Source organism: Mytilus edulis, chromosome 12, assembly GCF_963676685.1.
Source record: "Mytilus edulis chromosome 12, xbMytEdul2.2, whole genome shotgun sequence".
Lineage (NCBI taxonomy): Eukaryota > Metazoa > Mollusca > Bivalvia > Mytilida > Mytilidae > Mytilus > Mytilus edulis.
The window spans coordinates 68,690,885-68,762,973 of record NC_092355.1 but is presented as its reverse complement, the minus strand read 5'-3'; the positions used below and the strand labels follow the sequence as shown (position 1 = coordinate 68,762,973).

At 32.3% G+C, this 72,089-nt stretch overlaps 2 protein-coding genes across 2 annotated transcripts; one reads left to right on the top strand and one right to left on the bottom strand.

The window, feature by feature from the left end:
• Positions 1-17,841: 17,841 nt before the first annotated feature.
• LOC139497803 (death-associated protein kinase 1-like) lies at positions 17,842-67,893 on the bottom strand. Its single transcript, XM_071286038.1, has 13 exons — positions 67,774-67,893; positions 67,111-67,209; positions 66,541-66,648; positions 57,982-58,044; positions 56,182-56,233; positions 51,515-51,775; positions 43,158-43,613; positions 33,303-33,454; positions 21,833-23,065; positions 20,986-21,075; positions 19,657-19,737; positions 18,546-18,999; positions 17,842-18,278 (listed from the first exon to the last, which is right to left on the bottom strand). Exons 1-13 carry the CDS (start codon positions 67,891-67,893, stop codon positions 18,241-18,243), a joined length of 3,207 nt encoding a protein of 1,068 aa, XP_071142139.1. The 3' UTR covers positions 17,842-18,240.
• On the top strand, positions 60,785-65,593 carry LOC139498995 (uncharacterized). The gene is made up of 3 exons (XM_071287634.1): positions 60,785-61,318; positions 62,841-62,986; positions 65,300-65,593. Exons 1-3 carry the CDS (start codon positions 61,179-61,181, stop codon positions 65,374-65,376), a joined length of 363 nt encoding a protein of 120 aa, XP_071143735.1. The 5' UTR covers positions 60,785-61,178; the 3' UTR covers positions 65,377-65,593.
• Positions 67,894-72,089: the final 4,196 nt, after the last annotated feature.

The following is a 72,089-nucleotide window of genomic DNA, read 5'->3' as shown; positions in this document are numbered from 1 at the left end:
GTTCCATTTTGACATGACCCATTTCTTTCGTTCCATACACAGAGATACAATTATGGAGATGCTCATAATAACTAAATTTGCAATCTCCGTGTCAATATCTATCTTCCCGTACCTTTCTTTCCGTACAATGTGAACATTTTAACGAGAAATTAAACAATTTCGAAGCAAGGTTCACTCAATTCGTCATTTTTACATGCATTTTGACTTATTTCTCCGTTAATATAGAACGGTTGTAGAAAATATTGCATCTCACAATAGAAAATAGTTGTATATGTATATATATTCTTCGATATCATAAAAAAAATAAAAAAATAAGGAGAAACCTACCTTTCTTTTGTCTATTGGTGTTCCGTCATTGTGCCGGATGTTAGATACCATCGAGTCCGAGCAAATTTTGCCGGTGTGGTTTAGACACAGTGGATAGAGGCATGAGAATAATTAATCTATAAAACTTAAACGAGCTGTTCAAAGTATTATTTAAATTTGTGTCATTTAGGATATACGGACCGACTTTAGAAACGCAACACTAGATTATTTTTTTAATTCACATTTTCAAATATGCAATTTTTCTTAAACAAATGTATGTAAGTAACTTTCCTTCGTAACGTCTTGCCTAAAACAATCAGTTAAAAAGTTGAATTTATTACGTCATTTTAAATATATTTAAAATGCACCTAAACTCTGGTTTTTCCCTCATCAATGGATTTTCACCGCAAGGCAATGACTGTCCGCAACCAACGCCAAAATGATTTTCAGAAAGATCAACCAATTCTGTTTTGCAAGTTTTGAATTTTGTTTTGCACCATCTGATTTTGCCTTTGTCCCACTCATTACAGTGTGTTTGGCAATTATGTGGTTGAACCGTTTCGATTCTTTGGCATTTCAGTTTACGGGTAAAAATTCATGACAAGAGTCTGTGTGCCATGGCATGCGGGATTTTGATTAGCAGTCGTAAACATGTTTCGCAAATGACGTTGCGTGATCAAATTCTATAGATGTGTCGTTGTCACAACATAGTGATCTGGTCATTGATTGTCATCAACAAAATCGTCTGTCTGTATCGTTGTTGGAAGGACATTAAGACAAGTTTCTGACGTCAAATAGTCTGGTTACAGCCCGTTCACGTTTTCCTGTCTACAATATTGTTAGAGGCTGATTCAGTTTTTCATAACTTACTCTTGGCAATATGGAGATGCAACATTATTTTTCTTATTGACTTATTGGTATAGATTGAAATTGTTTCACGAAGAAGAAAAAGGCTTAAAATCATTTATAGGTTTCAAATTTCGCTTTTAGAAAAAAGTATGACCTGACTGCTACTTTTTTTTTTTAATAATTTTTTTTACATAAAATGACAAAATGAATTCAGCTAAAACTGTCCAGAGAAAACTTCAATATAAATGAATCTTGATCAGGAGATTTCATCTTTTTAGATATTTGTTTCGTCGTATGATCCAAGGAAAGGATTGCGGTCTTACAAAACAGTACTATTATCATAATATTTTTCCCAATAGATAAGTTATATTTATTTTTTCTTAATATTTTGTTTATGTCAGTTTAAATATGAGTTTTACAAATAAAGATAAAAAGTTTAACTGCTTATTATATGTACAGCGACAGTGTTTTTAGAAAGTCAGTCCGTGATAATCTTTGTTTGACTTTTCCAAATTTTAAACGAAGCTTTTTTTCCCCTTAGCAGCCACTATAAAGAGACGTGTTACTCGCCCTAAACATTTAAGAACCGTCTCAACAATGGCCTTCCGAAATTTTTAAGTAATTAATCGCATTTCTCCTACTTGTTTTTCAAAAGCTACTCACAGTATTTTAATCCTGATAACCTATAATTGACTGTTGTGTTAGTAGTACTAAATGCATTTTCTTTTAAAAACTATTGCATAGTTTTTAATGGTCCACAACAATGGATAAACCCTTTGTTTTTAAAAGCTGGTTACTATCTGAACTACGACATCCATAAGCTACATGTAAGTATGATTGTAAATTTAATCGTAGGTTTATGACAAATTCCTCAACTGTCTAAAATTAACTGCATTCAATACCTTCATAGAGATGTTACAATATATATTCCAATAACGAACTGGGCGTGTTTATGTCTTTCAGAAATTAACCTGCATTGAATGCAAAAAAAAAAAAATGCTTGATGGAGAGACTCTTTGAACACTTAGAACATATCAAAGACAACCAGCATCATGTCAAAATACTACAGACCACGATTAAATTTGAATTGATCTGACATAAAAAATATGATCATGAAATATAATGTTCGAAAAAAGGAACACAGAGCACAGACGAATTTTTCAAACTGGACAATGTATATTTACATTTTGTATAAGGTAAAATGAAACTGTGTCGATTACATCTTTAAATCTTTACAGGTAACTTTAAAGCAACCAAAGATGAAGAACTGGATCTTCCATCACTGTATTGGATACCTAAACTACATAAGTGACATTACAAACAACGGTATATTGCTGGGTCTTCCAAGTGCTCCACGAAACCTCTTTCTAAATTATTAACATCTATTTTATCAGCAATCAAAGACGGGCTTCAAAGTTATTGTGAAACTGCCTATTCTAGAGGTGGCGTGAATCAGATGTGGATACTTAAAAATTCCAAAGATCTTTTAGAGTACATACAATCAAACTCTCTTTCATCTTGTAACAGTATTAACACATTTGACTTTTCTACTCTTTACACAAGTATTCCACATTCCAAACTAAAAGCCAAATTGAAAGAGCTTGTATTACTTTGCTTCAAAAAAAAGAATGGCCAACGTAGATACAAGTATCTTGTCTTAGGGAGGGATAAATCATACTTGGTCAAGAAGCACTCTGATTCAAACAAATAATTCTCTGAAACCGATATTATCAAGATGCTTGATTTCTTGATTGATCATATTTGTAACGTTCGGAGGACGTGTTTTTCAACAGACTGTCGGCATCCCAATGTGAACAAACTGTGCCCCTCTACTTGCCGACTTGTTTCTTTATTATTATGAGGCTGACTTCATGCAGGAACTTCTTAGGAAGAAAGATAAGAAGTTAGCAATATCCTTTAACTCTACTTTCCGCTATATAGATGACGTTCTTTCACTAAACAATTCAAAGTTTGGTGACTATGTGGAACGCATCTATCCCATCGAATTGGAGATAAAGGATACTACAGATACAGTTATGTCGGCTTCAGATCTTGACTTACATCTAGAAATTGACAATGAGGGTCGGTTGAAAACAAAACTTTACGACAAAGGTGATGATTTCAGCTTTCCAATTGTGAACTTTCCATTTCTAAGTAGCAACATTCCAGCAGCACCTGCATACGGGGTATATATCTCCCAATTGATACGATATTCCCGTGCTTGCATTTCCTATCATGATTTTCTTGATAGAGGGTTACTGCTCACAAGGAAGCTATTAAACCAAGAGTTCCAAATGGTGAAGTTGAAATCATCCCTTCGTAAATTTTACGGACGCCATCACGAGTTGGTTGACCGTTATAGAATAACCGTTTCACAAATGATATCGGATATGTTCCTTACGTCGTAACTACAATCCCCTTCCCTTTCATGAATGTGACCTACCGAATTAGACTATTTACATGATTTGTAATCACATAAGCAACACGACGGTGCCACATGTAGAGTAGGATCTGCTTAACCTTCCGGAGCACCTGAGATCACCCCTAGTTTTTCGTGGGGTTCAAGTTGTTTATTCTTTAGTTTTCTATGTTGTGTCATGTGTACTATTGTTTTTCTGTTTGTCTTTTTCATTTTTAGCCATAGCGTTGTCAGTTTGTTTTAGATTTATGAGTTTGACTGTCCCTTTGGTATCTTTCATCCCTCTTTTAAATGCCATTCTTTGATATGGCACTCTGCTATATGAAATTTGTAACTCTCTGACAGTGCAAATAATATTTTACCCCACGAAATTATTCTAACGCTTTGCACGATTATTTTGAGGTCACATCAACTGTTACGCTTTTGAGGGGGGGATAGGAGGGGTCTTGATCCCGAAATCCTGGACTTGAAAAAACGAAATCCCGAGGTCCCGAATTTAAATAAAGCAAATCCCGACATCCCGAAATCCGAAAAAAAGGATTCCCGGATCCCGAAAGGGTCAATCCCGAAATCCCGAGCTTATAAACACCCGATCCCGGAGTCCCGATAAAGGCCCTATCCCCCCTCACTTTTGCACCAGTAAGGACCTAGTTTGAAGATTTAATTCTTCACAACGTTAAAACTCCACAAGGCCAAAATTGGACCTTGTTATTCAAATATTTTAATCGGTTATCTCCAGACCAAAGTCAAGAAAAGCCAAAAGAATCGAAATGTTAATCAGAACAAAATTTCGCGACTTTAAAACAGATACCAGCAGATTGGCTGTACTAAGAACCGCATAAGGGATAAACAACATTGCCAAACGACTCTTGGACGTCATCTATGGAATCAAACCGTTGCCACAGCATACACTGAAGTTGGGATTCCTGGATTGAAGAGAATCAGCTCAAAAATAGTCCACAAACGGCTGCTTGAGGTAGCACAATACAAAGATTTTTTTACTTCCAATCACTAACCTTTGAAATGCTGTAACTTTCTTATGAATGCATAGAAAATAATAAAAGAGGTATATATAGATAGATAAAAGATTTATCTTTTAAATGAATGCAATATTTTTATTATGCAATCATTATGTAATCAATTATTATGTAATTAGTGGCAAAATCTGGGTACGTTCACTTGAATGAATTTAGCTCTATCATCTCTTTAACTATACTTAAAATTTTAACGAAATCTTAATCAACACATTTTGGGCTTCAAAAGGGTGTCTCAGATTGTCTCTATGGTATTCCATTCTCTCACAAATCTCTAATTAGTGTAAACAACCTAACCACATAAAAGAAAATAATGATTAATTAGGTGTAAAATTTGTTCTATACATTCTATCTAAAATCTGAGACACCCTTGTGTAGATAATGGCCATAGGAACAACATATAATAAAACCAACCCTCTAGGGATACCTATGCAGAAGCTAATTTCATTTGAAAGTGGAAATTTGGTGAAAAATATTTTAGACACAGTTAACATTATAATTGGTTACATAATTAAAGCATAATACTAACATTGCATTTATTTGAAAGAGTAATCTGTTAGCTATCCAAAACTACCACTTTTATAAATTTTCAAGCTTTATTAAGAAAGTTACAGCATTTTAAAACTTGGGAGTTGGAGTTATAAAATCTTTGTATTGTGCTACCTTAAACATGGTACAATGAATAAAAGCCAGAAGGCCCTATTATGGACACGTTTTGAGGCCGTGTCATAGACAGAATAGAGTCCGATAGTCCGATAGTGCAATATCTGAACATTCCGCAACTGGTAAAAAATCTGGTTCAGTATTGAAACTCTTGTCTACAGGAGCATAAAAGGATGGCTCAAATAAAGATATAGATACAATCAAAGGAAAATCACACTATTTAATCTACTAGTAATAACTCGTTGAAATTTGCATGTATACAGATCATACTACTTACAAAATTTTTGAGCAAATTTTTTTTTAGGAAACCGTTACTGTATTCCGAAATATAGAGAAAACACCACTTAGTTGCAAAAGAAAACAAAATCTTATACAAAAAAATGTTCAGCTGTTAATGCAAGTACAGCCAAACTTAACTAAAATCTCAAAATAAATGTACTTAAAATCTTTAAAATCCATTATGCGTTTTCTTTTTTGCAGAGTATATTAACTCGTCTTCTCTTTCATGTCACTATTTCTTTATATCTGAATAGATCTTTGAACGTTAGAATATTTGTATACTGCATGCATTGTGCAAAATATTTTCTTTGAGTGCACTCGTACATTGATAAACATACTTACCCTCTATATTTTAAGGAGACTAAACTGTGTCCGTGTTATCCATTATTGTTTTTCCCAAAAGGATAAATAAACTTTACACATATTGTTTATTGCTGAAAGTAATTTCGTTTTCTTTTTCATAAAATGATATAAAAAAGTAATCAATTATGCAGTTTGTATAATGATTTTTTTGTTTTCGATGCATATACATATTTTCTAGATTTTACTATTTTGTTGTATACAATGTAGAATTTTAGAAAATTTAATATAATGACTGTGGTGCTTTTTATTTGTGTTTGCCTTTTCGGCCGAATGTCTTCCTCACCACTTGTCCAATTATTCGGAAGTTGATCAATTATAGTTAATGTCAACACGAAAGTGCGGATTACTGATCTTATAATAACCTCGGGTAGTTGCATCGACCTAGTTATTGTAAATAGTTATCAAAGGTACCAGGATTATAATTTAGAACGTCAGACGCGCGTTTCGTCTACATATGACTCATCAGTGACGCTCATATCAAAATATCTATAAAGCCAAACAAGTACAAAGTTTAAGAGCATTGAGGATTTAAAATTCCAAAACCTCAGCAAAGATATGAATTTTTCAAAACGTTGTGTCAAATATTAACAGAAATAGACTGAACAGTATCACATATCAATACACACAATAAAGAAGATTTATAAAATTTGTTTTTCAAAGGGTTGACTATAGCAGAATTAATTGAAGTTTTGACAGTTTATTGTACAATTGGCACAATTGATACTTATATATAAACTGGGCAAAAAAAGAAACGTTACATGCTTGTAAGATCATTAATATTTTTTATAACAAAAAAATGATAACAATAAGTTAAAGGAATAGTTAGCTAACATCATTTTAAAGACAACAATAACAAGTTTTCTCTAATTAAAACAATATTGCACATTTTCGGACAATTTTAACAGGACGAGTACAGAATTCCGTTTAACATGTCAATACCTTGTATAACCATCTCGTGCATTTATGACCGACTGACACCTCCGTCGCATTGAATCAATAAGACGTCGAATAACTTTTTGACAGATGTTGTTCCATTCCCTAAAAAGTGCTGTATGGAGCTGGGCGGGCGTTTCCGGTGGATTTGGCTATTTCTAATACGTCTTCCAAGTTCGTTCCAAAGATGTTCAATTGGCGATAAATCTGGAGACATTGCTTGCCATGGCAACACACGAATACGGTTATTCACCAAAAAGGTCATCGAAATGTGTGCAACGTGACAAAGGGCGTTGTCCTGCTGTATAAGAAAACGTGGTTTAAACGATGTATTCGGAGAAACGGGAAACCGGAGCCAGAATTTCGTCCCTTTACCTTGTTGCATTCAGGTTACCAACGATGATTTTGAGATCTGTGCGTTCCTTGTTGGTTGTTACGAGCCAAACCATAATTCCGCCACCACCAAACTAATCTGTTTCCTGTACGCACGCATCAGAAAATCGTTCATTGCGCCTCCGATAGACCCTGGATTTACCGTCGCTAAATTTAAAGTTGAATTTAGATTCATCGGTAAAAAGGAGCTGTCTTCATGTTTGCCTATTCCATATAAATCATACCAAAGTCCATTAAAGTCGCGCCCTCCTGTGACGCTGCGTTAGGATAGGTCCCTTCAATATACGGCGAGCTCTGACTCTGAGACCAACTTGACGCAGTCAATTACGAAGTGTTTGAGCAGATGTTCTGTTGTTATGTCTTCCGTGGGTTTGTCGTGCAGTTTGTGACGCGTTTGCAAATCGATCATGGAGATGAATGATGCGGATATGCCTGTCTTGACGTAACGTCGTTTCACGTGGCCTGCCACTACGGGGGCGATCATTGTTCGTGCCAGTATCTCTTAAATGAGTCTTAAGCCTTGCAATTGTCATTCTAGAGACATCAAACTGATTTGCAACCTGCACTTGAGTCATTCCTACTGCCAACATCCCAATGGCTCAATCTCTCTCATTTAGGCGTAGACGGGGCCTTGACTTACGTGTAACTTTTTAATTTAATAATGCGACCTTTTGTTAACATTCGTGTTCGACAAACTAATGACCAAAAGGACAACTCGAGTCTCTATCTCTATACAGGTAAATTTTTGAAAAAATTCTTATTGGTTTAAAATCAGAAAATGACGTCACGCAATTTCCGATAATTTTACAAATGAGTAAATTTGATAGATAACTCATTCAGGTTACTTGTTTCGAAAATCTTGATATTTGAAATTAATATATTTAATTTTTCAAATTAAAAACCAATGTAATGTTTCTTTTTTTGCCTAGTATATATGTGTAAAAACTATGATAAAAAAACAATACGTGTAGGTCATTAAACATGCTCGATATTATTCGGTGTTTACTGCTGTTGTGTATTTTTGTCATGACGTATGGGACAAAACTAAATCATTGGCTTACATAATTTATATCCATATATTTTATATTTTGTCTCACAGACATTTTATTGCTTATTGCTCCTGTTGCTTCGTTTATAAGTAGGCATTTACCTGTGTATTGTATTGTAAATATCGGAATCTTTAACAAGGTTATTGTTGTTTTTCTGAAATTGTGTGACATTTTCAACGGTATAATATTATTACTTTAATTAATCACCTCGTATTTTATTGATTTTGTATTTGCATTGTATCATAGATCAAAATTATTCGTTCAGTGTATGTTCACTTGTGTTAATATGTCTTTTGATTGAGTTCAGCCATTTCAAGTGATATTTTATAGTGTGTCTGTCTATGTTGTGATGTTACACTATTGTTTCAGATAAAAGTGAAGGTTCGTACCTATTAAAACGTTTAAACCCGCTGCAATTGTTTGCACCTGTCCTAAGTTAGGAATCTGATGTTCAGTAGTTGTCGATTGTTGATGTGGTTCATAAGTGTTTCTCGTTTTTTTATTTTTATATAGATTAGACCGTTGCTTTTCCCGTTTGGATGGTTTTACACTAGCCATTTTATAGCTTGCTGTTCGGTGTGAGCAAAGGCTCCATGTTGTAGATCGTACTTTGACCTATAATGGTTTACCTTTACAAATTATGACTTCGTTGGAGATTTGTCTAATTGGCTCTCATACCACATCTTCTTAAATCTTTTTAAAACATGGTTAAAACTTCAGGTATCTCAATATCATACCCCTACATAAAAATGAAGCAAAATTGGGGCAATCGAAAAAGAATACCCGATTGTTCCTTTTTGTTGCCATGATGTAATCAATTTATTATCTATGAATGTGTTTGTCCCCCTGGTATCTTTTGCTTCTCATTTTGCAGCTAGGGAAAGTGAGAAATATAACAATTCAATCCTTATTTTTCTTATGTTTACTTTTTTTAGTATTCACAAAGAAATATTTTTTCTCATTAGATGATTTATGAAATTATTGAGAGCTAAGGTTCCTAATCTTTGCGCAAAGTTGACCTTTTACAAACTACCCTTTCCTATTTACATGTAACTATGTCATTTTCATTTAAAAATGTAAGCATAAATAACGGTTTTTTATTCCATTTATACATTTATGGGTTCAAAGAGTTGTAAGGGAAACATTTAAAAGAATATGGAAATATTTAGGTTTGCGTGACTCCCATCAATTAAAATTGTTAATAAAAATTTAAATTGAACGGGTTTAAAAAAATACTTATTCATATACAAAGCATAGTGAAATTAGATTTATTTCTTTGTTAGGTATATCGTCACATAGATTTTACCTTTATTCGTTACCTATTGAAAAATATTTAAAAATATTACTAGCATATCAAATTACGAAGATACCACACGACGACTTAAAAACCTAATAAATTAGATTTAATTGCTATGGTCGACGAATAATTATCTTCACGTAACAAACAACAACTTCAATTTTAATAACTTCTTATTTGCTATCATGTTTATTATTTAATAATAAAAATAAACTTCTTAACGAAATTTTAACTTAAAAAATGTTCATGATAAGTTTTGCAAATTCTATGATATTAAGGTTTTTTTTTAAATTTGTATACGAAGAGGAAAAACGTACACTAATGCAAATTGGTGCATTAGTATTTAAAGAGTATGTTATTAGTCATAAATAAAATACCAAACAATAAATGTTTCCAAAATTTAGTACCTTTCTCAAGTACTGATATACACATGTTTCACAACATTTCAACACTTCAACATTTTTATAAAATTTGAATTTTCCAATCTATTTTGGCCTTGATCATATCTGTAGAGACATTATTTGTCGAAATTCGCATCTGGGGCTTCAAACGGGTATGTTATTTCAAAAATATAGAATTACACAAAGTTATCAGTGTTTGATAAACGGCTTAATACAAATGAATGATACAAAATTACAGTCTTTTGTTTCGCATATTTCTGTCAAAATTCTTTGACAACATGATACAGTTTAATACTGAGCATTGATACACAAACATACAACAAGGACACAAAATGATGTTGTATGAATATGATTTTGGTATAGGGAGAAAAGTAAAAAAATGAATTTAAACCACTCTGGTGTCTTACTTCCAGATTTTGGAAAAAAGGAGAATAGCTCTAAATGTTAGATTGTATATATATTTAAATTTAAGTCATTAAGCTGATAAGTTTTAGATGTATACTTTTATCACCTGGTGCAAAAAGGTATGTGTAAAATTTGTAAAAAAATTTCTCTTATACACAACATATATATAGTCAAGTTATGATACTGAAATTATTTATGTTTTGAATTAAATATTAAACAAAATTTTAATGAATTTACCTTTCAAACTTTAAATAACCGCCATTCTTGTTGAAAAGAATCATTCAATACTTTTCTTTTGGTTGTTACCAAACACAAGGTTGCTAGCTGATTGTCGTCACGTGAATTTATACACGGTTGATTTGTTTATCTGACAGTAGATTTCTAATTCGGAGAAAGTATAACACAATTAAGATAAAGTTTTTTTATGAACCCTTATTTTTTTGAATTTTTACCTATTATGTCTCTTTGTATTGTTCACACATCAATGTTTTTGTCATACAAGTGAGAGATTTAGCTATGTAAAAAGCCAGGTTTCAACCCACCATTTCTTAAAATGTCCTGTACCCAATCAGGAAAATGGCCATTGTTATAATATGAGGCAGGCATTACCTGTAAATGGGGACGAAGTCTGTATGAATTATTTTTTTGTAACTTAAATATTTGTTAAAAAAAAAGAAACGGAAATACCGTAACGTTTCCGATTTGGGTTCCGTTTAAGGGATTTTAGTTGTGACGTTATTTAAGTCATGACGTCATATGCAATGTAAACAAAGAAACGATATCATCACGTAGCGTTTTTTCATATCAAGGAATTTTTAAAAATGAAATTGGTATTGCGTTCCTTCCTATTTTATACTAGACTGATAAATATATATTTTACTCAAAGTTTCATACAAACGAGACCGGAAAAAGGAAGTACATTGTAGATTTCTGCGCAGATGCGGGAATTCAAAACATGACATCAAAAAAATTGAACGATTTTGAGTTCATTAGTACAATGAAAATTTGTTTCCCGATTTAAAAAAAAAAATTGTTTTTGTTTTTTTCTACTGTTATTTGGGACTTCGTCCCCATACTATAGTTTGTTTCTGTGTGTGTTCCATTTTAGTGTTGTGTTTCTGTTGTGTCGTAGTTCTCCTCTTACATTTGATGAGTTTCCCTCAGTTTTAGTTTGTAACCCGTATTTGTTGTTTTCTCAATCGATTTATGAATTTCGAACAGCGGTAAACTACTGTTGCCTTTATCAATCCACCATTTTCTACATAAAAGAATGCCTGTACCAATTCAAGCATATGACAGTTGTTATCCATTCGGTTAATGTGTTTGAACTTTTTAGTTTGCCAATTGATAACAGACTTTCCGTTTTTTAATTTTCCTCGGAGTTCGCTATTTTTGTTATTTTACCTTTGATATCATCATGATCATTACAAGAAGAAATCATGAAAATAAACTCATCATAGATACCAGGACTAAATTTTATATATACGCCAGACGCGCGTTTCGTCTACAAAAGACTCATTAGTGACGCTCGAATCCCAAAAAGTTAAAAGGGCCAAATAAAGTACGAAGTTGAAGAGCTTTGAGGACCAAAATTCCTAAAAGTTTTGCCAAATACAGCTAAGGTAATCTATGCCTGAGGTAGAAAAGCCTTAGTATTTCAAAAAATTCAAAATTTTGTAAACAGTTAATTTATAAATATAACAATATCAATGATAATTCATGTCAGCACAAACAGTGCTGACTACTGTGCTTGTGATACCCTCGGGAAAATAAATCTCCACCAGCAGTGGCATCGACCCAGTGGTTGTAAATAAACTCATCATAGCTACCAGGACTAAATTTTATATATACGCCAGACGCGCGTTTCGTCTACAAAAGACTCATCAGTGACGCTCGAATCCCAAAAAGTTAAAAGGGCCAAATGAAGTACGAAGTTGAAGAGCTTTGAGGACCAAAATTCCTAAAAGTTTTGCCAAATACAGCTAAGGTAATATATGCCTGAGGTAGAAAAGCCTTAGTATTTCAAAAGTGTTATGAACATATTTTTTTTGGAAAAGTAACATTCTTATATTGTGTAGCGTTATCTAGTTTGTTTTTCTTTTATCATAACTCTAATTTCTGTTTTATTTTTATATCAAATAAGGATAAGGAAATTCTATTTTAGGAAATATATAGTAATGATTCAAATTTATGAATTTTCATAATTTTTTTATTTTGTAAAAATTCATTTTCAAAACATGGTAACAAATACATTAGTTGAACTAATTCCTGTTTATATAAGATATCAATTATGTACATTTTATGCTGTTGAGGAAAATACTTGATGCATCTTCAAAGTTAATGAATATTGTAAGGAAGTTTCTTAATTTTAAATCTTTCTTTAAGCGTACGATCTCCAGACATTATAGAGTTGTTAAAAAGTTATAAGGACGACATAATTTTTTTCTGTATATCGGTTTTGATAGTTTGATAACCTTTGCTGACAAGTTTCACGTTTGAGAAAAAAAGCTTTCTTGGTTAATCCCCTTCCCTTTCCTGAATGTGACATACCGAATTAGACTATTTACCAGATTTGTTATCACATAAGCAACACGACGGGTGCCATATGTGGAGCAGGATCTGCTTACCCTTCCGGAGCACCTGAGATCACCCCTAGTTTTTTGGTGGGGTTTGTGTTGTTTATTCTTTAGTTTTCTATGTTGTGTTGTATGTGCTGTTGTTTGTTTGTCTTTTTCATTTTTAGCCATGGTGTTGTCAGTTTGTTTTAGATTTATGAGTTTGACTGTCCCTTTGGTATCTTTCGTCCCTCTTTTAAAAGAATCGCAAATGATCATCAGAGAAGCTCCGTAACCGATAATTGTCTTATTCCGATATTACAAAATTTGTTTATTTGCTTAATGATTGATATGACACGAAGAATGTGATTATGTTATATAAACATGTAATCAAGCTAGTGTTCATTGATGTACCCTGTAGAAATAAAGCCATGAGTTATTAATCTGACACATATGAAGACACTAGGGATAATTATAAGTTGATACCCTTAAAGAATACAAATAGATAGGATACTATCAACTCTTTTAAATGTTTCGTTGAGAAATCTCTAAAGAATAATTCTTACAAATATCATAGAAATATTATTTTTGTTTATATAAAAAAATAACTATTCGCAATTTATTATAGAACCAATGCAAGTGCCTTTAGGTGCGATATAAACAAATGAGAATAGAAATAAATGATTTTAATCTGAATAAAATTGAGAATGGAAATGGGGAATGTGTCAAAGAGACAACAACCCGACCATAGAAAAAACAACAGCAGAAGGTCACTAACAGGTCTTCAATGTAGCGAGACATTCCCGCAACCGGAGGCGTCCTTCAGCTGGCCCCTAAACAAATATATACTAGTTCAGTGATAATGAACGCCATACTAATTTCTGAATTGTAAAGTCTTTTTCATGTCACTAATTGTATATATCTAAAAAAAGATGTATACACTTTAAAATGTTTTGTATATTGCATACAGTGTGACACCATGTTTTCTCTGAGTACAGACATATATATGCTACAGTAAATAGGTGAAATTAGGAATTACAAGACAAGACAAGACAAGACAAATACTTTATTAGAGTCTCACCTCAAAATTGACATACATTTATACATTTATAAAATTACAGTAATATTTAAAACAACATGAGCCACTCTAAAAAGAGTTATGAGAGACTATAAAATTTCGACAAAACACATTATTATCTACAATTATATAAAATACCTTTTCTTTTTAATAATACATCATAGCAGATTTTGGCTAAAAAGTAACACACATTTTCATCAGTGAATAAAAATTTGAATTTATCATCATCAGACAAATTAACAAAATCACAATTAAAAGAGCTAGCATGTCTAAATAAAATAGCTCGTAAATCTGCATATACTGGGCAGTTAATTAAGACATGTTTCTCATCTTTAATAACGTTATTTTTCTTACATTGCTCATTAAAACATTATCTATTGTCAACCATAATGCCTTCATATCGGCCAGTTTCTATTCTCAGAGGTGCAACACCACATCTAAATTTAGCATATGCACTCTTATATTTTCCAGGCATATTAATACATAAATATTTTTCTTTATTAAAACATTACTTAAACATTCTATACGTTCGCAATTTACTTCTTTCATTGTACATTAAGTCAGAGTACCACTTCTCTTTATATCTACAAAAATTTTCCTTTTCAATTACACGTAATTAGTAAAATTTAGGAATTACATGTAATTCCCGATGCACTTAGTAAATACAAGTAAGTCCTAAGACTGCCCAGTAGTTACCAGTAATTACTGATTTTAAAATGAAGTTTTACACCTATTTACTAACTGTTAAAACAATGTTGTAATATGGTCAACTGATCAAAAGTTATGGTAATACTAATTAGAAAATCAGTGAGTATTCAGCTATCAAAATTTAAAGGGTTTTGCAGAACCCAGTGTCTCGCCTACTTTTGCTGTGAGTCGCAGGACCAACAAAAATAGGGAAAAAATATTTATAATTTTCCTCTAGATACTATCTTTTGACTAGTTTTGTAAGAATCTTCTATCAAAATTTAAAAAAAATTCAGGATGCTTTATGAAATCTAAACTTTAACTGCAGAGTGTATGTTATGTTAACTGGAATAAAATAGTCCGTTTGAATAAGTAATATAAGAAAAAGTAGTTTTGTCTACAAACTTTATTTCTAGATATTATCTTATGATTATAAACAAGCTTCTGTCCGATTTTGGTAGATATTCAGGATATTCTGATTTGATATTGACGATTTTCACTTTCACCATTCAACAGTAATGGTTCTTGTGATATTGCCAGGACACAAATAAATGTTAATAAATCCGGTTTGCTGTCGTTGTGACAGCCTCTTGTTTGCACCTTATTCCTTAACGGTTTGAGCCATAACTCCCAAAGATAATTCTAACCATCCCTTTGTGGTATTCCAATATCCAAAATCTGAATACATGGTTAGATTCATCATATCAAAGAACCCCAAGAATTCAACTTTTGATGAAATCAAATTAAGTTCTATTTTGGACCCTTTAGACCTCAATGTGAACCAATTTGATAACCGGTCCTAAATATTAAAAATCTAAATGCATGGTTAGATTCAGCATATTGAAGAACCCCATATATTGAATTTTCGTTGAAATCAAACAAAGTTTAATTTTGGATCCCGATTTAGACCAACTTGAAAACTGGAATGTCTCGCCTTCTTTACTAATCATTGATATTATGTTGATAGTCCTAAGTATAAAGCTTTATTACAACTGTCACATAAACTTAACATTAACCAAGATAGCTAAACAAAGACTAATGAACCATGAAAATAAGGTCAAGTTCAGATAAACAATGCCAGGCAGAAATGTACAGCTAACAAAGCTTCCATACAACAAATATAGTTGACCTACTACTTATAGTTTAAGAAAAATAGACCAAAACACTAAAACTTAACACTGAGCAATGAACCGTGCAATTGAGGTCATGGTCAAATAAAACCTGCGGACTGACATATAGATCATAATATATTTCCATACACCAAATATAGTTGACCTTTGGCATATAATATTAGATAAAAAGACCAAAACTTATAAACTTAACTTTGACCACTGAACCATAAAAATGAGACCAAGGTCAGATGCCATCTGCCTGCTAGACAGGTACACCTTACAATCATTCCATACAACAAATATAGTAGACTTAACTATAACCACTGAACCATGAAAATGAGGTCAAGGTCAGATGACACCTGCCAGTTGGATATGTACACCTTCCATTCCTTCCATACACCAAATATACTAGCCCTATTGCTTATAGTATCTGAGATATGGACTTGACCACCAAAACTTAACCTTGTTCACTGATCCATGAAATGAGGTCGAGGTCAAGTGAAAACTGTCTGACAGGCATGAGGACCTTGCAAGGTACGCACATACCAAATATAGTTATCCTATTACTTATAATAAGCAAGAATTTAAGATTACAAAAATTCTGAACTTTTTTTTCAAGTGGTCACTGAACCATGGAAATGAGGTCAAGGACATTGGATATGTGACTGACGGAAATTTCGCAACATGAGGCATCTATATACAAAGTATGAAGCATCCAGGTCTTTCACCTTCTAACATATAAACCTTTTAAGAAGTTAGCTAACACCGCCGCCGTAGCCGCCGCCGGATCACTATCCCTATGTCGAGCTTTCTGCAACAAAAGTTGAAGGCTCGACAAAAAAACTAAGTACATGTTTAGATTTAGCATATCAAAGAACCCCAAGAATTCAATTTTTGTTAAAAACAAACTTTATTTTTGGACCCTTTGGACCTTAATGTAGACCAATTTGAAAACCAGACCAAAAATTAAGAATCGAAATACACGGTTAGATTCAGTGTATCAGAGAACCCCAATAGTTCAATTTTTAATGAAATCAAACAAAGTTTAATTTTGGCCCCTTTTGGCTCCTAAACTGTTGGGACCTCAACTCCCAAAATCAATCCCAACCTTCCTTTTGTGGTCATAGACCTTGTGTTAAAATTTCATTGATTTCTATCAACCTATACTAAAGTTATTGTGCGAAAACCAAGAATAATGCAAGATTGGGCCCTTTTAAGACCCTTTTTCCTAAACTGTTGGGACCAAAACTCCCAAAATCAATCCAAACCTTGCTTTTGTGGTAATAAACCTTGTGTAAAAATTTCATAGATTTCTATTTAATTAAACTAAAGTTATAGTGCGAAAAAACCAAGAAAATGCTTATTTGGGCCCTTTTTGGCCCCTAATTCCTAAACTGTTGGGACCAAAACTGCGAAAATCAATCTCAATCTTCCTTTTCTGGTCATAAACCTTGTGTTTGAATTTCAAAGATTTTTATTGACTTATACTAAAGTTATAGTGAAAAAAACAAGTCTACATTCCATAACTCTATGAATAGACAGTTTTGTTCTCTATTCCATTTTTGCAATCACATTCCATAACTCTATAAATAGACAGTTTTCTTCTCTATTCTTTCTTGGCAATCACATTCCATAACTCTATGAATAGACAGCTTTGTTCTCTATTTCATCTTGGCAATCACATTCCATAATTCTATGAATAGACAGTTTTGTTCTCTATTCCATTTTTGCAATCACATTCCATAACTCTTTGAATAGACAGTTTTCTTCTCTACTCCATCTTGGCAATCACATTCCATAACTCTATGAATAGACAGTTTTCTTCTCTATTCCATCTTGGCAATCACATTCCATAACTCTATGAATAGACAGTTTTCTTCTCTATTCTTTCTTGGCAATCACATTCCATAACTCTATGAATAGACAGCTTTGTTCTCTATTCCATTTTGGCAATCACATTCCATAACTCTATGAATAGACAGTTTTCTTCTCTATTCCACTTTTAGAATCACATTCCATAATTCTATGAAACAGTTTTGTTCTCTATTCCATTTTGGCAATCACATTCCATAACTCTATGAATAGACAGTTTTCTTCTCTATTCCATTTTTGCAATCACATTCCATAACTCTATGAATAGACAGTTTTCTTCTCTATTCCATCTTGGCAATCACATTCCATAACTCTATGAATAATCAGTTTGGTTGACTTTTTCATCTGGTTCATTTATTTGTATAACTCTATGTAGAGACGGTTTAAGACAGACTGTAATTGGTAGCATTTTTTTCTCAATACACGGATCTAGTCAAAAATGATCAGTCTAATGCCAATAAGTTGGTATGGTAGGTAGTATGTAAATTTCTTTAAAAGTTTTGAAATTACTATTTGTAATAAAAAATACGCATGAGCTTATTTCTCTATTGTGTTGGAATAATTTCAACTTCAATATCCATTTCTGAAATGAAAACAAAATAAATCACAACTGCTCAGATAACTTTAGTTTCTGTTTTAAGTTCTACTTTAACAGTTTTCAAAGAAAACCAATTTTTAAACCAGTAGAAAAGGAAGCTATATTGATTATCATGCAATGGAAAATGTTCTCTAAATACTTATGTTTTATGTTCGCATACCTTCATACTGTTGTAAAAAAATAAATGGATACAATCATAACGAACTTTGTGCACAAATTCTGTTTTTAAAAAGGCTAAGATTTCTAACTTACCTAATATTTCATTTTCAATTGATTGAACGTCCTCAGCAGAAATAGTTTTAGCCAAAATTTCATGTAGGTGATCAGTATAAAGCCTTGTTGGTTTGTTAAGTTGATCAAAGCGTTGTAAGAGATCAGTTAATATGTTACACAACTCATTAAAACGTGTATCCCCAAGTTCAGCTGCCCGTGAGTGTTGTAGTTCATTCCTTGTAAGTCTTATACGTTCAATATCATCTCCAACAGCTATGTTTGTAATCTGAATTTTTTGCCAGTCCCCTCCCCATCCTTTAGATGGAACATGCTTTTTTAATTTATAATGCTCCTGGTACAAGTATGTGATATCACAATCGCTCCTTGGACGTAGATTTGGTATATCTTGTTTTAACAGGTCATAAGAAGCATCAGCAAGAATATTAAGCACAATTATTCCCATCTTTGTAAAATTGATCTGCTCTGCGGTGAACTGAAAACAAATAATAAAAGTAAATAATTGTTATATAAAGTATGTAAAAGGTCAGCGTAATCGTGAATAAGGCTACTCCAATATCCGTCCTTAGTTTCGTTTTGTTTTGGGGATGTAAAAGCACCCTGCCACGTCCACTCTGTGATTTAGCTAGATGGTTTTTTTCTGCTTTGCATCCATCTGATGAGTTAAGCCCATTTCAACTGATTTTTATATTTTATTCTTATGTTGTAATGTTAAACCTTTGTCCATAAAAGGTTAGGGAAGGATTGGTGCCTTGAACTAGTTTATCCCCGCCACATTCTGTGTTTGCCTCTCCCAAGTCAGGAGCCTGTAATCCAGTTGCTGTCGTTTGTTGTTGTATATTATATTATTTTGTTTTTCGTGTTAATATCATTTTGAACATAAATCAGGCTGTAAGTTTTCTTGTTTGAATTGTTTTACATTTGGCGTTTCTGGGCCTTTTATAGTTGACTATGTGGTATGGGTTTTCCTCACTACTGAATGCTGTACAGTAAACTATAGTTGTTAATTTCTGTGTCGTTGGTGTGTTTTCGAGAGTTGCCTTAATGGCAATCATACCAATCTTCTAAATGTTATATCGGTCAGAATGTTTATTATACATAGTTTCGGATACATTATTGTGATATCATATACCTCTCTCAAATTGCATTTACTTGGTGGCTCTTCAGAAATATTTGAATAATCTCTCTTACCACGTTTGACACTTACACGCACCTGCAATTAATAAATCATGTTCAATTATACAAAACATAATATAATAATTAGTAAACCTTGAGAAATTATTCAATTTTGACAGAAAACTAAGCATTGTGGATGATACTTATCCTTTCTGCTCACTCTATTTGTTTGGACTTAGGAGTTATAATTCACATACAGGTTTCATTATACTAATCATGTATAGGGCTGGTATGTAAAACAAACAAAGTTGGGAAAACTCATAGTAACAAATGAACAAGAGGTGAGCTAACTAGACATACAATCATGAGATATGAAAGCCAATGTAACTATCCACCTGACACCAAATGGAGTAGATGTAAGCAACAATTGGTCGCCATACGACATTCAAAATTGAACAAAGCTAATACTGCATATTAAGCTATAATATAATTTCAATGAGATTTGAAAACTACACCATATATATTTCATGCGTTTTTCTTTAAATTTTAGAAATTTCTGTCAATAAATAATAAACAAATAATTTGATTACGGACTTTCCGTTTTGAACTTTTCCTCGGAGTTCAGGACATTTTGAATTTCTAATATACATGATATACATCTCAATCTACTAGCATACAATGAAGAACAAAAAAAAGAAAAACAAAACAGATAAAACTTAATAATGGTAAAATTCATCATGCAAGGGCATATACAGATATACGAAGTCTGCCAAGTAGTTTATTAAAAGCTAAAAGTGTTTGCCAAAAATGCACAAAAATACCTGAACTCATCAAAACCTCATTAAACATCTTCAAGGACAATAGCTTCTACAAGGGGTCAACTAATTATGTATGCTAGATTGACAAATTTGTAGATCTTGTCCTGATGATCATTTTAGCTGTAAACAGTTTCTTCTTATCTCTTATAGTTTTCATGATGATGAGCGAACATACAAAAAATGGGTAAACATCCATATTTAGCATGTTTATAGCCAATAACTGCTATAAGCGTAAGAAGTCAACAGTTTATTTCGGACATTAAAATTATTTGTAGATCTTGACTTGTCGATCATTATTGGTGTTCTTTCTTTCTTTTTTCTTCTATAATGTTTTCAAACCCATAAAAAGGTTACGGATCTGATTACCCGTTATAACTGATAGTAACAATAATTGACCAGTGATAAATGCTTTCCATGTAATTATGATTAATCTAAAACATCCTACACATTTAGTTATACAAAACTACATATATTTACATAAAACTAGTTTATATACATGTTGTATGTTTTCAACAGTAGAGTGTTACCTTTGTGGATGTACTTTGCATTGGACTGGTGTTTTCAACCCAAAGATGAGATCCTGGAACATGTTGAGTTTTTTCAGAAATCTTGGTCAGCTAAAAAAAAATTAAAAAATAGTTACCACTATTGAATGTTCATTACTCTACTTAAATTTATAAATAATTAATGAAACACACATAACAATGTACAATGTTATCTAGTTGCAGCAATAATCTATAAATACAGGAATTTGATAAATTGTGATTTCCCTGCGTAAAAACTGCCTTAAGGAATTTAATATCCCTTTGTACTTTTCTTTTTTGACTTCATAGACTATATGTATGTCGATCCTGTGTGAACTGTTATCACACAAATGACTTCAATAAGTAAACAAACAAAGTTTAAAAGTCATTCAAGCATGACTAAAGGTACATCCCAATATTGCGGTTAAATTGGAAATGAAGAAAACTTTATAACATCCTTAAACTAAATATCAATTATCTAGTGTATGTTAGTCTTCAAAATTATACCAAATCAATAAGAGTAACCTAAAATTAACTGAAGCCTGACTGAGGGGACATATCCATATATATACTCTTAAAAACATAGTAAACATTCAGATATTTGTGCCAATTTAATACAAAAAGACAGATAATACAAAAAAAACCAAATAAAATGACAGTGATTTTTTTTATAATTGCTAAACGGGTGCCTGTGGATAATATTTATGAATCAAAGGAAAAGCGTGAGAACAAGTGGTCAAAACATGTTTTATAAATGCAAGAATGACTTCTAGACTAATATATTAAAAATGATGCAATATCATGAATGAGATGAAATCTTTCCTATCAAACAATTAAAATAATATATTACCTGTATCGGTGCATGATCAGACCATTCATTGATATGTGTTTCTGTACACATCTCACAAAAATAATCTACATCTTGCTCATAAAATCCTGTCACACATTCTGGTTCTGCAAGGCTACATCCCAACATTTTTTCAAATTTTACAGTCGTCATTTTGAATCTTTTACATATTATAGTGTTTATTTCGCTTGTAACAAAATCATCAATGTCCTTAAAAAGACATCTCTCAATGTTACAATGTTTCCCAAAATCCCAAACCTGAATCTGAATCACATTGGGATATGTCATCACAAGTAATTTTGAAGTCTTCTGAAACTTAAAGACGACAGCTCCTCTGAAAAGAGCTATTGGCCGTTTTGTTTGTCCACGGACAGGTACTTCTGCAATTTCGTACTTCCGGCTCAGTGAAGCAATCAAATGATTCATTAAATGTCCTGGTAGAAATTTAAATTTGAAACATAACCAAGTGGATTTTGTACAGTTTTTTTCTGTCACATTAAATTGTTCGTGTATAGGACAGTCAGGTACATCTTTAACCATGCACGGTATGTAATAGCAAAGATTTGTATCAGCGGCATCTCTTTCTGATACAGTTGGACGTATTATAATATCAAATTTCTCCATGACTTTCAATATATGATCTTTATGTTGAAACAAGTTTTGCTTTTCCTCAAATTTAAAGATTTTCTTATTTGTTTCTAATATATTTTCCAAAACCACACTATGTAATATTCCTCTAATATTTAAATCATTCCATTCATCCGTTAAAAGATGCCGTCTGGCACCTGATTGAAATTTCTCTGCTGTTATTATACATTTAAAAGCATCAGACAACCATTGAGTATCTAAAATGATATAATCTGAAAGATCCTCAAAATAAACCAAAGCTCTGAGTTCATGATGAAATTTTAAATATAACATAAGTTCTTCATGATTTAATGGTTTTGGTATTTCAGTAGATATTTGCTTAATTTCATTAAAGGAAATAATTGGTAACTCCTTCTTTTTCTCTCGTAGACATTTTTCCAACTGAATAAATTTAATAGGATAGTCTTTATTCCATGTTCTCATTGTTGTGGCTAAGTTTAAGAGATTTTGTCGTATTAGCTGGAATACACTTGGATTATCTTCTGTGTTTGAAATAAAGTACTCGTACTTATCACTAATGTGTCTGCGTGCAACAGCTGAAACATCCTCAGCATATTTATCAAGGCAATTTCTACATGCATCCTCAATCTAAAAAATAAAGTCGTTTTCTTCAATAAGTCTATGACGAAAAAAACATAAAAGATATGTCAATGGTTATTATAAATGAGTACCGTTTCACAATGAGTTTGGATATACATCACAAGACAATGATGATGCCCCCTGCAGTAAGCACGAATATATCTAGTCCACAAGCAGGGATGTTGAACTTCAACTTGGAATAGTTTTGTGCTGCAAAAAGCAAAATAAAAAAAATACCGAACTTCGGGGTAATTGAAAACGGAAAGTCCGTGATCAAATGGCAAAATCAAAAGCTCAAACACATCAAAGGAATGGATACAACTTTCATTTTCCTGACTTGGTACAGGCATTTTCTTATGTAGAAAATAGTGAAATAAACGTGGTTGTATATGAGTTGCTTGAGTTTTAATTAACTATATAGTTAAACAGATCCTTAGGAAAAAAAAAATTTCCGGATAATGGCTAGTTTTTGAAAGTCCTATAAAGTCTACCCCTACGAACACGGGAATAACAATGAATAAGAAAGATTGTTATTGTGTAGGAAAGATGCATTTTGTGTCAATGTTTGTCACCAGAAAAATAAATAAATGGAAAATGGATGCGAGCAGTCAGTACAAAAAAGTGTTATCGAAATTCACCGAGGATTGGAGTAAACCTTAAAAAAAGACAGAAAAACTGCAAATATTGAGGTGCGTACGTGAAAGAAATGATGCATCAATGGTAAAGATAATTGCACAGATTTAGATTCAACAGAAAAGCAGTTTACCATTTAGCATCCATGACCAAGAATTAATTAAAGTAAACACAATCAGGCAATAAATAAAGCAATACCAAATAATCAGCAGTCAGAGCTCAGACATAAATAAGTCTGAATCTGCTTTGGACTCATAGAACACATACAACACTCACTATTCCAGAGATAACAATATTCCAGCCACCAATTGTAATAGTACATGACATTATCAGTGGGGCAAATGGTGGGACTTACCACAACGTCCCTACTGATAGTCGTGATCCCTGCTATCCACACTCTCACAACTGGAATAATTATCAGGACAATATCCACAAGAGCTACTATCCGGAAACAAGAACTCCAGATTATTATACCCAAGGTAACTGGTGAGGCAATGGTGGGACCTACCACAACGTCCCCCCAGAAACCTTTTATCATTCTCATAATCGGCATTCTGCAGAAAATCATGTTTGATTTTCTAATTTAATCTCACTTACTCCGACTCAACTTTCTGCAAATTCTGCTAGTAATACAGAGGCAAATTGTAGAGAAAAAACATCTACTGTAAGATTTCATAATTCTTCGTCTTCCTCTATAAATAACACTCCAGAAGAGAAAGATAAGTCCAAATTTTATAGAAATGACTCATCCATGTATACCAGTGATGATAAAACTTCTCCAATGCTTCACGGTTCAAGAATATATTATTCACAAGACAAATCTGAGCAGGATTTTTTATACAAGGAACTGTTCCAATTCGAAAGGCACAAAATGATGTCATAAACATCGACACGTTACTTACTGCACAAATGAATACAAGCAGTGATGGAATTCCTGAGTACGATGTTTTAGATTTTAAAAATGACTGTATAAATGTACATTGTGTAAATAAAGATAAAGATGTACGTAGCAACTCTACTCTGAGGATTTTAGATTTTAACTGCAAAAACATATTGACATATGGTCCACTATTTAAAGAGTTAGAAAGACAAATTGATATATTTCTTCTCCAAGAACACTGGCTATATGACTGCCAACTAAATCTATTACAAGAACTACATAGTGATTTTACTGGAACGGGTAAAGCAGTTGATTCTAATGATCTTATTCAACCTCTTCATATGCCTCGTGGCTATATAGGTGTAGCTATATTGTGGAAAAAGAATCTTGACAAACTTGTTACAACTTTACCAATTTGAAATGAGAGAATACAGTGTATTGAGTTGTCTGGAAATCAGAAACTTTTATTTATTTCTATTTATCTTCCTTGCAAATCGTCAGATAACCATCTAAATGAACTTTATGAATGTATTGACCAATTACATGAGATCATGGAAGTTTATAAAACCACTCACCAGATAATTATTGGTGGAGATTTTAATGAAAATATTTTTAAAGAAAATAACTCTAGATAATAGAAAAAATTATATACTTGATTTCATGTCAGACCATAAATTGTCTACTACAGAAGTTGGAATTACCTATACACATACCAGTGGCATATCATCTTCTGCAATTGATTATATACTTTACCAAGAGAAATTTAAAGATTTCATAATAAATTTTGAAAAACCTGACATTATTTCAAACGTCTCGGATCATCTTCCAATTCTACTACAACTCAAATATGAATTTCCCTGCATTAATTCCGTAAGTCAAACACAGGTGACTACCCACCATAAGGTCAAATGGAACAATATAGATAGAGATAAATATAAAATTCTAGTTGAAGAAGGCATAGCTCTATTAAAAGTCGATCCAATGAACCCTAATGAACTGGATCATGCTTTTCAGACTCTCAACCATACTCTTACTAAATTTAAAGCTACTTTGACTGTTGCTCCCAAAAAGAAAAAAAAGATACGGAAGAAGAAATTACAAATTATGACTGAAAATATTTCTCAGGCAATATCAGAGAAAAAAATAGCATTCTTTCAATGAAAACAAAATGGTCGTCCACCTTACCCCAACCATCCTCTTACTATTCAGAAGAAAATCACAACTTCCTCTCTTCGTAAACAATGCAGAATAGAAACTGCACTACAAAGAATACAAGAACGGCAGAAAATCATTGACGCAGGGTATAACGATCCGGCACTTTTCTACAGCCTTATAAAAAAACAAAGAGGTAGACTTTCACGATTTATTGAGGAACTAACTGTTGATGAAGAAATTTTCCAATCTCCCGAAAATGTAATGAAGGGCTGGAATAAACATTTTGGTGACCTTGCAAAAAAGTCCAACAATAACTCTTTTGACACTATTTATCTAAATTCAATTGAAAAAGAAGCTACCCATATTATTAACAAATGTAAAGATACATATATTCATCAGGAAATTTCTACTGAAGAGATAAAAAGAGCTGTCTCAAAACTCAATACAAACAAAGCTGAGGATTTTTATGGTTTAACAGCTGAACATTTTATCCATGGAAGCGAATCTTTATTACATTTACAACATCTGTTGAATATCTGCTTTAAATATTCTGCTACATACCGGATTTACTGAAAATTGGAACTTTATTTCCTGTGTTCAAAAATAAAGGCGATGTAAAAAATGCCAAAAATTATAGAGGAATTACTATAACTCCAACATACTAAAAAATTATAGAAAAAATATTGAAAGAAAGAGAAAATCCAAAAATTATAATTTCTCAAAACCCACTTCAAAAAGGATTCACTCAGGGCACTTCTCCACTGATTTGTGAACTTTTTATAGAAGAATTTGAAAGGGAAAGCAAAGACCTTAAACTTCCAGTCTACATAGCCTTATTAAATGGTAAGTCAGCTTTCGATGTTGTGGTACATGCTAATTTGATCCGTCGTATGTTCCAGATAGACTTTGCGGAACAATCCATACTATTACTAAATAATCTATATGTAAATGCATCTTCTCTTATCAAATGGAATAATATAATGTCAAAAAGAGATGTTCACTATTGATCAAGGGGTCCGTCAAGGTGGTGCATTCAGCGCTGACTTATATAAAATCTACATTAATCCTTTGCTTAACATTTTAAGTACATCAGGTCTTGGTGGAAGAGTAGGGAACATAAATTGTTGTGCTCCTACATGTGCTGACGATGTAGCACTTGTCTCCAACAACCCTCTAGAATTACAAACCATGATTAACATTGCTTTGGATTTTAGCAAAAGAGAAGGGTATTTACTACAGCCTACAAAAAGCGTTATTATTCCAGTAAAAACATGCCGCAAATTTTATGAAATTGAAGATGGATTTTGGAAATTAAATGGAAAAACATGCCAATTGTTTCGAACACCTCACACATAGGAATTCAAAAATCTGACAAAAATTCTGCTGAATCAACAGTAAATGAAAATATAAAGAAAGCACGTAGAGCGATGTGCAGTTTAATGGGTACAGACCTCCATGGAGAGAATGGTTTAGATAGTAAAACTTCAATAGCATTGAACATATATTCTGCCAATATTAACTTATGGTTTTGAAATATTATTACCTAAAGGAAAAATACTAAATATATATCTATTTAATATAAAAAATGGATCAAACAAATTCTGTCTTTAAATTCCAACGTAGCAGATTCTGCAGTTTATACCTTATCTGGTTTACTCCCTATAGAAGCTGAAATCCATGTCAAAGCTATCAATCTTTTTGGAAACATATCTAGAGCAAATTGTGATTCAATTGAATGGCGGCTAGCCGAAAGACGGTTACAGATAAAACCCCATAATAGCTGCAGCTGGTTTATTGAAGTCAAGGAATTATGTTTAAAATATGAAATTAATGACTTATATGATTATTTAAACAATCCGCTATCAAAATTCCAATGGAAAAAGCTAGTTAAATCCAAAATTCATGACTATTGGACATCTAAAATTACTGATGAGTCAAAAGGTTACTCAACTCTTAAATTCATGGACCATAAATATAATATTGGATCCGTACAGCCTTTAGCTATATCAGTTAATGCAAATCTAAAGGACATCAGAAAAATTCCTGTACGTCTTTAAATTTCAACTGGGAACTATATCCTACAAACCCACAAGGCATCATTTTCAAAGAATAATTATATAAGCCCGACTTGTAAACTCTGTAGTAAAGCGGATGAAACGGTGGAACATTTTATTCTATTGTGTGAAAAGTTAAAAGAGGCAAGAATACCACTTTTGTCAAAGATCTTAGATAATGGAAGCCTGATCCTAGCCAAAGTTGCAACTTTGTTTCCAATTGATCTTATCCAACTAATTATCAATCCATTCTGTTATGTAGACATTAATGCAAACAGAGCTGTTTTTGAGGAAACCAGTAACATTTTGGAACCCCTGTGTAGACAGTTGCTTTATAATTTGCATAACAAACACTATGCTTTATTAGCTAATATAGATAAGCAAGGCAGTAGAAAATCTAACTTCTAATTGCTTAATAGTGTAGTATAGAAAGATTGGCCTTGCAAGTACATTACGGGCACACATGGTCCCAGAATGAGTTGTTTTTGTATTAAAAGATCATTTAGTTTTATTTCTCTCAAAGATTTTTCTTATGTTTTATTTGTGTATGTAACATAAATTCTTGAGGTGGCGGAAAATTTTTATATTTTAATATATGAAGTGATGCGCGTTGTATTGTGTTATATTGCGTATTGACATTTTCCTCTGTGTGAATGGAGGTGTGCCTTGATTGGCAGAACTACGATTACAGATTACAGATCAAGGTATGTCTGATAATTTGCAATGCATGAGGTTGATCGATTAGACAGTGTGAATTTCAATCATCTACAACGTATCAATTGTCGAAAATTTGGACACTGTTGAAGGAACAATATAAGGATACGTCAGTTAATATCAAGTTTCATTAAAATATAACCCTATTGCCCATGAAGCTTCGTTCAGTGCTTCTTTGGAAAAGATGCCCGCGTAGCTTTTCACATTTGTTTCTTGATTGATTGATGAAAAATCTCACAAAAGGCGCGTCTGAACCGTATTTCGTGTGGAAAATAAATTTAGAAAGATATTGGTATTACCAAAGGTATTGACTCTGTAGTAATGTTTACTTTCACCCAATTCCATTTGGGACTAGTAATGCAGTGACATCATGAATAAAGGTCACGAACATTAATAAAAGCTTTCTATTCACATGGTTTTTGTGATTTCTACGAAGAGGCAAGGCCATACCAGATAATCATTGCAATGCATGAGGTTGATCGATTAGACAGTGTGAATTTCAATCATCTACAACGTATCAATTGTCGATAATTTGGACACAAGGAACAATATAAGGATATGTCAGTTAATATCAAGTTTCAATAAAATCCTATGGGTAATATCAGGTGGTGGATAGACCCAAAAAAAATTATCGCCTTGACAGATTTAAGAAAACAGATAATTTAGGGGAAAACAAATGGATTAATTTTGAAAATAGAACCATTATTTTTGAAAATTGGAAAGAGTTCTAGTAACTTGATATTTTTTTGTCAATGATATTAAAGATGACACAAGTGCTTTATTTCAGCATATTTTTTTTGTAGAAATTAGCCTACAGGTTAACATTGTAAATACAGCTGTTTCCCAAACCAAGCCTCTTTTTATGAGTTTAAAATATTCAGGATTACAGTAACAAAAATACCTCAATTAAACTAACAATAGTGTACTCTATCCTTAGATTCTAATAAATATTCCATAATCACAGAAACGGCAGAATTATTAAACAAATATGAGGCCTTAGGGGAAAAGCTCTAACCCCTGGGTCATAAAACAGGTAATTTAAGCATTAGGGGCCCTACAAAGTAAAATCACAAAAATACTGAACTCCCGAGGAAAATTCAAACCGGAAAGTCCCTAATGAGATGGCAAAATCAAATGATAAAACACATCAAACGAATGGACAAAAACTGTCATATTCCTAAACAGACCATTTGAGGCAAATATTATGAACTTTTATAGATACAGTTAGATGTGAACTGGAGACTAAAGGTGGATTGGATACTTTATGTAACCTTGAATGTTGTAATGATTAACTACTAAGCTTTCCATTTATTGAATTCTGAAATGCTTTGAATCTGTTATCAATAGTTTCATACAGGTTCTATACATTTTATGTCAGAAAACATGCACATACATGTAGGGTAAGCTGACATTAATTAAAGTATTAAATTGTTTTCGAATTGTTTAAAAATTTAATCAGGGGTGGGGGTATAAAATATACTGTAATAGCATATCCAGTGTTTTATTTTAGGCTATGATCATAATAAAAAAAAAATTGTGAGAAAAAGTGTGTTTTTTTGAATAAATGCTTTTATAGGTTGCATTTTGTAATTACAGCTGTTTCACAAACCACGCCTCTTTTGGGGAGTTTATAATATTCATAGATATTTTGTTTTGTTTACCTACTGGTTCACGACTATGATCTATATATGTTTCATTTCGTAGAAACAGAACTTGGGAATTTTACCAGTATGAATACACATGGATAGTGGTGAAATTGAATTCTGAGGAAGACCCAAAGTGAAAGGACAGGTAGTACAGAATTTTAGTATAAGTTTAAACTCTTAGAAGTTTGGGTCATATACATGATGAAAAAATGCCGCACAGTCCTATATTTTGACCTTTGAAAAAGATAGTAGTGCATATGAGCTTTCCATTCTAGGATATCAGTTTTTACTTATTTTCGACATACGAGTTTGAATGCTCCTCTGGTATCTTTCACCCCTCCTTTACCAAACCTCATAGTTAAAGTGGTACAGTTTTAGCAGTAAAATGAGTTCCTCTTGGAAATCGCATTGTCGATATTTACAGAAGAATAATTGGTAACCAGACATTAATATTTTGACATAAAATAAAAGCCATCTTAAAATGTCCGAAATTTCATTTAGGAGTATTGTAAATATTCTATGATATTAATTTATTTGGAAAGGTTATTACATTGAAGCTTTAAATAGTCCAACTAACATATTATACAAATCCATTTGTAAAGCTTAAACTGAACACTCAATTGGTGTAAGCAAATGTATATGTATCTACAAAAATTACTGAAATTGTATATCCTAATTTTTCATTTTTCAGAAGAGAATAAGCTAAAACTATATACTTGGAAACTTTTAAATTTCATATTTCAAATGAAACACTTATTATATAAATGGAAGCAAACAAACGACAGTCTATATGTGATGTATGTAATGAAAAAAGATGATTATAACCACTTGTTTTATTACTTGTGAATGTTTAGAAAATTTCTGGAAGAGTATTTATGAGTTAATGAGAAAACAAATGTAGATTTTAGCATATCGTTAAAAAAAATTAGTGTTCGAATGTAAAATTTTTGAAAAAAATATTTTGGTCGGAATTATTTCAAAACAATTTTAGGTTTTTCTATATACAAAAATCGTATTATATATCTAATCAGAAATTGAAAAATGTTAATGTCTTCCAAATTTTGGTTCAAGAATGTATCAAAAGATGTAACGAAAACAAAATAATAAAATAAAATCTGTTACTGCAGTCACTGTCAGTGACAAGAAGTATCCAAAATTGAATAGATAAATACATAATGCATAATTTTTTTTGTATTTCAAGAAATGAATATATATGAACAACTATTTATGAACCTTGGTTATCAGTGAAACCCTACATGATACATCAAGAGGATCTTGGACTCTTGATGTAACTACGTAAAAAGTATATTTTGTGAATAAACTAAATAAGTCTGAAAGAAAGTTTCATATTGAAAGTACATAAAACCTGACACAATCAAATGTTATCAACCAATGGAAGAAGTGAAAAAAAAACCTGTCATTGTTGTAAGTTTAAAGCGGACGCATTAAACTATGTAGGAGGAGTTGCAATGACAAGTTCGGTTTTGTCAAAAAAGTTTAAGTTGAAAGGTGTATAGTTAAAAAAAACCACATGAATGGATCAGAAAACCATACCTGTGTGCACATCTATATATTAGGATCTAACAAATTAATACACAAATTTTCATGTAGATCAAGAAAAATCAAGTAGGAGGAGTTGCAACGACAAGAATGGTTTTAAAAAAAGTTAACATTTGTAAGGTGACATGGTCATGATTCTGATTATTTAAACAAAACGAAATTTCTTCAATGGCAATGTTTGCATATCATGATTTGTCATTCTATAAAGTTTGAAGTGAATCAAACAAGGAATTAAATTAAAGAACCTTTGTGAGCACGCTCACATACCCCACGCCCCCACAATGTCACTGGACCAACAAAATCTCACCAGATTTCTAAGTTCAAAGACTCATAACTCTACAAAAGTCAACTGATAAAATTTTCATGTGGATATGCACATTTACACAGTATGTCCTCATTAACTACAAAGGTTCATGAAATTCTGTTGTGTGGTTTCAGAGGAGTTGCGATGACAAACTGTTGCAGTAGTATCAAAGTTCAAAGAGCATAACTCCTAGAAAAAAAAATTTCCTGTCGACATACACATCTACATAGTATGTCCTTATTATCTACAAAGATTCAAAAAATGCTGTTGTGTGGTTTTAGAGGAGTTGTGATGACAAACTGTTGCAGTAGAATATTTAGGCCAAAGTTCTAAGTTAAAGGGGCATAACTCCTAGAAAAAAAATCAATCGTAATTTCCTGTCGATATGCACATCTACATAGTATGTCCTAATTATCTACAAAGTTTCATGAAATTATGTTGTGTGGTTTCAGAGGAGTTGCGATGACAAGAACAGGACTGACGAACGGACAGACAGACAGACAGACAGACGGACAAACGGACAAACAGACGGACGGGTCAAAAACAGTATACCCTTTGCAACTTTGTTGCTTAGGGTATAAAAATTCAAAGGAGTTGCGATGACAAGAACAGGACTGACAGACCGACTGCTTAGTACTTTATGGCAAAAAGTTTAAGTTCAAAGCGAAGGAGCATAACTCCTAGAAAAAAAATTGAATCGTAATTTCCTGTCGACATGCACATCTACATAGTATGTCCTTATTATCTACAAAGATTCATAAAATGCTGTTGTGGGGTTTCAGAGGAGTTGCGATGACAGACTGTTGCAATAGAATATTTAAGTTAAAGGGGCATAACTCCTAGAAAAAAAATTCAATCGTAATTTCCTGTCGAAATGCACATCTACATAGTATGTTCTTATTATCTACAAAGTTTCATGAAATTATGTTGTGTGGTTTCAGAGGAGTGGCGATGACAAGAACAGGACTGACGAACGGACAGACAAACAGACGGACAGATGGGTTAAAAACATTATACCCTCCGCAACTTTGTTGCTTGGGGTATAAAAATTCAAAGGAGTTTAGATGACAAGAACAGGACTGACAGACGGACTGTTTAGTACTTTATGGCAAAAAGTTTAAGTTCAAAGCGAAGGAGCTTAACTCCTAGAAAAAAAAGTTTAATCATAATTCCTGTCGATATGCACATCTACAAAGTATGTCCTTATTATCTACAAAGTTTTATGAAATTCTGTTGTGTGGTTTCAGAGAAGTTGCGTTGACAAACTGTGCATATTATGTATACTAATACATGTATATACCTTTACTTCCTCAGAAACCTCAACTTTGTCTTTATGTGTACCAACAAGAACCACTGGTGGATAAAGACACTTATTCTTCTCTTCAATACTTCCAAGCACTTCAGTGGTACTACAGTAGCAATGTATTGAGTTCATCCACAACTGAAACATATCTACAAAGCAAAGACTTTTCATCAGCACATGTATCTTACACTTCAAGTCATATTTACCGGTTTTTACATCACGATGACGGTAAGGGCATTCCGATGTATTGTTGCCACAGAGATTTAACTTTCGTTTTTGACTGGTAACCCATAGTATAAATACGCGGACATTATCGAGTGCAAAATAACATTCCTTATCGCTTGTTAGAAATTCATTTCTTCAATGAACACTCATAAAAATATTTTTTTAGAACACAAATTAATAATATAAAAATGTTTTGTCGTTTTTAATATATATATAAGTAAAAAATCATTAATGTATATGCACTGACATACATAAAAATTGTGTTAACGCATGCGGAAGAATATCTCGAGAAAAGAACGTTTTGCAGGAAAATATGAATGCCTACTCAAATCCAATCTATAAGATCGAATTATTACAGACGAGTGTCCATCATGCACTTGCACTGCACTAGTAGAACAAAAAGATATACAAATGGATGAAAATTATATATATATGTAACTGTTATGTGCAAATATTTATATAATATATAACAACAAACAGAGTATACTGATTTGTATCACTACAATATGATTACATTGAGGTTGAAGTCCCTGTCATTTATGCATCATCCACGCACGAACTTGTCTCAGAAAAAAATATATCTCTGTACATTTATCTCACTTTCAAGTATAGAGATGTGATTTTTTTTCCTGAGACAAGTGCTTGTGACATAATCAACAAGAACTGGTGGTCATCCGATGTCAGTACTTCAGTACTTTGATTAATTATATTGTGTCCAGAGGGTCTCCATATGGGGTAAATGTATCTCAGTCATGAAGATTTGCCAGAGCTTGCATTTCCCATCATGATAACCTTTGAAACATGGGGTCCAAGTGTTCAGGTTAAAGTTATCCCATGGAACATTTTATGGACTCCATCACAAGTTGGTCGACTATTATGGAATGTCTGTTTCACCAATGATGATAAATATGTTCCAATAGTCGTAACTACAATCCTGTCCTTTTTTCCCTGATTATGACATCACTTAATAAAATTTTGTTTACACACAATGTATACTTCCGTGAACAACACGACGGGTGCAACATGTGAAGCAGGAACTACCTACCCTTCAAAGGCACCTGATATCACTTTGAATTTTTCGAAAAACTAAGGATTTTCTTACCCCAGGAGAAGATTACCCCAGCCGTATTTGGCACAACTTTTTGGAATTTTGGGTCCTCAATGCTCTTCCAACTTTGTATTTGTTTGGCTTTTTAACTGTTTTGATCTGAGCGTCACTGATGAGTCTTATGTAGACGAAACGCGTGTCTGGCGTATAAAATTATAATCCTGGTACTTTTGATAACTATATCACCCCCGGTTTTAGTGGGGATCATGTTGCTTTGTCTTTAGTTCTATGTTGTTGGTTTTTTTTGCCATGTAATTGTCAGATCCCTTTGGTACATTCACCTCATTTGATAGTATGATGAAAAGTTGAATTTACAATCAGCAGGCTGCTAGGTAAATAAGAGAGATATTTTTTTTCTAATTGACAGGTCACATTTATTATAGTGAGTAAAATATTTTGTGAGTAATTTAGATGCGTGTTCTACCATAGTGGCGGTGGACGATAGAATGACAAGAAACCAAGACTTATTTGTGGACAGTTTCATGGTCCTTTATAATGGACTGGTCACATTCATTATTGTGACTTATATATATTTTGTGGGTAATTTAAATGTTTGTTTTATCAAAGTTCATTTGAAAAGACCTTATGACATTGCTACTGAGGTTGTCAGGTTGAAGTTTTATTAATGTTTTAAGAACCAATTTTTCTTTGATATTATGCAGATTTTTATTTCATCAAATTGTTTTCTGAATGGATTCAATACTTTTATCGACCATGAAGCCCATAATTTCTGTTGCCTTAGTCATACCAATGGAAAGATCAGAAAACATTGCCCTTAAAAACAAATAGGTTTGAAAATAAAATTGTTAAAGTTTGACTGATGTCTGTCTTTTTTTCTTTTTTTTTCTAGGGAAGATGTGATTATTAAAAATCTACCATATTTTCCCTACTTTATATATTCTTATTTTGTTTTATGAAGTGGACTGGCCATGGTTATTGGATTCTTTGCACTAATTGCAGGGATGATTCCACTATATAGTTTAGGGTCGCTTAACGGCCCTTAAATCGGCCATTGGCCCCAAAAAAAAATTTGTAAATATAAATTCCCAATTCAGGAAAATAAAACAAAAATCGGTATTTCCGGAAAAGTTTCCGTCACCAATTACGGCAACTATAATTTTTCAAAGTTTGTCGTCAAAACATAGTAAAATCCGGATAAAAATGCTGACTATGATCGCATTTTATTAACAACGATTTAATTATGTCAACATGAGGTTAACAATTTTAGCGGCCGGATTCAATTGAAGTTAAAATGTTATGAGAGTATGTGGTCTCGTAAAAGTAGATCGCTCAGCAGGTTGATCAAAAATATGCTTTTTGTCAAAATGGGTGTCAAAACAGACCTCTGCAAAGAGCAAATTTTATATAACATTGATGAATGAATTTGAATGGTAAAAGCAGATCGCCCAGCAGAGCCGGTTATGTTGATTAAAACTTGTTTTGTAAAAGAAATTATTTTATATTTTGCTCTTTTTTCCGCAAAAGACAAAAGTTTGAGCGTTTTTGAAAATAATGTTGATGATAGACCATTCATGAAATGAGACCCCCCCCCCTGAAATACGATGTCATCATTATGGAACTGTTTCAAAAGATATGAAAATGATCCAAATAATTTTAAAGTTCACTGGTTCAATTGCTTTAAATAACTTATCAATTAAGCATATATATATATACTTTTGTAATTGCTTTTCTTAATTCAACAATTGGCCAGTTCTATTTGAAATATTTATAATTTTTTTTCACTGGTTAATATGGCCAGCCGTTTTGCTATTTAATCTAACTTCAAGATATCTCATAAACTTTATAAGATATCTTATATAATAGTTCATTAGATATTTGATATAGTTTGAAAGATATCTTATAAAGTTTATAAGATATCTTATAAAGTTTATAAGATATCTTATAAAGTTTATAAGATATCTTATAAAGTTTATAAGATATCTTATATAGTTCACGAGATATCTGAAATAATTTATGAGATGTCTTATACATGTAGTTTATAAGATATCTCATATAATTTTCTTAATATGATATCCAATGAACTATATAAGATATCTCTTATACAAAACATATTTATAAGATAATTCATATACTTTAAGATATCTTAAATAAATCTTAAATATTATATGAGATATCATATATCTTATGAGACAATTTGAAATTCGAATAAATAGCTAAAGGGCCTGCCATAGGTTTATGTTAGCTGGTACTTGTGGTATATATGTTTTTGTAATAGGCCTCTTTTGCCAAAGTTAAGATGATAGTGCATCATATGCAATGATAGTCATGTATTACAACTTCCCTGGTCTGAATCCAATAATTTCTTCAATCAGTGTACAATTGTAGAGACAATTTGCTTATTAGTCAGAGTAAAAACAAATTGGACTTTTTGTGGAGGTTTCCCTTGAATACACATCAATGAGAGAGCAACTCAAAGCCAAAAATAATTAAAGAACCTTAGTGAGCACGCTCACATACCCAACGTGCCCACATTGTCATTGGAGAAATTAAATAAGTATAAGAAAAAAAAATTGTATAAGAAAAAATATTGAATAATAATTTCCTGTCAATATACATAGTATGTCCTTATTATCTACAAAATTTCATGAAATTCTGTTGTGTGTTTTCAGAGGAGTTGAGATGACAAACTGTTGCAGAAGTACATTGAAGCAAATAAATTCAAAGGGGCATAACTCCTAGAAAAAATATTGAACCGTAATTTCCTGTTCATATGCACATCTACATAGTATGTCCTTATTATCTACAAAGTTTCATGAAATTCTGTTGTGTGGTTTGAGAGGAGTTGCAATGACAAACTGTTGCAGTAGTACATTAAAGTAAATAAGTTCAAAGGGGCGTAACTCCTAGAAAAAAAATTGAATTGCAATTTCCCATCGATATGCACAACTACATAGTATGTCCTTATTATCTGAAAAGGTTTCGTGAAATTCTGTTGTGTGGTTTGAGAGGAGTTGCGATGACAAACTGTTGCAGTAGTACATTAAAGTAAATAAGTTCAAAGGGGCTTAACTCCTAGAAAAAAAACATTGAATCGCAATTTCCCATCGATATGTACAACTACATAGTATGTCCTTATTATCTGAAAAGGTTTCGTGAAATTCTGTTGTGTGGTTTAAGAGGAGTTGCGATGACAAACTGTTGCAGTAGTACATTAAAGTAAATAAGTTCAAAGGGGCGTAACTCCTAGAAAAAAAATTGAATCGCAATTTCCCGTCGATATGCACAACTACATAGTATGTCCTTATTATCTGAAAAGGTTTCGTGAAATTCTGTTGTGTGGTTTGAGAGGAGTTGCGATGACAAGAAACAGGACTGACGGACGGACGGACTGACGGACGGACGGGTCAATAACATTATACCCTCCGCAACTTGGTTGCATGGGGTATAATAAAAGGACATGGTAGAGGGCAATGTACAGTCTTCAACAACAGACAGTTGTCTATAAAATATGTCAGACTCTTAATCGTACAGGTTGTATATAACAACAAACAGTTGTCTATACAATATGTCAGACTCTTAATCGTACAGGTTGTATATAACAACATACAATTGTTTATACAATATGTCAGACTCTTAATCGTACAGGTTGTATATAACAACATACAGTTGTCTATACAATATGTCAGACTCTTAATCGTACAGGTTGTATATAACAACACACAATTGTCTATACAATATGTCAGACTCATAATCGTACAGGTTGTATATAACAACATACAATTGTCTATACAATATGTCAGACTCTTAATCGTACAGGTTGTATATAACAACATACAATTGTCTATAAAAAATGTCAGACTCTTAATCGTACAGGTTGTATATAACAACATACAATTGTCTATACAATATGTCAGACTCTTAATCGTACAGGTTGTATATAACATACAATTGTCTATACAATATGTCAGACTCTTAATCGTACAGGTTGTATATAACAACATACAATTGTCTATACAATATGTCAGACTCTTAATCGTACAGGTTGTATATAACAACAGACAATTGTCTATACAATATGTCAGACTCTTAATCGTACAGGTTGTATTTAACAACATACAATTGTCTATACAATATGTCAGACTCTTAATCGTACAGGTTGTATATAACAACATACAATTGTCTATACAATATGTCAGACTCATAATCGTACAGGTTGTATATAACAACAGACAGTTGTCTATACAATATGTCAGACTCTTAATCATACAGGTTGTATATAACAACATACAATTGTCTATACAATATGTCAGACTCTTAATCGTACAGGTTGTATATAACAACATACAATTGTCTATACAATATGTCAGACTCTTAATCGTACAGGTTGTATATAACAACAGACAGTTGTCTATACAATATGTCAGACTCTTAATCGTACAGGTTGTATATAACAACATACAATTGTTTATACAATATGTCAGACTCTTAATTGTACAGGTTGTATATAACAACAGACAGTTATCTATACAATATGTCAGACTCTTAATCGTACAGGTTGTATATAACAACAGACAATTGTCTATACAATATGTCAGACTCTTAATCGTACAGGTTGTATATAACAACATACAGTTGTCTATACAATATGTCAGACTCTTAATCGTACAGGTTGTATATAACAACAGACAATTGTCTATACAATATGTCAGACTCTTAATCGTACAGGTTGTATATAACAACATACAATTGTCTATACAATATGTCAGACTCTTAATCGTACAGGTTGTATATAACAACATACAATTGTCTATACAATTTGTCAGACTCTTAATCGTACAGGTTGTATATAACAACATACAATTGTCTATACAATATGTCAGACTCTTAATCGTACAGGTTGTATATAACAACAGACAGTTGTCTATACAATATGTCAGACTCTTAATCGTACAGGTTGTATATAACAACATACAATTGTCTATACAATATGTCAGACTCTTAATCGTACAGGTTGTATATAACAACATACAATTGTCTATACAATATGTCAGACTCTTAATCGTACAGGTTGTATATAACAACATACAATTGTCTATACAATATGTCAGACTCTTAATCGTACAGGTTGTATATAACAACAGACAGTTGTCTATACAATATGTCAGACTCTTAATCGTACAGGTTGTATATAACAACATACAATTGTCTATACAATATGTCAGACTCTTAATCGTACAGGTTGTATATAACAACATACAATTGTCTATACAATATGTCAGACTCATAATCGTACAGGTTGTATATAACAACATACAATTGTCTATACAATATGTCAGACTCTTAATCGTACAGGTTGTATATAACAACAGACAGTTGTCTATACAATATGTCAGACTCTTAATCGTACAGGTTGTATATAACAACAGACAATTGTCTATACAATATGTCAGACTCTTAATCGTACAGGTTGTATATAACAACATACAATTGTCTATACAATATGTCAGACTCTTAATCGTACAGGTTGTATATAACAACATACAATTGTCTATACAATATGTCAGACTCTTAATCGTACAGGTTGTATATAACAACATACAATTGTCTATACAATATGTCAGACTCATAATCGTACAGGTTGTATATAACAACATACAATTGTCTATACAATATGTCAGACTCTTAATCGTACAGGTTGTATATAACAACATACAATTGTCTATACAATATGTCAGACTCATAATCGTACAGGTTGCATATAACAACAGACAGTTGTCTATACAATATGTCAGACTCTTAATCGTACAGGTTGTATATAACAACATACAGTTGTCTATTTAATATGTCAGACTCTTAATCGTACAGGTTGTATATAACAACATACAGTTGTCTATACAATATGTCAGACTCTTAATCGTACAGGTTGTATATAACAACAGACAGTTGTCTAAATATAAGTTGAGTCCAAAGGTATTTTGTAATTATTAAAAAATATGAAAATCACTTAAATAATAGAGACAACAAAATAATTAACTACTTTATCGAGTCAATTCATGCCAAATCACAAGCAACATTACGTCATTTGAAACTCTGTCATAGCGCAGTGAACGTTGCATTATCTTGTGCACAAAAGTATTGAACTTATTGGATGCGTTTATTATATCTGCTTTGAACATGTCTAAATTAATGCAGAATATAATGCTAAAATACCAGTAAGCAGATTTCCTTATTTTTCATATAGCATAATATTTGATTCAGCAGATTTGACACTGTTTCGAAGTAAACAAAATTACTTACTAGCATAGAAATGAATGGATAATTTCTTTAACAAAAATTTGTAAGAGTTCCGCGGAACCTAGTGTCTCGCCTACCTTATGAATCTTATAAATGTTATAAGAACTTTAACTGCAGACTGTTTGTAATGTTAACTGGAAGAAAGACTAAGCCCATATATAAGTAACATACTAAAAAACAGGAAATATATTTTTACAAAATTTTCTTCTAGAGACTAGCTTTTGATTATATACAAGCTTCTGTCCAAATTTGGTAGAAATCAAGGATAGTTTAAGAAAGTTATTAAAATTTTAACACGCAGACATGTCTCGCCTTCTTTTCTTATCATTGATATTATGTTGATAGTCCTAAATATAAAGCTTTATTACAACTGTCACATAAACCTAACATTAACCAAGAAAACTAAACATTGACCAATGAACCATGAAAATGAGGTCAAGGTCAGATGAACCATGCCAGGCAGGTACGTACAGCTAACAATTCTTCCATACAACAAATATAGTTATATATAACCTATTGCTTATACATGTTATAGTTTAACAAAAACAGACTAAAACACAAACACTTAACACTGAGCAATGAACCGAGAAAATTAGGTCAAGGTCAAATCAAACCTGTACGACTGACATATAGATCATAAAATATTTTCATACACCAAATATAGTTGACCTATTGCATATAGTATTATAAAAAAAGACCAAAACCCAAAAATTTAACTTTGACCACTAAACCATGAAAATGAGGTCAAAGTCAGATGACACCTACCAGCTAGACATGTACACCCTACAATCCTGCGACAAAAGTCACAGGCTCACTCGACAAAATCTTTAACCACAGAGTGAATGTAATGTTAACTGGCAGAAAAACCAAGTCCATTTATCAATAAAATACTGAAAAACAGGATTGTTTTTTACAAAATTTATTTCTGGATACTATTTTATGATCATTAACAAGCTTCTGTCCAAGTTTGGTGGAAATCAAGGATAGTTTAAAAAAGTTATTAAAATTTTAAAAACTTTAACCACAGAGTGAATATATAATGTTAACTGGCAGAAAAACTAAGTCCATTTATAGATAAAATACTGAAAAACAGGATTGTTTTTTTACAAAATTTATTTCTGGATACTATCTTATGATCATTAACAAGCTTCTGTCCAAGTTTGGTAGAAATACAGGATAGTTTAAAAAAGTTATTAAAATTTTAACAAGTGTGCACACACTAAAAGGTCTCGCTTTCTTTCCTTATCATTGATATTATGTTGATAATCCTAAATATAAAGCTTTATTACAACTGTCACATAACCCAACATTAACCAAGAAAACTAAACATTGACCAATGAACCATGAAAATGAGGTCAAGGTCAGATGAACCATGCCAGGCAGGCACGTACAGCTAATAATTCTTCCATACAACAAATATAGTTATACATAACCTATTGCTCATAATTTAACAAAAACAGACCAAAACACAAACACTTAACACTGAGCAATGTACCGTGAAAATTAGGTCAAGGTCAAATCAAACCTGCACAACTGACTTATAGATCATAAAATATTTCCATACACCAAATATAGTTGACCTATTGCATATAGTATTATAAAATAAGACCAAAACTCAAAAACTTAACTTTGACCACTAAACCATGAAAATGAGGTCAAAGTCAGATGACATCTGCCAGCTAGACATGTACACCCTACAATAATGCGACAAAAGTCATAGGCTCACTCGACAAATATGTTAACCACAGAGTGAATGTAATGTTAACTGGCAGAAAACCAGAAGTCCATTTATCAATAAAATACTGAAAAACAGGAATTTTGTCTTTTACAATATTTATTTCTGGATACTATCTTATGATCATTAACAAGCTTCTGTCATAGTTTGGTAGAAATCAAGGATAGTTTAAGAAAGTTATTAAAATTTTAAAAACTTTGTCCACAGAGTGAATATGTAATTTTACATGCACATACATGTATCATTGAAAAGCTAGAATTGCTATGGGATAATCAAGAACACAATAATGTACGTGCATACGACGATGGAGGTTATAACAACCTTGACCGGCTACGTGAATACTGATCAGTCCATTCAACTTATAGTACGCATGTTCTATTTTCGCAGGTGTGAGGGCCAAGGTTTGAATTGGCCAATGAAAACGATCATTCCTTTACGAGTTAATCTAATAAAGTTTGTTTGACTGATTACCTCGCACGCACTACCTTTCGCTAAGCTTGGCCGCATATATGTGTATATGATATATTACCTTTTGCTTTTTTGTCGTCAGCCTCATTGAGTTTTGTTACGACAAGATAAATCGCATCTTGTGATAAAAAGGTTTGATGTGTGTGGTAAAATTCTTTATCTCCTGCAAAATCCCATAGCAATAATGTGGCATACTCCTCTTTGTCATGTAAATCAACATTAGATTTAAGCATGGCTTCAATTTCCATTTTCGCTTGTTCTAATGCTTGGTTTCGTTGCTGCAAGATTACTGGAGGTTCAACTTGAGATTCAGTGGTTACTGGAGGTTCAACTTGAGATTCAGTGGTAACTGAAGGTAACATTTTTTTAGGCTGCTGGGTTACTGTCTCTGATTCATCAAAACTTGTTGATGGTGTGTTTTCCTTCACAGCTTTATGGGCTCCTTCTACTGATGCTTCAATTGTTCCTTTGAATGGTTTCAAGAGTCTTGCATGAATTTCAGTTTCTCCATTGGTTCCTATCAATAGAAAATTACAATAATTTAAAAAAATGTGAGATCCCAGTATAAAATAAAACTTGAACCACCATGCGACAGTGTGGTTTTTGTATCATTTTGAAGGCAAACAGTGAGTTGTAATTGTTTAATTAAACCCTCGTCTTTTGGTCTTTAGTGGATAGCTGTCTCGTGGGAAATCACAAAACATTGTATATCAATATCTTCACATGATATAGCAGCATTAGCTACCAGATTCGACTCGGAACTCTTAGTTTGATTTATACTAAAACGTATATCAGAAATTTTACAAAGATTCACAGAAAATTTCGAAAAAGACACAATTTTGATGAAGCATTGATCTACATTTTGCTGCTGGAAAACCTCTAATTCGCATTCAAGATAACATCCAAAGAAAGGCATGTGACAAAATGTCAATTTAAAAAGATTATTATAAATAACAAACAAAATAGTGTAATGATAATATTCCTTAATTCTGTGAGATATCATATCATAGATAAATAAACTGTTGGCATAGAGATATGTCTCTTCCGTAGGCATAAAATTCTGATAAAAAACAATCTGATGGACAGCAACATTGCTTATTTATAAAGTCACTGGACCATGATCTAGTGGACAGGACCTGAAAATGGTTGACAAACTGAGATGTACAGACAGTAATGTAACGTAATAGCAAGTATCATTATCTATTGAAAGTAGTTTCTATCAATCTAACTTAAGCAGAAAACTTAACATGCTAATTAATTCAAAGAGCACTGGATCATGACCTACGGGACAGAGCCTCTAATGTACTGAATCAGGGATGGGCATGATTACTGACAAATGTAATCGATTAATTATCGAATACTTGAAGGATTTTTGTGTATTCAATAAATAATCGATTACTCTGATTTTTGTATGTACACAAATTTACACGATTACTTTTCGATTTCTCTCAATTACATGCTACAAAATTACAAAAAAAATAGTCAAGAAAGTTAAACACAAATATGTTATTCCACGTAAGTGGAAATTTAGAACTTTATAAAAACAGCATGTAATGCATTGTTTTCAAATTTTAAGTAAACAGTTGTTTTCTAGATGGAAGCTCTTATTGATGATCTAAAATATTTAAAAAATCTTGAAATTTTGGTTTCCAATATGAGTGAGTGGTGATAAAGTACTTGCAATGACATCGCATGGTTTCAGTCATTTCTGAATGTTTTAGGTTATTTTCTCCATATTTTGCAAATGTTAACTAATAATTAAGTAATAATAAACTACTGATAGTATAATTCAACTTCATACAAAATATCATTGATCTATCGCAAGTAGTGTCTATCAAACTAACTTAAGCAGACAAATTAATATTCTTTGCTAATTAATTCAAATTCACTTGACCATGACCTAGGGGGCAGGGCCTTAAAATCAAACTATCCTAAGCAGAAAACTTAATATTCAAATTTGCTAATTAATTCAAATTCACTTGACCATGACCTAGGGGGCAGGCCCTTAAAATCAAACTTTTATTAGTCCAAGAACCATAATTCTGCACAAAAACATCAGACCAAAACAAAATTCAAATTTGATATATGTAACTTGTCATGATAACATTATATACTAACTTTCAAATCAATATCTTCAAGCATGACGGAGAAAGTGCGGAAAAACTGATTATTTGAGTGATATTTTTAGTCCAAGAACCATAATTCTGCACAAAATCATCAGACCGAAACAAAATTCAAATTTGATATATGTAACTTGTCATGATAACATTATATACTAACTTTCAAATCAATATCTTCAAGCATGACGGAGAAAGTGCGGAAAAACTGATTATTTGAGTGATATTTTTAGTCCAAGAACCATAATTCTGCACAAAATCATCAGACCGAAACAAAATTCAAATTTGATATATGTAACTTGTCATAACATTATATACTAACTTTCAAATCAATATCTTCAAGCATGACGGAGAAAGTGCGGAAAAACTGATTATTTGAGTGATTTTTTTAGTCCAAGAACCATAATTCTGCACAAAATCATCAGACCGAAACAAAATTCAAATTTGATATATGTAACTTGTCATGATAACATTATATACTAACTTTCAAATCAATATCTTCAAGCATGACGAAGAAAGTGCGGAAAAACTGATTATTTGAGTGATTGTTTTTAAGTCCAAGGACCATAACGCCAATATCAAGCATGAAGAAAAAAAGTGTGGAAAACTGATTTGTTGGACTGACGGATGACACAGTTCCATACTGGTTAAACATTGAATGTATTGGAACAAAATTCTGACTTGATCTATAACTTGTCATGGTGTAAACTATTAACAAATATCAGGTCAATATCTTCAAGCATGACGAAATAAAATGTTGAATACTGATTATTTAAGTGAATTTTCTAAGTCCAAGGACCATTTATAATTCTGCACAAAATCATCAGACCGAAACAAAATTCAAATTTGATCTTTTACTTGTCATGATAAAACTATATACTAACTTTCAAATCAATATCTTCAAGCATGACGAAGAAAGTGCGGAAAACAGACAGGCAGACAGACAGACAGACAGATAGACAGACAGAGTGCAAACCTAAAAGTCCCCTTAGACGTTAGGGGATTAACAACAACAAATGGAAGTTTTTAACGACCTTGACTGGCTATACAGCCCTTGCACGGTCTTATTAAGGGATTAATAAAAGACATATATAGTTTTAAATGCTAGGCAGTAGGTACATGTAAAAATGTATATGTACTAAGTTTTGAAACCATTGACGAAATGGACACTAAATAATAGATCATGAAGTTTCCCTTAAATCTATTAATTTGCCAACAAATCAGTTTGACTTTTGGTAGCAAAGATGTAGGTGTTTCCTACAAAGTGTGCAAAAATAAATTTATTTTTTTAAGTTTCTTCACTGGAGATCCAGGGGAAATCTGTTCTATTAAAAAAAAAACCAAAAAAAAAACCAGAAACTTGAGTTTCAGAAGTCATTTCTGAAACTCAAGTTTGTGTTTTTTTTTGTGTTTTTTTTTAATATTTTAATAATAAATTGCTTTCCTGAGCGCAGCTGGATACGAGCGCAGAGGTCCAACCCTGAACAGTTGGGGCAAAAATGGACACAATATTTGCGCTTGATACAGGTCTGAATTTGGATTGTAATTAAATATTTAACACATAATAGGTTTCAAACTCAGAATAACTGTAGTCAAAGAATTTAGAATTGGTCATATGATTTGAATTTATATTCAATATGTTTGCTTTTGCACTATGCTGTTGCATATTGACCCCCCTTTTGTTTGCAAAAAAAAACAAATTTGAAGAATTTTTTTTTATTTCTAAAATCTAAAATCTGTAAAAAAAAATTGTCCCCCCACACAATTTCTTATTTACCCCCCCACGTACAATTTTTTTTTCACCTCCCCCTTTCCCTTTTTCCAAAAATAAAAATTCTTTCGGTCAAGATAATATGGAGCTGGCATGTCAGTAACTGCTAGTAGTCTGTTGTTATTAATGCATTATTGTCATTTTGTTTATTTTGTTTTTGTTTCATATTCTGAAATCAGACTCGGATGTCTCTTAAACTGGGTGTTACTTTGCGTATTGTTGTACGTTTGTTTTTCTACATTGGCTAGAGGTATAGGGGGAGGGTTGAGATTTCAAAAAATTATGTTTAACCCCATCCCAAGTCAGGAGCCTCTGGCCTTTGTTAGTCTTGTAAGATTTTTAATTTTAGTTTCTTGTGTAAATTTCAAAGTTTAGTATGACATCCATTATCACTGAGCTAGTATACATATTTGTAAAGGAGCCAGCTGAAGGACGCCTCAGGGTGCGGGAGTTTCTCGCTACATTGATGACCCATTGGTGGACTTCAGCTGTTATCTGCTCTATGGTCAGGTTGTTGTTGCTTTGACACATACCCCATATTCATTCTCAATTTTATTTAGACAAAGAAAGAAAGTACAACATTTATTCATAAATGATTTACAAACAGTGTCAGGGAGGTAATCAAACATACTCAACATTGTTCTTTAAATGTAATTGGATTACCTCCCTTACACTGCTTTTAAACTGTCTCAATTGTCCATTTACCAGGAAACCCTTGTTTTCCCCTGTTTTGCCCCGAATTCCATAACCCCCCAAAGAGTCAGTCCTAACCATCCCGTTGTGGTATGGAATCTTGTGGTATAATTTCAGAGAGATTCATACATTTAAACACAAGTTAGTGTCTGAAAACAACAAAAATTCTTATATGAACCCCCTTTTTGCCCCCTAATTCATAAACTGTTAAGACCATAACCCCCAAAATCAATCCCAACCTTCCTTTTGTGGTTATAAACCTTGTGTCTAAATTGCATAGATTTCTATTTACTTACACTAAAGTTATTGTCCAGAAACCCATTGTCTCCGGACGACGACGTGAGACCAATTTTTTGCGGTCGTATAAAAAGTAAAATAACAAAAATACCAAACTTCGAGGAAAATTCCAAACGGAAAGTCTCCAAGTAAATGGCAAAATCAAAAGCTCAAACATTTCAAACAAATGATATTAACTGTCATATTCCTGACTTGGAACAGGCATTTCTTATGTAGAAAATGGTGGATTAAACCTGGTTTTATAGCTAGCTCAACCTCTCACTTGTATGACATTCGCATAAAATTCGATTTTATTGACAAGGATGTGTAAACAAAACAAACAAACATAATACGTAAAAATGTAAAGAAAATAGGGGTACAGCAGTCAACAGTGTGTTTTCATCTTACTCAATACAACATCAAGCAAATATGTCAATAAAACAAAGACGTCTTTCTCTGCCTGTTTTCCGATTTATCTCAACTCTTCGTTATTATTTTCTTTCTTTTTGTCTTGATTATCCAATCTTGGTGTTTTTACCACGTATTTATACATCTCGATAGAATTCATTCCAAAAAAATTAAAATGACACTTCAATTAGATAGCAAATAAAACCTAATTGGTGACCCCGGGTAAATGGACAAATTTACCGTAATGTCTATGAGACCCAGGTTTGCAAACTTGTTTTTCTTATTCTGGTTAGTAACCTATTTCCAGTTTAAATTAATACTTCTCGTCATGAACATTGATGTTTTGACTTAAAAAAAATATGTTTTTCGTGTGTTGAACATTGGTTTCATTTACAAAAAATAATACATCTTAATACATTTAATAAGTTGTGAAATATTTGAATTTTTTCTTCAGTGTATGTTTTTACTTGTCCACGGGCAATCCAGACCAAATAAATACTTGTCCTGGTATTCAAATATGTACGAGCCAAGAAAGTCCAGCATAGCATTTCCACATCCCTATCATAACACTGTTTCATGATTATAGCTCACCCAAAAAATAAAAAAATAAAAATTGTCACAACAACTACAAAGTGTCAACAGATGATTATCTAATGAGTCAAATGTTGATTGCAGTCATGTTGTCTTATTTGTAGATCATATTGTCATTGTAGCTGATCAGCATGGTTAGTGTTTTTTCTATTCATTACAGTTTTCAAGGTTTTCAAGCCAAAAACTAACAACATGGGTAGCTGACTATAAAATATTGGTTTTGCTCATTGTTGGCGGCTGTACGGTGACCTATAGTTTCTTAAATCTACGCCATTGGTCTCTGGTGGATTCATCTTTTTTTTCCGTATAAAAATCTTCAATAAAGGGCATGCCCAATAGCTCATATAAGGAGTGATCGATGATTTTTTTACTTATTTATAAATCTTTTTGCTGATAATTTTTGATAAACATTTTCTTTCTATCTATTATGAAAATTGTCATAAAACATAAATAAGTAAATATTGCACTGAAAAGCAATAACTCCTTTAAGCAGTAGGATGAACAAGCAAGTGGATAATTTTTATAGTGTAAAAATATGCAAGTGTTCGGTAAACAGGAAGTTGTTGAGTGATGAATCTGAAAACACATCACACGGTATAGCTGATTACCTGTATAAATCCTGAAACCAAATTTCAGAAATCCTTGTATTGTAGTTCCTGAGAAAAATGTGACGGAAATTTTCAACTTGGTTATCATGTGTAAAATAGTACAAGTGTTCGGTAAACAGGAAGTTGTTGAGTGATGAATCTGAAAACGCATCACACAGTATAGCATACTTATATAAACCTTTAAACAAAATTTCAGAAATCCTTGTATTGTAGTTCCTGAGAAAAATGTGACGAAAATTTTCAACTTGGTTATCATGTGTAAAATAATACAAGTGTTCGGTAAACAGGAAGTTGTCGAGTGATGAATCTGAAAATGCATCAAACGGTGTAGCAGACTTATATAAACCCTGAAAACCAAATTTCAGAAATCCTTATATTGTAGTTCCTGAGAAAAATGCGACGAAAAATATTCATGGGACGGAGGGACTGACGGACTGATGGACTGACTGAAGGACAGACAGAGGTAAAACAGTATACCCTCTTTTTTTCAAAGCGGGGGTATAAAAATTTCAGACATGTCAACTTGTTTGAAGATCTTTAGCTGATAATTTTGCTATTTCCAGGTACTCTATAACTACTATAGTTTCATGATTATAGCCAGAAGCGTAAAACAATAGTTACAATTATCATTAAAGGGCAGTAACTCCTATAAGGAAGGACTTAACATTTTAGCTATGTTGAAAGGCTGATCCCGTTCCTCTGTAAAAATTATAGTTGTTAACTAAAGATAATATAGAAAAAATTTAAGAATCATCATTTTAAAGTGCAATATTTTCTTATCTACCACAGGTTCCTTTACAGTTCACTACTACACACTGCTGATTAGTTAGCTACCGCAGCTGAATTGTAGGTTAACTACCAGAGAAAATTTGCAGTGAGAGAATTTTTCACAAATTGTTAAGGCTGTGTTATGAGTACTCTAATAAAATGTTTAATTAATCAGTATTTATTGTATATTTATTGAAAAATGAAACAAATACCAAATCAATTTCTTTCTTTTCCTTATCAAACATGAAAGCTGTTGTTAAAGGACGAAAAAAGTTTTCAAATTATTTGTCCATGTTTGGCTTCTTCAGCCTTGGAAGACTCCCAATCTTGTTCCGACAAACTAAACTATCCCTTACGATACTTCTAATTTTGCTTTCTAATTGCATAAATCCTTCAAATTCTTCACTTTCGCTATCCAATTTAATAGCCCATTCGTCCGCCATTGTTTTAATCGTAATTCCGAACACGTGTGAAATTCATCATAATTTGTTAAAAAGGAATGTATGAGTTGAAAGATTATTCATTTGTTAAACCGAATTTCATTGGTTCATTTCGGGATTCCCCAACAGTTTTGTCCAATCTAAAGGGTTTTAATAGTGGTATATTTTCCGGAAATATCCGTCACCGGGACTGCGCTAGTGTATGTTACAACGGATCTATCAGTCACTGCGAAAACACGCTAGATTATGCAAGCAGATTTATCAGTCACTGCGGACAGAACGATGATGAAAACCGTGTATATATCCGTCAGTGGTAGATAAAGAGTTATAGGAAGTCCTTTGACAATCTGCATTCCTACATTTTTTGTATGTATAACAGTTTTCCTATCTTATTCAAATAACATCAAATTATGCTTAAAAGGGGGGAAAATTATCTATTTGATGTTGTTCACCTTTGCTTATACTGCGTAAAAGCTAACATAATTAATGTTGCCAACTTAATGCACTAGATTTGCATTTGGCCAATTATTATGCCTCTCATCTATTTTCCAACACGTGGCACTAATTGTGAATATTCAAGACCTGATATCATCGAAATGGAACTTTGAATCAGATCTTGTTAGACCTATGCCTCCAGAACTGAACATCCCCAAACCAACCCAAATTATTGCTCAAAAATATGTTATGTAAACTAGAAACTAAAACTGTTATAAATTACTTTCTTTATTTAAGCTTATGCATCATACCATCTAATTTATTCCATATGCCATCATCAGACATTGCTTTGCATTTTATTTTGTGAATTTCAATTCCATTTGTACTGGTAACATCTGTAATGTCTTCACCAAACAATCGTCTAATCAATGATGTCTTCCCAGCACCTTTCTTCCCAACAACTACTAAACGTATGTCTCTCTTTTTCTCAGAGCCTGACTCAAGTAATTTGAGGTACAAATCAATAGATCTTTTGTCAGCCATTAATTTTATTTCAGTTGGAACCATTTCATCTATAAAGATATTTTATCGTAAAGAGTTTTTTTCATATAGGAGAACATTATAACTTCACTCTATTTTTAAAAGTAAGTTTACACATTTCTCTAATTCTTACACGATTTATCCTTTTCCTCACCTGTTGATTATTTTTTTCTACACCTAAAAGGGACAACTGTTTTTGACAATCTATAAATTTGGGTACAGACGTGCGGCTGGGGTTTGATTAACACACCCAATTCATTTATAGATTTATGCTAAAATCCCTACCCATTCATGCATCATCAGATAATCACAACCCATTTATATACATTTTTAAATAACACACCATTGATATATTTGACATTCCAAAAAAGTGACCCATACCAACATTATGTCTGTGTATACCTTTATATAGAAAGTGACCCCCGTGTCCTTGTTATCTTTCTGCATGTGCCTGTCACCAAGTCAGGAGCATATAGTTCAGTGGTTTTCCTTTATTGCTGTATATCATATTTGGTTTTTTTTGGTTGATTTTTCTGTACATAAATCAGGCCATTAGTTTTCTCCTTTGAATTATTTAACATTTGTCATTTCAGGACCTTTAATAGCAAAATTTGTGGTATGGTTTTGCTTATTTTTGAAGGCTGTAAGGTGACCTAGCTATAGTTCTTTTACTTTTACGTCATTTGTTTTCTGGTAATCATACCACATCTATATATCAACTATTATGCAACAGCAACAGTATGAATGGACTGCTGGAATTGTAAGATAATACCACATCTTCGTATTATTATAATAATCACGTTTTTTTTTTAAATTGTTGACACCACCAATAGCAGGCCCAAGTCTCAACGCCTTGACTTTGCCAAGGCTAAAACAAAAAGTAAATATGATCTTTTCTCACTTCAGAATAGATTGTTTTCATATTTAAAGATATAATAATAAATGTTGATCTGATAACAATTTACATTTCTACAAAACCAAATACTTGAGTCCTTTAAAAAAGAGAGAACGTGGGTTTAAAAAAAACAACAAGAAAGCACACAATGTTGTGCTAAGCATAGTCGGAAAGCTGACCCCGGTTGGTTTCATTAAAAAAGTCATATCAAATGAAACCAAAACATGATGTACGCTATAAATGACAACTGCGTATTTTTATAAGTTCTAACATAAAAATTGTTTTGATAAAATGTAATGATTAGAATACGACGCCTTTAAACACGAGTTTGACAACCGTCGAGGCAATTTTTTTTCTACAAAGAAGTTGAAATTTCTTTCTTAACTTCTGAGCTATGCTGAATTTAAATTATGTGGTGAGACTTTTTCTGAACTGGCCAGTGTCAAAGTGCCACTTAATACGCTGTTATAGGCAAGTGTGCCACTTCAAACAGTCAAAATTTCTGACAAAGCGGTTGTAATAGTAATTTACGAGTTACATCCCTTTATTGACACTTCAAACAAATAAGAATATTTTTTATCTTAGCACCATATGCCGTTATTTACAAGTATTATTCGGAGTTTAGTATGACGATCATTGTCACTGAACCAGTATAGATATTTGTTTAGGGGCCAACTGAAGGACGCTTTCGGGTGCGGGAGTTTCTTGCTGCATTATAGATCTATATGCTGTTATATATATATTTACAAGTGAACATAATTTAAATAATTGATTGAAACACACTAAATGTTGTGTACATTCGTTTCACATGCATGTTGATATCCATGTTTCAGACAAAAAAAAAAAACTACAATGTCAAAAAATGTCTTTCTTTTGGAATTTAGTTCAAATGGGGTTTCATAAGGGGTGACAGATCTTTAGACTTTAAATAGTTTTTTTTAACTTTCAGATCCAAAATGTCTGTATTACTTTTTATATTTCTGTAAAATTTATTTAATGCAAGTTTATTGGTGAAAATAGTAGAAAAACTAACAGACAATTTGCATAATTTTAATTATATTTTCTATTATAACAAGACACATGCTCAAGACATCAATTTCTGACTCCAATGGGAAGTAAGAAACAGAAACAGAAACAGAAAATTTCTAAATTGCCGCCAATTTCATTTTCCCGCAGTATAAGGCAACTTCAGAATGGTGGGTGTCTTCCTCCATTTTGGATTTTGAAGTAGCAAATAACAATTGGTCTAGATCTTTAATGAAATGTACAAATTTTGAGAGTAGTATTTAATTCATGTGTTAGACTTTTCATGTTGATATAGAAAATTATTAATGTTTGATTCATTTTTATTCAACTTTGCTAAATAAGAGACTTAACTCAGATAGTAGGGGAAATACCTCGTTTAAGTAATTTTTATAATAGAAAGTGTTGTGAATTTACATATTTTAATATGAAGCAAGAAAACAAGTCTGGCGACCCCATTTTTCTTCTGATCTAAAAGCATGTTATAAGATCTATCTTCTCACATTTTATCTTAAAATTATATGGTGTTGTTTTATTTTTATCGCACAAAATTGGATTTTCCATGCATAATCTATAGAAAATCTGTCAATTTTACACAACCTGTACATGCTGTAGCGTGAAAAAAAGTCCGATGACCCATACTGTTTATAATATTTTGGAAAAAAGCATGATTAAAAACTACATTTTGACAAATTATTAAAAAATTCTATGAATTTTAATGAAGACCCCTTAATTTCAGTCCCATTGTTGTCTTTAGAAAGTAGCAACAACAGTCGTTTGTAAGGGCTTGCTTTCTGACTGAGCATACCTCCACTCTTAACTCAAAGTATTGGAAAACAAGAAGTAGGTGTCTGACGATCAGAAAAGTGCAAACACATTAATACTCAGAAATAACAAGCAGCTGACCAAATAAAGAGTCATTCTGTTTTGGAGTATTTGAGAGAAATGTGTGACAAAAATATTTGAGTTCATTAAGTTCATTCAAAATATTGAAAAATCAGGTATCTGCAAGCAGGTAGTAAATATCGGCCATGTAAGCCTTACAATCATTCCATAAAATATATAGTTAACCTTTTACTAAAAGTATCTGTGAAATAGACCTAACCAAGAAAACTAAACTTGAACCAATGAACAATGAAAATTGAGGTCAATATAAAATAAAGGAGATGTGGTAGGATTGTCTATGAGACAACTATCCGCCAGAGTTCAAATAAGTGGAGAAAAGAAACGATTGGTTACTGCAAGGCATTCAACGATGAGAAAAGCACACACCATATATAATTGGGCACAAAACACCCTGACATGAAAAGTTAACATGAACTCTGCCAGACAGACATGCTCAACATACCTTATTTTAAATACATTGTATCACATATAGATGACTTAATGCTTATAGTACCCGGAAACATACCTTAGAATGAAAAAAAAACAGTGATAAAAGAACCATATATATGAGGTCAAGGTCAGATAAATCCTGCCAGACAGACTTGTACCTCTAATAATCATCCAATATAAAAAATATAGTTGACTTTTTGTTTACAGGATCAAATAAACAGACAAAACACAACTTAACATTGACCAATGAACCATGAAAATGAGGTCAAGGTCAGTTGAAAACTGCCTGACAAACATGTTCACCTTACAACTATTCTATAAATCTTATATAGGTGACCTATTTGGTACATGATTCGAGAAACAGACTTAACACAACAACTCAACATTGACCAATAAACAATGATAATGAGGTCAAGGTCAGATGAAAACTGCCAGACAGACATGTTCACCTTACAATCATTGTATACATCAAATATAGTTGACCTACTGTTTATAGCATCTAAGATACTGACTTGACATCGACCACTTGACCTTGATCACCGAGTCATGCCATGATTGGAGTGTGATCCTTATATCTCACATTCTTAGACTTTAGTCGCACGCGAGACAAAATTATTGATTTTTTAACAGCTATTATGTCAGCATGTCATCTACACAATGGCTACCTTATTCTTGGTGAAATAATTCTAGCAAAGTAGAATATTGCTTGTACTATCTGACTATGGCATTCCAAAGAAGATCATATATTTGGTGCTATGTCGTGTATATCATATATTTGGTGGTACTTACTATGTCGTGTATATCATATATTTGGTGGTACTTACTATGTCGTGTATATCATATATTTGGTGGTACTAACTATGTCGTGTATATCATATATTTGGTGGTTCTTACTATGTCGTGTATATCATATATTTTGTGGTACTTACTATGTCGTGTATATCATATGTTTGAAAGGTGCTAAATGTATAGCTCCATAATTTATTATCTATTATAGTTATTAATCTTATTTCCAATGTGTTTATTGGTTCAACTGTATGATATTTTGGAACATCAGAGCTTTCCTACCATCAAGCCGGATTGTGTGAAAATGTAGGTTTTAGCAACAACAACAAAAGCCATATACAACATTTTGGAAGCCCAGCAACTATGTATATAATAATGATATAAAGTTAAAAAAAATACCTTCTATCCTTAGTTTAGCACTAACACCTGAAGATTTCTCTGACATGACAGTCTGAAAAATGAGGAATATGCACTGTGAATATATCTATACTCATGTCACTTGTAGAACTATTATATATTTCAAAAAATTATGCAATGCAACAAGACTATTTGTGTTTAATGGAAACTGTGTGCCAAAACCTGTCTTGCTGATCATTTTGGCTCAACCAAGTTTTATAGTTTAAAGATGAAAAGCAAAAATAAAAATAAAACAAGAGACTCAAACAAGAGCGTATCACTCGTGAACTTCGGCAATTTTGCCAAAACTAAATTGGATGTATTGCTTCTTGGTGTTTAACCCTGAGACTGCTGCATTGATTTTATTGTGTCATTGTGCAATGCTGAACAAAATATGAATTATTTGTGCAATTGACTCAGATTTTTCATTTTTTGTGCTTGTTTGTGTCTGCAGTCATTTTTTACCTGTACAGGTGCAAATAAAGATATATACAAAGGTAAAATTTTATGATTTAATATATTCAACAATTCAATAAACATAAAACTTTGTAAAACAAGAACATTTGTAATTATTAGATATTTGTAAAAAAAATATTTGGCAAAAAACTTGTAAAAGTCACAGGTACATGTAATACTGCAGGTATTACACAGGTGAGTAAAAAAAAACTCATTAAGGACAAAAAACACGTTAAATTGTAATAAACAGTATGAACATAACACAATGAATATTACTAAATTAAATGTTCAAAATTGCTGATCAAGCAACTATAACAACTGTTTATCCAGAACCTGTGCAGAATTTTTACCAGCAGGCAAGAGGATTACTCAATAGTTCTGGCGTGTATGGTACACCTGAAAACATTTTGGTACACACAATGCAACTTTGCGGTCTGGGAGTACTCACAGCCATCTGCATGTTCTGAATGAGAGCATTTACTACAGATGTCCTGAAATGTAATGTTCTTTTCTGGTTTTATTTACTGGTGGATACTTTTTGATCAAAATAAAAGCATTGATAACACATAAGTTCAGCTTCAGATTGGGGTTTCTTTCCAGGACATCGGGTACCCCCAAACAATTTTTTCTCATGTGCCACAGGAATAAGTATTTAATACTCCAAGTTCTGTAAATATTTCTGGCGACACGTAATAATTGTCCATGTACACATGACCATTTTCCAAAAGTCCATACCGGCTCAACAAACCAATAACCACTTTTGTACAGGTTGTATTGCATTTATTTTTACTAAGAATAAGGTCAGCTTGTTTAGAAATCTGCCGTCAAATCCAGTAATACATTTCGTCTAGAGTGACCGGTTGCCATTTTTTTAATGCGGCTTTTTACTTTCAGACCTTCATCATCATTGGTTTTTACCTTGGCAAATTTATTGGTTTGAAATACAAGTTCTGACATTTATATATATCATCATTTATAAATAATTTTTAAAAATCCAAAGGTTCATTACTTTGCATACCATTGTTTAATTTAGATTCATCGGTAAACGGGGCAATAATTACATCACTGTCCTAACATGACCATCCATTTTGGAGATCGTCTGGGATTCCCTGTCATTCTCTGGTGAAAAGTTAAATATTGGCAGGTTTGCAAGTATGTTACGATTAATATTGTAAAAGCATTCAGGACCGAATTCCTCAAAATTGTCTTAACTATCGCCATCATTGAAGAATTCATTAATTTGTTCTGTTACTACAGTCGGTATCCGCCATTACAGCTCATTTTTCAACAAAAAATATTTTTGTTAAAGCATTTGCAATTCAACACCATATCTACCACTATATATACCTGTAAGTATTCCATCACTTCTTTCTGTCGTCTTGCTGCAGCTAAATCATATGGAGTATTACCCTGAAATACAGATACATCTTTATATTGTTTTCATCTGATAAGGCCACACCAAATTAATTTCTTGTTCTACAGATTTTTGGACTAAACCAGGTGCTCTGCAGGGCGCAGCTTTATAGACCGCAGAGGTGGAACCCTGAACAGTTGGGGCAAGTATGGACAAAACATTCAAGCGTGATACAGCTCTGAATTTGGATTGTGATCAAATTTTTGACATTACATCGGGTTTTTTTACACAAAAAAAATGTCAAGATTTTACAAATCAATTAAAGATTTCTTTGTCAAACTTTTTAAATCTAAAATTAAATAGTTGACACAGCATAGGTTTCTGACACAGAATGAATGTGGTCTAATGAACTTAAAGGTTTTTTTTGCCTTTGAGCAATTCACTATGCTGTTGAATATTAATCCTCTCAAAAAAATGTTTGAAGAAATTTTCTTTTTATTTATGAAATCTGAAATGAGAAAAATTTAAACCCCCCCCCTTTTTTTTCACATCCCCATTTCCTTTTTTCCAAAACTAATATCAATTCAAATTTCTAATGGAGTTTGCAACAATAACTACTCTTTTAAATACATCATAAAATATTAAAATGTAAAATAAAGTGCTTGTTATCACTGAATGGTAAAGATTGGTTAGTAGTAAAAGTGAATATACATTGTTTATTGTATAAAACAATAAAAAAAACTTCATCAGCAACATTTTATATTGGCAAATTTCCAATGAAGTTATTTACATAAAGTTATTGGCAAATAAAATAGAAAATGACATCAAAGTCATGTCTGACAAATTTCCAACATATATCTATACAAAGAAAGATAACTCCAATTGAAAATTAATTGCTATTGCACAATATTGTGCAATTAGATATTTCTTGCTATTGTGCAATACTGTGCAATTAAAAATTTCTTGCTATTGCACAATACTTGATATGGAATCCTGATTTGGACCAACTTGAAAACTGGGCCCATAATCAAAAATCAAAGTACATATTTAGATAAAGCATATCAAATAAGCCCAAGAATTTAATTTTTGTTAAAATCAAACTTAGTTTAATTTTGGACCCTTTGGACCTTAATGTAGACCAATTTGAAAACGGGACCAAAAATTAAGAATCTACATACATAGTTAGATTCGGCATATCAAAGAACCCCAAATATTCAATTTTTGATGAAATCACACAAAGTTCAATTTTGGACCCTTTGGGCCCCTTATTCCTAAACTGTTAGGACCAAAACTCCCAAAATCAAACCCAACCTCCTAGATCTGTATACCCTTTCTACACCCTCCTGTATGTGTATACCCTATCCACACCTTCCTATGTCTGCATACCCCAACCACACCATCCTATATCTGTATACCCTATCCACACCCTCCCATATCTGTATACCCCATCCACACCCTCTTTTGTCTATATACCCTATCCACACCCTCCTATTCGGTATATCCCATCCACACCCTTCTATATCTGTCTCCCCAATCCACATCCTGCTATTTCTATATACCCCATCCTCTTCCTCCTATATCTGTATACCCCATTCACACCCTCCTATATCATGTAATTCTGTATACCCCATCTATACCCTCCTATATCTGTATACCCCATTCACACCCTCCTATGTCTGTATACCCTATCCACACCCTTCTAGATCTGTATACCCTATCCACACCCTCCTATATCTGTATTACCCATCCACACCTTCCTACCTCTGTATACCCCTTCCACACCCTCCTATATCTATTTACCTCATCCTCTTCCTACTTTATCTGAATACCCCATTCAAAACCTATATCTGTATACTCCATCCACACCCTCCTAAATCTGTATACCCTATCTACACCCTCCTATATCTGTATACCCCATCCTCTTCCTCCTTTATCTGTTTACCCCATTCATACCGTCCTATATCTGTATACCCCATTCATACCCTCCTATATCTGTATACCCTATCTACACCATCATATATATATATATACCCTATCCACACCCTCCTATATCTGTATACCCCATCCACACCCTCTTTTATTTGTATACCCCATCAAACCCTACTTTATGTATATACCCAATCCACACCCTCCTATATCTGTATACCCCATCCACACCCTCCTTTATTTGTATACCCCATCCACACCCTCCTATATCTAGATCTGTATACCCCATCCACACCCTACTTTATCTGTATACCCCATCCACACACTCCTATGTCTGTATACCCCATCCACACCCCCTTTATCTATATACCCTATCCACACCCTCCTTTATCTATATACCCTTTTCATACCCTCCTATATCTGAATATCCAATCCACACCCTCCTAGATCTGTATACCCTTTCTACACCCTCCTATATGTGTATACCCTATCCACACCTTCCTATGTCTGCATACCCCAACCACACCATCCTATATCTGTATACACCATCCACACCCTCCCATATCTGTATACCCAATCCACACCCTCCTTTGTCTATATACCCTATCCACACCCTCCTATTCTGTATGTTCCATCCACACCCTTCTATATCTGTCTCCCCAATCCACATCCTCCTATATCTATATACCCCATTCTCTTTCTCCTATATCTGTATACCCCATTCACACCCTCCTATATCATGTAATTCTGTATACCCCATCTATACCCTCCTATATCTGTATACCCCATCCAAACCCTCCTTTATCTGTATACTAAATTCACATCCTCCTTAATCTGTATACCCCATCAACACCCTCCTTTATCTGGGTCAGGGTCCCTAATAGACCTTGAGATGAGGAACTCAGATGACGTAATTAAAAAACAATATTAGTCCGCGATACAATTGTGGATGCTGTGATTTTAAAAATGGACATAAATGAACAATAAGAACTGTTTTATAGAGCTGATGTGATGAGAAAAGAAATATGTAGATTTGACCTGAAATAAATTATTAGAAAGGACAATTTTTTTATTGAGTTTTATGATCAGAATTTTGGGATTATTTCATGTGGAGAGTGACATTTTTCACCATCTTCCGGGGTCCAGCAATTTGCGAAAAAAGTAATCTCACTTGCCACCCCGAAAATTTAACCAAACATGTATAAATGTATCAGCTTCGATATGAGCCATCCTACATGTTCAAGTAAACGATATGGACTGAGCAATGGAGGAAAACGTTACCATTGTCGCCTATGGAGAATTAATTAAAAATGTTGACCCAAATTGTGAACTATTATTTCAAAGGTGTTGGAGTGTTTCATGGTTCAATGATCACAATTTCGGATGGGAGCTGCTGAAATCGAGGTCAGTTACACTCTTTTAGTGCTATTTGATTAAAAAGAATACAAAATGGCTACCAATAATTTAGATTTTTATCAAAAATATACCAATTTTATACTTATAAACAGTGAAGAGGCAGAAAATGGGGCATGCATTATTTGGACTGGGGCCACTCAGAGGAGAAATAATTATATTCTAGGGATGATCAATGTCACATACTCAAATGCCAAACGTACTAAAATGAATGTTGCACGTTTAGCAAAAATTTTGCAATTGAAATCTACTGATTTAGCCAAAAATTTAGATGCTTCACACCTTTGTCATAATGCATTGTGTGTGAATACAGACCATATTGTTTTAGAACCTCGGGAGATTAACAATCAAAGAAAAATATGTGTAGCTGCACACCAATGCACCACACATATTGTGCATGGCACAAACTATACTAACTGCATGCTGAATCTGAAATTGTGGTTTGTTATGATTTTGTAGTAAACATATGCACCTTGCACATTTTACCTCCACATTAATCATCTCTGAAAATACAAGTTTTTAACACAAGTAAAAAACGAAAATGGGAAAAAAGCCCACCCTCATACCCCCAAGACACTGAAACAAACATGGCAAACATGTTTATGCAAGATTATAAGCTCAGTCAAACATTCATGTGGTTTTTTTCGCCAGTGTTTACTAATTTTTACAGTGCAAGGGGAGTAACTCTTGATGGTTTCATTACTGTGTCAGAAAACTGGGTCATTCAATCAACAGGTGATCACAGGAAGTAAACATGCGGTAGAGAACTAAATGAAAGTGAAACATAGAGACAAATCAATGAACAAAGTATGACAGTCATTAATTAAATAAGTAAACAAAAAACAAAAGAAAAAATAACAGAAAGGAAAAAATCCAAATATGACATCGAGTTACAGAGGCAAACTGTGAATGACCTAATGTTGTAATATTCATTTTACATGGTTTTATTTTGTTTATAATTTTGTTTCAAGGTATGTGTTTTCCAATAAATGCATGTACTGTGGCTGGATGCATGAAGTGGTCTTTTTGTCTGATACAAGGTTTATTTCAGTGTCTTGGACCATTATCCCATTTTCATAACAAACTTAAAATAAACAAACTTTTTAATTTAAAAAAAAACACAACTAACTCATATCATGCTCATATATTCCTGAAAAGTGTTTGTTTTAATATAATATAAGATGTTTAGTATTCTCTGTAAATAAATAAATAACTACATATGCTTCCTGAAAGGCTGAAAGAAAACCATATTGTGTATAACCTTTTAATATAAATGTTAATCTGGCCATGAACTACAACCTGGCTGTGGAACGAATTCTTTCGGACTTGAATTCTGACATAGCTTTGGTTCTAACTGATGTTTTTTATATCCACTAATCAACCTGTTTCGCACTCTCTTGTTTAACAAGAAATCGATAGCCTGTTTTTTACGAGCTTTTAACCTGTTTAATTTGACACGTAAACTTTTTTGATATGCACAATCATATATTTCACGTTTACGTATTTTTTTCAGAGCCACTACAGCACGAGACTTTCTACCCAGACCACAACCTACAGCTTTTAGGGTCTTAGCCAATGCAACATCCCGTTTATTATTGACTTTTAAGACTGCTGCAGATGCACGGCCTAAGGCATTGCGAGAAAAATTCTTATTCTTCGGTAGGTATGTAGAAATTGTCCTATTGACGGACTCGCACTTATTTGTATTGCTGAAAAATTGCATCTGATTTAATGCGGTCTGAGACAGTTTCATTTCTAACAATGATTCTATTAATAATTTGTCAGTCTTATTTGGTTTTAAAGACCCATTTTGTAAACCATGACTGCTAAGGTTAATAGATTTGTACCACCAACTAGTTTTTATACCACCATTACATAGTGTTATGCTCCATCTACACGTATCGCTACAATTACCACTATAACAATTCACAACAGACTTAACAATGCGTGGCAAACATTTTGAAATTTGTTGTCGGTCACCATTATATTTTGCAAATAAACATTTCATTATACCATGTGAACGTAATTTTAAATCATTGGCAAAAGCTATTTAAATATCATTCCTCTGGGCCTTTGTAGCTCCAGGGAACATACCGACACTAAATTTTGCTCGCAATACCTCACGGAACTGACTTTGACCCCGGTGAATAGTATCTGCCAGTCTATTTACTGACCATAAAGGGTCAAATATTTCTTGCATTGCTTCTTGTAGACCTTGTACACTTTTTACATCCCCATCAGTAGTACAATAGTCCACAAGTAAATCAAGTTTAGCAATTTTTTTACCTATTTCATACCCAAGATCCTTCTCACTCAAAGGATCATACCTATTTGTATTTGATGTGCAGTACTCGTGATTAGGACATTCAATGTCATAACCTTTACCGCGTAACCATTCACCAACCCAGCAAAGTTTGTTTACAAGGTGAAAACCAATGATATCATGATTGTCAGTTTCATTTTCACAGGCAATACCAATGACTTGTGATGCATTTTGTCCCATTTTATGCCTACTTTTTATATGCACACTCTGATAGGTACCATCCATTTGTAATTTTACAGGACTATTTTTATTTAACCCTAAGGTTTCATTTCTCTTTCTGAAACTCTCAACCACTTGTTCGGTTTCATTTTCCGCAAGTTTTACAACCTTGTCACAAACAGTATTTGTTATTCTCTGCATTGTTCCTTTTGACATAGGAGGAATACATGAACTAGTTAAAAGTAGTCGCGCGCTATCATTACCAATATTACAGTTTATCACGCCAGTCTGAAACCCATAGTTAATTGTAGCACTCTTGCGACCAGCACGTCCTGTGTCAATTTCTCTAAATAGTTGATATTTTTCTGAAATAAATTTACACTTGGTACACTTCATTTTCCAAATCCAACCAAGACCCCATTGAGTCTCTTGTACCAGTTCAAAATGTGGAACAACACACTTTGGACTTTTATTTAAATGACATATTATAAGACTATTGATCATTAAAATATTAAGATCTCTATCTACTGTTCTATTTTCAGTACTTTTCTCCTCTAAATATTCATCTAAATAATCATCTGACAATTTATGCGGTCTGAGTAGTTTGACTGTAGTCGCACATTTTTCAGTTTGGGGAGCTACATAAGATTTTTTATCGTAACTCTCTTTTGAGTACAGCTTAAATTCCTTTTCTGTAAGGCGGGGTAACCAGACAGATTCTGTGGTGTTTTTAGGAGTCAAATCTGTAGTGGAATTAGAAAATTTAAGTTTAGGTGGTGCAGGTAAAACTTGCATAGATAAATTTTTTAAAACCTGTGTACATGTAGATGGAGCTGTAGATGGAGCAACACCATTTATAACACTACAAACTTGATCTGTTGTTAGGGATACACAACGCAATAGATGGGCTTGGTTACCAACCTTATATTGGTTTCTTTTCCTTTTCCCTTTCATTATTGAATAAATACACACTCTGTTATGTTTGTATAATTCTAAATTATGACATCATAAAGTCATGACGTCACAAAAGCGATGACGTCACAATGTTATCTTCACTAAAGAAAAGCACCATTTTTCCCTATTTGAACACTCACACAAAAAGAACTCTAAAATGGTTATTACTTGATGGATTTTAAAACTAAAACCTGTTTTAGAATTGTCTGTGAATGATCTTAACAGTTATTAAAAAATAAAAATGTTCTATTCCTTCTATGAAAGAAATAAATATCAAAATCCTTAAATCTACCTTATTTACAGTAAAAAACACAATATTTTCATGATTCATCATCTAAACATGATGATTTTTATAAAGTCAGTTAGGTAATGAAGGTTTGTTAAATGGTACTTTAAGCTATGAAGAGTCTTAATCAATGTCTAAATTGTGAATTGATAACATATGGATTTTGTGCTTTGTTTCTACTAAAAGATATAAGGAACAGTAATAAGCATGCTTACTTAAAAATACTAAAATTTAACTTATTTTATTTCAGATGCGGAAAAAAACTTCACAGAATTGTTCGAAAAGGTGTACCGAAGAAATTCATTCTGCAATACAAGTGGAATCTGACATTTGCTGATCTAATATGGGTCAGGTTCCCTAATAGACCTTGAGATGAGGAACTCAGATGACGTAATTAAAAAACAATATTAGTCCGCGATACAATTGTGGATGCTGTGATTTTAAAAATGGACATAAATGAACAATAAGAACTGTTTTATAGAGCTGATGTGATGAGAAAAGAAATATGTAGATTTGACCTGAAATAAATTATTAGAAAGGACAATTTTTTTATTGAGTTTTATGATCAGAATTTTGGGATTATTTTATGTGGAGAGTGACATTTTTCACCATCTTCCGGGGTCCAGCAATTTGCGAAAAAAGTCATCTCACTTGCCACCCCGAAAATTTAACCAAACATGTATAAATGTATCAGCTTCGATATGAGCCATCCTACATGTTCAAGTAAACGATATGGACTGAGCAATGGAGGAAAACGTTACCATTGTCGCCTATGGAGAATTAATTAAAAATGTTGACCCATCTGTTTACCCCATTCACATCCTCCTATATCTGTATACCCTATCTATACCTCCTATATCTGTATACCCCATTCACACCCTCCTATATCTGTATACCCCATCCACATCCTCCTATGCTTGTATACCTTATTTCTACCCTCCTATATCTTTATACTGTTATTTTACAGCATTTTATAGTTTTTAGTGTTATCACTGATATTGTTTAAATAAGGAATTAAATAAACGATGACAAGGATGATAGGTATCTCTTCCACTAGCTATAGACAATTTGATTACAGGAATTTGAAAAAAAATTATAGTCTTTATAGGATCATCTCTTTCAAATTATTTTCAAAGTGCCAACACAATATAAAATTATCAAACAATTTTTTTTTCCCCTTATTGAACATACAAATATTGTCTAGTAATTAGTCTTTGTTATTATTGTCATGACAACGGATTGGTGCAAGTTTTGTTTGACAATTTGTTTGTTTACACTGACTTTAATTACAGGAAGTATGATAGTCTATGTTCTTGTGTTTTATAGTAAAATTTAGACATTCAAGTCTATATAACTTTTCATATGTTAAGTCCAATTTAAATAATCATATGACTTTTAACTATAGCCTTTAAATGGAATCCAACCATATCTTGTACATCATTTTAGTGATTCATTACAGTTAAACACTGGTCATATACTATAAAATATTACCTTATGTGATTTAATCAAGGGACTGGCACCTCCTTGTTCTACCAGACATCTTGTGATCTGTAGATATCCCTCCTCAGCAGCAGAATGTAAAGCTGTTTCTCCATCGCTCTATAATATAACCAAAAACATGTAAATATTATGTACAATACTTTGTTGTCAATATCAATAATATACAACATATCCTACAACTGACATTAAAACCTGTCTGATAAACTGGACAATGTTGTGTAATAAATATCAACTAAATATATATCACATGAATCAGTGGTCAAAACTAAGTAAAATGACCAGTCACACTTGTATTTTTTTTTTTTATGAAAACAATAAATAAACATGTTTTGTTGTGAAATGTCAAAACTTCCATAAAACCTGATATCTTAAAAAAACATTTTTTTTCAAGAAATGTGTGAAATAATTATATCAATGGATTCAGTAGAACAAAACAAGTAAAATGAGACCCCACTTTATATGATTCTTACAAATATTTGTTTCGTTAAAACTGTCTAATTTTAAACAACAGGAATTAGTGTAGATTAATAGTAATGTGATCAGACTAAGTAGATAACATACATCTGTGATGTTGATCTTACATCCTGTATCAATGAGAAGATGACAGATCTCCAGGTGTCCTTCCATGGCAGCCAACATTAATGCTGTCCATCCACCAACCTGGAATGATACAACTGACACCAAAACTTGTCTGATAAACTGGACAATGTTTTGTAATATAAATATAAACAAAATATATATCACATGAACCAATGGTCAAAACTGAATAAAATGACCAGTCACACTTGTATTTATATTGTATAAAAACAATAAATAAACATGTTTTGTTGTGAAATGTCAAAACTTCCATTAAACCTGATATCTTAAAAAAAACATTTTTTGAAAAAAAATGTGTAAAATAATTATATCAATGGATTCAGTAGAACAAAACAAACAAAATGAGACCCCACTTTATATGATTCTTACAAAAATTTGTTTCTTTAAAACTGTCTAATTTTAAACAACAGGAATTAGTGTAGATTCAGTATAATTATTCATTTTAATAAAATATTTTTTTTAAGAAACATGAAGAGGAATATTTTCTAATTCAGAACAATAATACGAGTCAAATGAGACCCCACTTGATATAATTATTACAAATATTTGTTCATTAAACTTGTCTAATTAACAACATGATTTTATGTAGATTAACAGTAATGTGATCAGACTAAGTAGATAACATACTTGTGTGGTGTCGATCTTACATCCTCTATCAATGAGGAGACGACAGATCTCCAGGTGTCCTTCCCTGGCAGCCCACATTAATGCTGTCTCTCCATACCCCTGGAATAATACAACTGACATCAAAACTTGTCTGATAAACTGGACAATGTTGTGTAATAAATATAAACAAAATATATATCACATGAATCAGTGGTCAAAACTGAATAAAATGACCAGTCACACTTGTATTTATATTCTACATTAACAACAAATAAAAAACTTGTTTTGTTGTGAAATGTCAAGACTTCCATAAAACCTGATATTTTAAAAAAAAAAATTTCAAGAAATGTGTAAAATAATTATATTAATGGATTCAGTAGAACAAAACAAACAAAGGAGACCCCACTTTATATGATTCTTACAAATATGTGTTCGTTAAAACTGTCTGATTAACAACAGGAATTAGTGTAGATTCAGTATAATTATTCATTTTAATAAAATATTTTTTTTAAGAAACATGAAAAGGAGTAATATTTTCTGATTCAGAACAATAAAATGAGTAAAATGAGACCCCACTTTATATAATTATTACAAATATTTGTTAATTAAACTTGTCTAATTAACAACATGATTTTGTGTAGATGAATAGTAATGTGATCAGACTAAGTAGATAACATACATGTGTCATGTCGATCTTACATCCTCTATCAATGAGGAGACGACAGATCTCCAGGTGTCCATTCCTGGCAGCCAACATTAATGCTGTCTGTCCATACTCCTGGAATAATACAACTGACATCAAAACTTGTCTGATAAACTGGACAATGTTGTGTAATAAATATAAACAAAATATATATCACATGAATCAGTGGTCAAAACTGAATAAAATGACCAGTCACACTTGTATTTATATTCTACATAAACAACAAATAAACATGTTTTGTTGTGAAATGTCAAGACTTCCATAAAACCTGATATTTAAAAATTATTTTTTTCTTCAAGAAATGTGTAAAATAATTATATTAATGGATTCAGTAGAACAAAACAAACAAAATGAGACCCCACTTTATATGATTCTTACAAATATTTGTTCATTAAAACTATCTGATTAACAACAGGAATTAGTGTAGATTCAGTATAATTATTCATTTTAATAAAATATTTTTTTTAAGAAACATGAAATAGAGTAATATTTTCTGATTCAGAACAATAAAATTAGTAAAATGAGACCCCACTTTATATAATTATTACAAATATTTGTTCATTAAACTTGTCTAATTAACAACATGATTTTATGTAGATTAATAGTAATGTGATCAGACTAAGTAGATAACATACTGCTGTGATGTCGATCTTACATCCTCTATCAATGAGGAGTCTACAGATCTCCAGGTGTCCTCTCCTGGCAGCATACATTAATGCTGTCCATCCATTAACCTGGAATAATACAACTGACATCAAAACTTGTCTGATAAACTGGACAATGTTGTGTAATAAATATAAACAAAATATATATCACATGAATCAGTGGTCAAAACTGAATAAAATGACCAGTCACACTTGTATTTATATTGATCATAAACAACAAATAAACAACTTGTTTTTTTTTGTGAGATGTCAAAACTTCCATCAGAACTGTCATGTTAATTTTTTTGGTGTTTTTTTTTAAAGAAATGAACAAAAATATTTATATCAATGGATTCATTACAACATGTACAATTCTCTGAGTAAAATGACATCTCACTTTATATAATTCTAACAAGTATTTGTTAATATAATGATTAAATCTGTCTGATTAACATGATTCAGAATAATGATCAATGTTTTAAAAAGTAACTTTTTCAAAGAAATATGAAAAATAGTTACATTTCCTGATTGAGCACTAGGAGACAAACAAAATGAGACCCCACTTTATATGATTCTTACAATTATTTATTGTCCATTCAACCTGTCTAATTAACAACACAATTTTGTATATATTAAGGAATGTGGTCGAAGTGAAGCAATAACATACATGTGTGATATTAGTTTTACACCCGCTGTAAAACCTTGGTGTAAAAAATGTTCTTGTAAATATTCAAATTAAGAACTTTATCAACTAGAATTCAAAACAAACAAAAACAATTACTGAGAGAAAAAAAATACCTTTTAATACGTACTTTTTTTTCTCTCTTTTAAACTGTTAAATTAAAAACAGCTTTTGATTTAATATCGAATTCAGTATAATGATATAAATATCAGTTTCCATACAGATATATTATTATATTATGTTCAGAAGTAACTTGTAGTTATGTGTTTTATACTGCTAATGTACAATCTGTTATGTTCTGAAGAAACTTGTAGCTATGTGTTTTATACTGCTTGTATATAATTTGTTATGTTCTGAGGTAACTTTTATTTGTATATTTTATACTGCAGGTGTACAATCTGTTATGTTCTGAAGTAACTGCTGGTGTACAATCTGTTATGTTCTGAAGTAACTTGTAGTTTTATGTTTTATACTGCTAGTGTACAATCTGTTATGTTCTGAAGTAACTTGTGGTTGTGTGTTTTATTCAGCTAGTGTACAATCTGTTATGTTCTGAAGTAACTTGTGGTTGTGTGTTTTATACTGCTAATGTACAATCTGTTATGTTCTGAAGTAACTTGTAGTTGTGTGTTTTATTCTGCTAGTGTACAATCTGTTATGTTCTGAAGTAACTTGTGGTTGTGTGTTTTATACTGCTTATGTACAATCTGTTATGTTCTGAAGTAACTTGTAGTTTTATGTTTTATACTGCTAGTGTACAATCTGTTATGTTCTGAGGTAACTTGTGGTTGTGTGTTTTATTCAGCTAGTGTACAATCTGTTATGTTCTGAAGTAACTTGTGGTTGTGTGTTTTATACTGCTAATGTACAATCTCTTATGTTCTGGAGTAACTTGTAGTTGTGTGTTTTATTCTGCTAGTGTACAATCTGTTTTGTTCTGAAGTAACTTGTGGTTGTGTGTTTTATACTGCTTATGTACAATCTGTTATGTTCTGAAGTAACTTGTGGTTGTGTGTTTTATACTGCTAATGCACAATCTGTTATGTTCTGAAGTAACTTGTGGTAGTGTGTTTTATACTGCTAATGCACAATCTGTTATGTTCTGAAGTAACTTGTGGTTGTGTGTATTATACTGCTAATGTAAAAACTGTTATGTTCTGAAGTAACTTCTATTTGTATGTTTATACTGCTTATGTACAATCTGTTATGTTCTGAAGTAACTTGTGGTTGTGTGTTTTATACTGCTAATGTACAATCTGTTATGTTCTGAAGTAACTTGTAGTTGTGTGTTTTATTCTGCTAGTGTACAATCTGTTATGTTCTGAAGTAACTTGTGGTTGTGTGTTTTATACTGCTTATGTACAATCTGTTATGTTCTGAAGTAACTTGTAGTTTTATGTTTTATACTGCTAGTGTACAATCTGTTATGTTCTGAGGTAACTTGTGGTTGTGTGTTTTATTCAGCTAGTGTACAATCTGTTATGTTCTGAAGTAACTTGTGGTTGTGTGTTTTATACTGCTAATGTACAATTTGTTCTGTTCTGAAGTAATTTGTAGTTGTGTGTTTTATGCTGTTGGTGTACAATTTGTTATGTTCTGAAGTAATTTGTAGTTGTGTGTTTTATATTTCTTATGTACAATTTGTTCTGTTCTGAAGTAACTTGTTGTGTGTTTTATGCTGTTGGTGTACAATTTGTTATGTTCTGAAGTAATTTGTAGTTGTGTGTTTTATATTTCTTATGTACAATTTGTTCTGTTCTGATGTAACTTGTTGTGTGTTTTATACTGCTTGTGTACAATCTGTTATGTTCTGAAGTAACTTGTAGTTATGTGTTTTATACTGCTTATGTACAATCTGTTATGTTCTGAGGTAACTTGTAGGTATGTGCTTTATACTGCTTATGTACAATCTGTTATGTTCTGAGGTAACTTGTAGTTGTATATTTTATACTGCTTGTGTACAATTTGTTATGTTCTGAAGTAACTTGTAGTTATGTGTTTTATACTGCTAATGTACAATCTGTTATGTTCTGAGGTAACTTGTATTTGTATGTTTAAACTGCTTATGTACAATCTGTTATGTTCTGAGTAACTTGTGGTTGTGTGTTTTATACTGCTAATGTACAATCTGTTATGCTCTGAAGTAACTTGTAGTTGTGTGTTTTTTCACTGCTTATGTACAATTTGTTATGTTCTGAAGTAACTTGTAGTTGTGTGTTTTATGCTGTTGGTGTACAATCTGTTATGATCTGAAGTAACTTGTAGTTGTATATTTTATACTGCTTGTGTACAATTTGTTATGTTCTGA

Bases quoted from the DNA above. Each gene is read 5' to 3' on its own strand.
- LOC139498995 (XM_071287634.1), top strand. From the start codon at position 61,179: ATGGAGGAAAACGTTACCATTGTCGCCTATGGAGAATTAATTAAAAAT. The intron at 61,319-62,840 runs GTCAGTTACACT...TATTTTTTTCAG, and splicing joins TGGGAGCTGCTGAAATCGAG to AGCCACTACAGCACGAGACT. The intron at 62,987-65,299 runs GTAGGTATGTAG...ATTTTATTTCAG, and splicing joins AGAAAAATTCTTATTCTTCG to ATGCGGAAAAAAACTTCACA.
- LOC139497803 (XM_071286038.1), bottom strand. From the start codon at position 67,893: ATGTCAGTTGTATTATTCCAGGGGTATGGAGAGACAGCATTAATGTGG. The intron at 33,455-43,157 runs GTAATATATCAT...TTTGCTTTGTAG, and splicing joins TGACGACAAAAAAGCAAAAG to ATATGTTTCAGTTGTGGATG. The intron at 23,066-33,302 runs GTATATACATGT...TTTATTTTTTAG, and splicing joins AGGTTTCTGAGGAAGTAAAG to ATTGAGGATGCATGTAGAAA.